Raw genomic sequence first — 72,089 nt, 5'->3', positions numbered from 1 at the left:
GATTCATATCAAAAGCATGTGCAATATATTGAACAAATTCAGGGATAGCAGAATTATATGCATAATATATTGGCATATGTTAGCTATTTGCTTTATGTTATGATTATGTCCATTGCTGTATATGCAGAAGTTCAATATCTTTAGATTATATGTACATAGTTTGTTCTGTAATTAGGTCATTCACATTGCTACTTCCTTTAAAACCTTTATTATTGGTTACAACTATTGTTGTCTTCTGGGAAGTAATTCATTCTGAGCTCATAATGGTGGGTGTGTGGAATGCACTGCTAGTGAAGGTGGTGGAGGTGGATACGATAGGGTCTTTTAAGAGACTCTTAGATAGGTACATGGAGCTTAGAAAAATAGAGGGCTATGTGGTAGGGAAATTCTAGGCAGCTTCTCAAGTAGGATACATAGTCGTCACAACATTGAGGGCCGAAGAGCCTGTAATGTGCTGTAGATTTCTATGGTTATATGCTGCCTCCATGTAAAGAAACTTGTGTTATCTTTGCATGAACACAACATGAATGAACAGAGAAAACTGACTGCAACATATCACAATCGTGGAACTGTCATGGCTAACTCACATCATCAGAAGCAAATTAAATTCTATCCCACATTCTCACTGCCCAAATGACTACTTTCTATCACAACGTTAGTCTCACAAATAATCCAAAGATTTAGGTTATGCCAAAGGGTCTCGACCTAAAGTTTGACTGTAGTTCTTTTTCCATAGATGCTGCCTGGCCTGCTGAATTCCTCCAGCATTTTGTGTGCATTGCAGATTTTCTCTTGTTTGTGATTTAGGTTATAGAATATAGAACATAGAACAGTACAGCACAGTACAGGCCCTTTGACCCACAACGTTGTGCCGACCCTTAAACCCTGCCTCCCATATAACCCCCCCCCACCTTAAATTCCTGCCTAAACACCTGTCAAGCAGTCTATTAAATTTCACTAGTGTATCTGCCTCCACCACAGACTCAGGCAGTGCATTCCACGCACCAACCACTCTCTGAGTAAAAAAACTTCCTCTAATATCCCCCTTGAACTTTCCACCCCTTACCTTAAAGCCATGTCCTCTTGTATTGAGCAGTGGTGTCCTGGGGAAGAGGCGCTGGCTGTCCACTCTATCTGTTCCTCTTAATATCTTGTATACCTCTATCATGTCTCCTCTCGTGCTCCTTCTCTCCAAAGATTAAAGCCCTAGCTCCCTTAATCTCTGATCATAATCCATACTCTCTAAACCAGGCAGCATCCTGGTAAATTTCCTCTGTACCCTTTCCAATGCTTCCACATCCTTCCTATAGTGAGGTGACCAGAACTGGACACAGTACTCCAAGTGTGGCCTAACCAGAGTTTTATAGAGCTGCATCATTACCTCGCACCTCTTAAACTCTATCCCTCGACTTATGAAAGCTAACACCCCATAAGCTTTCTTAACTACCCTATCTACCTGTGAGACAACTTTCAGGGATCTGTGGATATGTACCCCCCAGATCCCTCTGCTCCTCCACACTGCCAAGTATCCTGCCATTTACTTTGTACTCTGCCTTGGAGCTTGTCCTTCCAAAGTGTACCACCTCACACTTCTCCGGGTTGAACTCCATCTGCCACTTCTCAGCCCACTTCTGCATCCTATCAATGTCTCTCTGCAATCTTCGACAATCCTCTACACCATCTACAACACCACCAACCTTTGTGTTGTCTGCAAACTTGCCAACCCACCCTTCCACCCCCACATCCAGGTTGTTAATAAAAATCACGAAAAGAAGGGGTCCCAGAACTGATCCTGTGGGACACCACTAGTCACAACCCTCCAGTCCAAATGTAATTCTTCCACCACGACCTTCTGCTTTCTGCAGGCAAGACAATTCTGAATCCACCTGGTCAAACTCCCCTGGATCCCATACCTTCTGACTTTCTGAATAAGCCTACTGTGTGGAACCTTGTCAACTGCCTTACTGTCAGGAATGCGGCCGGGTGGACCCAAACGCAGGACACAGACACTGAAATACTAGGGGGAGGATAGGATGGGGATGCCACGGCACTTAAGGGTAGAGCTGGGGTTCAGGTAGATAGAGTTCAGGCAGGCAGAGCGGAGTGGGCTCCCAAAGTTTGAGTTCAGGTAGACAGGCTCCCGGAGTTCAGGCAGGCAGATAGGGTTCAGACAGACAGGTCTAGGTGGCTAGATAGGCTGGCGGAGAGCCCTCCCTGGGCGGGCCGCATATGTCCTGGGTAGGGCCGTCTCCCAGGCGGAAACACCGGAGGCCTGGGCACGTCGCGGACCCCTAGGCAGGTGTGGGGCACAATCCTAGAGTTTGGGCAGAAGAGGAGGATGGGGCAGAACCACTGCTGGGCAACGGTAGGTCGGCCGGACCTGTCCGACGGAGGCAAGGGATAGGAACGGGCAGAACCACCGCCGGGCAGCGGCAGGTCGGCCAGTCCTGTCCGACGGAGGCAAGGGATAGGAACGGGCAGAACCACCGCCGGGCAGCGGCAGGTCGGCCAGTACTGTCCGACGGAGGCAAGGGGTAGGAACGGGCAGAACCACCGCCAGGCAGCGGCAGGTTGGCCGGACCTGCTGGACGGAGGCAAGGGATAGGAACGGGCAGAACCACCGCCGGGCAGCGGCAGGTCGGCCGGACCTGCTGGACGGAGGCATGGGATAGGAACGGGCATAGGTCCAGGGTGACCAACACAACAATCATGATAACAGGAAAATCGGGAAAGACCGGCAGACAGCACGACCGCGCGAACAACACAAACGAACGGAGAAGCGGGACCAGTGCATGGGAAGAAAGGTGGGGGCGCGGACCAACCTGGCAGTACTGGTACGGGGCAGAGAAGCATGATGAGGAGTGGATCTGAGCCTGGGCAGGATAACAGAATGTAAAGAAGAGTTCAGAACCAGCAGAGAAACAGGAAACAGAACAAAACGACCACCCGCCTGGTCCCAGTCCCAAGGCCCCTTATAAGCACCTGCAGTTCAATGAGTCACAGGTGTGCCTCCTTGAGCCAGGAGGGTCCTAACTAGATCACAGGTGACGGGAGGGACAACTGCAGGACCTGGAGTCCGGAGAGCTCAGACCGGGATCAAGACCCAGAACGCGGATTTCGGACCGGACCCTGACACTTACTAAAATCCATGTAGATCACACCCATTGCACTATCTTCATCTATATGCCTGGTCACCTCCTCAAAGAACTCTAATGGGCTTGTTAGACATGATCTGCCCTTCACAAAGCCATGCTGACTGTCGCTGATCGGAACATGTTTCTCTAAATGCCCATAGATTCTATCTCTAAGAATCTTTTCCAACAGCTTTCCCACCACAGACATAAGGCTCACTGGTCTATAATTACCCGGACTATCCCTACTACCTTTTTTGAACAAGGGGACAACATTTGCCTCCCTCCAATCCTCTGGCACTATTCCCGTGGACAACGAGGACATAAAGATCCTAGCCAGAGGCTCAACAATCTCTTCCATTGCCTCGTGGAGCAGCCTGGGGAATATTCCATCAGGCCCCAGGGACTTATCCATTCTAATGTGTTTTAACAACTCCAACACCTCCTATCCTTTAATATCTACATGCTCCAGAACTTCAACCTCACTCATATTGTCTTCACTGTCATCAAGTTCCCTCTCATTGGTGAATACTGAAGAGAAGTATTCATTGAGGACCTCGCTTAACACCGCAGCCTCCAGGCACATCTTCCCACCTTTATCTCTAATCAGTCCTACCTTCACTCCTGTCATCCTTTTGTTCTTCACATAATTGAAGAATGCCTTGGGGTTTTCCTTTACCCTACTTGCCAAGGCCTTCTCATGCCCCCTTCTTGCTCTCCTCAGCCTGTTCTTAAGCTCCTTTCTTGTTACCCTATATTCCTCTATAGCCCCATCTGATCCTTGCTTCCTAAACCTCATGTATGCTGCCTTCTTCCACCTGACTAGATTTTCCACCTCACTTGTCACCCATGGTTCCTTCACCCTACCATTCTTTATCTTCCTCACCGGGACAAATTTATCGCTAACATCCTGCAAGAGATCCTTAAACATCAACCACATGTCCAAAGTACATTTCCCTGCCAAAACATCATCCCAATTCACACCCGCAAGTTCTAGCCTTATAGCCTCATAATTTGCCCTTCCTGTCCTCTCTGATTCTATCCTTTTCCATAATAATGCTAAAGGCCAGGGAGTGGTGATCACTGTCCCCCAGATCTGTAACCTGACCCGGTTCGTTACCTAATACTAGATCTAGTATGGCATTCCCCCAGTCGGCGTGTCAACATACTGTGACAGGAATCCGTCCTGAACACACTTAACAAACTTTGCCCCATCTAAACCCTTGGAACTAATCAAATGCCAATCAATATTAGGGACGTTAAAGTCACCCATGATAACAACCCTGTTATTTTTGCACCTTTCCAAAATCTGCCTCCCAATCTGCTCCTCGGTATCTCTGCTGCTACCAGAGTGCCTATAGAATACCCCCAGTAGAGTAACTGCTCCCTTCCTGTTCCTGACTTCTACCCATACTGACTCAAAAGAGGATCCTGCTACATTACCCACCATTTCTGTAGCTGTAATAGTATCCCTGACCAGTAATGCTACCCCTCCTCCCCTTCCCCCCCTCTCTATCCCTTTTAAAGCACTGAAATCCAGGAATATTGAGAATCCATTCCTACCCTGGTGCCAGCCAAGTCTCCGTAATGGTCACTACATCATAACTCCATGTATGATTCCAAACTCTCAGTTCATCACCTTTGTTCCTGATGCTTCTTGCAATGAAGTACACACACTTTAGCCTTTCTACCTTACTAAATTTACACCTTTATTCTGCTTCTCTTTCCACTAAGCCTCTTTATATGTTAGATCTGGCTTTACTTGCAGTTCTTGCATGGCCTTTATCGTCCTCCACCTCACTATCTGCTCTAACACTCTGTTTCCCCTCCCCCTGCAAATCTAGTTTAAACCCCCCCCCCCCCCCCGGAGCAGCACTAGCGAACCTTCCCGCAAGGATGTTAGTCCCGCTCCAGTTCGGGTTTAACCCATCCTGTCAGGACTGGTCCCACCTTCCCTGGATCAAAGGCCAATTGTCCTGAAACCTGAAGCACTCCCTCCTCCACCAACTCCTTAGCCACGTATTTAGCTGCATTATCTTCCTATTTCTAGCCTCACTAGCACATGGCATGGGTAGCAATCCTGAGATTGCAACCCTGGAGGTCCTGTCTTTCAACTTTGCACCTAACTCCCTAAAACCTTTGCAGGACCTCCTCCTTCTTCCCGTCCATGTCATTGGTCCCTACACGGACCACGACATCTGGCTGCTCACCCTCCCTCTTGAGAATACTGAGAACTCGATCCTGGCACCAGGGAGGCAACAGACCATCCTGGATTCTCTACCCACCCTGAATACACGTTACTGTGCTGTAATGTTCCATAATGTGCTGTAATGTTCCACAATCTATGTTCTATTTTCCAGTCTTGGAACTCTTCCCTAAATCTTAAGGAAAATAAGCCAACTAATTGCACAGAATTTTTTATGAGCAGTAATAGATGAACTTTGATAAGTATATCAGAGTCCTCTGATTTGGAAGAGATTAAATTTCATAAAATAATGATTTACATAAAGGAAGTAACTAGGTTTCAGGTGGTTCAGTGAACCATTACATTTAACAATCTTCATACTTGCTCCCACACTTCAGTATTATGCAAATAAAACTGATTTTTTTTTCCCAGAGTGAAATGTTATACTGACTATTTTCTTTCACACTGCAAATTTGACCAGGCACTTTCAGGTATGACTCACACTTGCACTCAGAATTTCTGAGCTAAGGATTAGCAGAGTGATGCCATTCCCGTTTTGGAACACTACAGCAGAACTAGGGCTTCTTTGTCCCAGTGTCCTTGCAGAAATGCACTCACAGAATAATCTAATCTCCCCAAACCAATTCTCAAAGTCACAGGCTTTACTCTTCACTCCTCAGCCCACAAAACCTACTGCTAACCCACCCTAAATACCCAGACTACTGACCCCAAAGCATAATTACTGCTTCTCTAAACCTGCCATCATCAAAGGCCAGGCCCTGCACCACCGGTCTGACATCTTGCAGCTGCTCCCTCCATGGAAAGCATTGCCATCCCATTCTGCTCCCGATCTGATCACCATTCTCTCTTCATAGATCAGATCGTTCACAAGGCCACAAACAATTCTGAACAAAGCCCCTGAACAGTCCTGTTCAGCCTTTAAATAACATCATAGCTAATCCACAACTTTATCTTCCTCCCTGATTTTGATGAATTCCTTTTAGCTGAAGTCTGAGCTTTGAATATGCTTACTGATTCTGTATGCACAGTTTTCTGAGGCAGAGCCTTTGAAAGATTAAGTAAACAGCTGTGAGGAAGATGCAGAAAAAAATTCTTCACCAGTTTTTGGTGATGAAACATCTTGAATCAATAAGTAGTTTCTCAAGAAGGTGGTATCCATCTCTAAGGACCACAACATGGCCTCTTCTCATTCCCATCGGGGAGAAGGCAGTGGAGCTGGAGCCCCACATTCAGTGATTCAAATCAACTTTTTTCCATTATCAGATTTCTGAGTGGTCCGTGAATTCATGCACACTACCTCATTATTCCTTTTTGCACAGTTTAGTGATATTTTGCAATTTATTGTGATTGTTTGTCTTTGCATTGTGCTATTGCTGCAAAACAATGATACATATGTATCAGTGATAATAAATTTGAATCTGACTTTGTTTCTGCTGAACAATTGCAGACCAAGATATTGACGGTCTCTCTACCTAAAGAATGTGTATGATCTGCTGTGTTTTTTTCAGGATTTTCTCTTTGCATTAATATAAAATCTTTTAAAAGAAAAACTTATGGATGGAGGTGTTACAAGACTTTTTAACGTTTGGCATTTGAGAGATCTGTAAGATTTAATATGCTGTAAGACTGAATATTGTTGTCCTAATTTCACAATAATAGTTGATTTTAAATGTGTTCTAGATATTGTAGGATAGCGATCATTTTTCTTTTCTGATCTTTACTGGTCAAACAGAAGATACTGTTGATAGTATAATGCACTCTGTAACCAGTTTGGTACAACTCCGCCATGGACAGTCCTAAGCCTGGCTGTGGAAGAAGGAGGGTTAAACATGGGGCTAGCAAGCCCCCCCCCCATAAAAACTCATTGCTACCAATACACCAATAGAAGTTCCAAAGACCTCATCCCTGGGAGAGAAAGGATCTCTGATGGGATACATCTTGGGCTAACTCATTGCTAGCAATACACCAATAGAAGTTCCAAAGACCTCATCCCTGAGAGAGAAAGGATCTCTGATGGGATACACCTTGGGCTAACTCATTGCTACCAATACACCAATAGAAGTTCCAAAGACCTCATCCCTGGGAGAGAAAGGATCTCTGATGGGATACACCTTGAAAGACTGAAAGTGGGCCCAAGGCAGAGGACTCTGGTGAGCTTCTATTGGCGGCCAATGCCCCACTTAGGGTGATCAGCTTAAGAAGAGAAGCAGTTTGGTATAAGGACATAATATTCCTATAAATAGCATGGTGAGGATTTTCAATTGTTGTAGCACAGGACAAGTGGAAATAATTTTATAAAAAATTGAAAGTCCCTTGAAAGATTAACATTGTTATATCTGGGTATTTCTAAAGCAGAAGCTGTGGTTGAACCAGGAGATTCACTCCCTACTGAATGCTAGGTCTGCAGCATTCAAATCAGTTGACCCTAACCTTTACAAGAAATGGAGATCAGTTCAGTTCAGTTCCAGTTTATTGTCATTTAGAAACTACAAATGCAATGCAGTTAAAAAATGAGACAACATTCTCCAGAATTATATCACAAAAGCTTATGACAAAACAGACTACACCAGAAAATCCATGTAACATTTGGCAATCCCCAATCCAGAGTCCGGAGAGGCTGCTGCCTATTAATATTGTGCTACCATCTTAGCACGTTCCCCGGAAAGGAGCTCCAAATCCATCAGACAAAACAAGACTACCCAGACACACCAAGTCAAGAGACCAACTCTACACCCAATCACATAGTTACATATAGTTGTAGTTAACATATAGTTACAACAGTGCAGACAATACAATAATTGATAAAAAACAGACCATGGGCACAGGAAAAATAGTCCAAAGATGCTAAAAGACTATAAGTTCGAAAGAAACCACCACACAGTTTCCACAAGTCCTCAGGGTCCCGATAGACTCATCATCCCACACCAGCAGCAGAGGGGAGTACCCCCACTATGGACTTCCACGGTGCCTCTGGACTCAGCCTCGCAGACACAGCACACAATGAAAGCTCTGTCAGAACCAGCCTCGCAGATGCAGCACACAGTGAAAGCACCCCGACCGCAGTGGACTCCGAGTCCGTCGAACCTCCGAGCCTCTGACCATCCCCTCCGGCAGAGCTTCTCCGAGCACCATCCTCTGCCAAGTGTATTATGACGGCCACCAGCAACGTGACCCTGAGGCCCGGGGGCCTGTTCTTCTCAGCAGAGACCCGGACCTCACAACAGCAACAGCAACAAGGAAGGCCTTCCTTCCTGGAGATTTCCAGATGTTCCTCCATGCTCCATGCTCCCACATCTGTTTTTCATCAGGTTAGGATTGTGCACGGCACCCTGCTTAACAAATAACAGATATCAGCTCCAGAGTGGCCGCTGCAAACTGCATCGCGCCACCATCTTGGTCATAGATAGGAGCTTTGTAAAGCTATCATAGATAATATGAGACACAATCAGTCCAAAATCAAGTCCCAGACCAGCTGACAATTTTGGCCAGGTTTGCATGCTTTTGTAGGCCATAAAATTAAGTCAGCAGCATTACTGACAACAGGACAGCCATCCCTGATGAGCTTGATGCATTCTGTACACATTTTGAAGAAAGAGAATGGGTATGTCACTACCCAGCCCAACAGTCACCATTGCAGGCATGAGGTCAATTTCCAGAGGGTGAACCCATAGAAAGCAACTGGCATGGATGGGTCACCGGCTGTGTCCTTTGATCTGTGCAGATCAGTGGCAGAGGGATCTTTGGACAATCTTAGCCTCACCCTGCTCCAATATGTGATTCCTACCTGCTTTAAGAAGACTGCTATCATCCTGGTCCTATGAAAAACAAAATAGCATGTTTAAAAGACAACAGACTCGTACGTCAAGAGAATGGTCATGGCTCACATTAAATCCAGCCTTCCAGTCAACTTTGACCCACTGCAATTTATGTCCCACCAAAACAGGTCTACAGCAAATGCCATCTCTCGTGCCCTGCTCTCATCTCAGGAGCATCTGGACAGTAAAAACACCGATGTCAGATTACCATTGTTTACTGACTACAGTTCTACATTCAATACTATAATTAATTCTAAATCCAAGAGTCTGGAGCTTGGTAATGAGTTGGCTCAGTAGTTGGATCTTTGACTTCCTGAACAACAGACAGACATCAGTAAGGACGGGGAACATTGAAGGAGAAACTACTGGAATTTGGGGCATGGACACTGATTTCTCCAACATTGAGTAATCTTTCCCCCTTCCCCTTCTCTCCCTTTTCTTTCCCCATTCTGGTTTCCCTCTTACCCCTTCTCTTCTTCTCATCTGCCTATCAGCCCCCTGACCCCTCTGCCTTCTCTTTATCCCATGGTACACTCTCATCTCCTATCAGATTCCTTCTTCTTCAGCCCTTTATCTTTTTCACTTATCATCTCCCAGCTTCTTACTTCATCCCACACCCCACCCTCACCTGGTTTCACCTGTCACCATCCAGTCTGTACTCCAACCACTACCCCACCTTCTCATTCTAGCCTCTTCCCCCTTCCTTTCCAGTCCTGATGAACTGTCTCAGCCCGAAACGGTGACTGTTTATTCCTCTCCGTTGATGCTGCTGAGTCCCTCCAGCGTTTTGTGTGTGTTATTAAAGGGGTCAGGTGTTCATTTAATCTAATTTTAATTTAGAGATACAGCATGGTAACAAGCCCTTTCAACCCAACAAGCCTGTGCCATCCAAGTACACCCATGTGACTAATTAACCTACCAACTCGCACGACTTTGGACTGTGGGAGGAAACCAGAGCACCCGGAGGAAACCTGTGCAGTCATGGGGAGAACGTACAAACTCCTTACAGTCGGCAATGGAAATTGAACCTGGATCACTGGCACTGTAATACTGTTATACTAATCACTACGCTACCGTGCCACTACCATATACAGTTTTGTGGTCGTCGCATAAAAATAAGCTTCATATCACTATAGGATGCGAAGAACCAAGGGGCTTTTAAATTAAGTTTTAAACAGGCTATGAGCTGAAGGAAATATTGAAGAACTATTATGCAGAGGCTCAAACACAATGGATTAGCACCAACCAAAGGAAACACAAAGAGCAATCTAGCCACACAGTATCATGCGTTCATTTCAATCTGACTTCTTGTGCAAGTTGAAGTTTGTCATTCAACCATACGCATGAATACAGCCAAAAGAAACAGTGCTTCCACAGGGACAAGGTACACCACACAGAACCAACACTCACACTCAGCCCACACCAGATATACTGTAATTATGACAGCAGAAACACATACACTAACAAAAATATTAATGTAGCTCAAGTCCCTGAGTGAACTTACTCTCCATAAAATTAGCAATTCAGCAGTGAATTGCCAAGCATAATTCCAGCTAGTTTGGATTTATTGCCAAAAGCCTTTTCTGGCTGACTGCCAGTGACTAGTGGTGTTCCACAGGGGTCTGTGTTGGGACCCCTTCTTTTTACATTATATGTCAATGATTTAGATGTTGGAATTAAAAGGCTTTGTGGCCAAGTTTGCAGATGATATGAAGATAGGTGGAAGGGCAGTTAGCTTTGTGGAAGTAGAGAGGCTACAGAAGGACTTGGACAGATTAGGGGAATGGGCAAAGAAATGGCAGATGGAATACAGTGTCGGGAAGTGTATGGTCATGCACTTTGGTAGAAGGGATAAAAGTGTGGACTATTTTTCAAGTGTTTTCTAGAACATTCAAAAATCAGAGGTGCAAAGGGACTTGGGAGTACTTGTGCAGGGTTCCCTAAAGGTTAATTTGCAGGTTGAGTCAGTGATGAGGAAGAAAAATGTGATAGTTCAAAGGAGGGTCACAAAGCTGATTCCAAATGAGCATTTGATGGCTTTGGGTCTCTGCTCGCTGAATCCTGAAGACTGAGGGGTGACCTCACTGAAACCTATCCAATGCTGAAAGCTTTGATAGAGTGGACATGGCGAGGATGTTTCCTGTGGTAGTTGAGCCCAAGGCCACAGGATACAGCCTCAGAATAGAGGGGCATCCTTTTATAAGGAAATGAGGAGGGATTTCTTTAGCTAGAGAGTGGTGAATCTGTGGAATTTGTTGCCACAGGCAGCTCTGGAAGCCAAGTCATTGGATATAATTAAGGCAGAGATTTATAGATTCTTGATTAGTCAGAGCTTGAAAGGATTCAGGGAGATTGGGGCTGAGAGGAAAAAATGGATCAGCCATGGTGAAATGGCAGACTTGTTGGGCCAAATGGCCTAATTCTGTTCCTATTTCTTATGGTCTTAAACTTTACTGCCCAATGAATTACTGAAGTGAATTCCAATTATTAGTCTTTCAGAATGCCAAAGATCAGTTTTTGTATCAATGCATCTATGCATAACAATGTTCCAACATCAAAAAGGATAAAATTCGCACGAGAGGACACTGAACTAATTCACTCGCACAAGAGTGAGGAGAGGCAATTTCACAGGTTCATAGCAAACAAGATTAAAATGAAGTTTGTACAGTCAAAGATTAGGAATTGGTACTGGTCTATAACCATCTAATTGCCACAGGTGAGATTTTGCATTTCAAAGGTGTGGTTGAAAACTTGCAAGATAACAGCAGGCAGGACTGATCACCTAGGGCTGATAGAAACAGACTCCCTCAAATGATCAGATTCTTCAAGTTGTATTCATAATAATCAAGTTAAAGAGCAAAAAAAGGGAGTAGCAGATTAGTATTTCAAAGTACGATAAACAATGAAGAGAAATTAAAATTATTAAGTAATACAGCACAGACTCAGGCCCTTTGGCCCAGCTGATCCATACTGACCACAGATCCCCCTGCTAATGCCAGTTGCTCATATTCAGACCACAACCCGCCATGCCCTTCCTTTCCATGTACCTATCCAGATTCCTTTTAAATGTGGCAGATGTTATGCCCCTTGGCCACTTGCTCTAGCAGTTCATCACTACCTTCTGTGCCCCTGATCTCTTAAATCTCTCGCTTCTTATATTGTATTTGTGCCCTCTGGTTTTGGATGTCACAACTCTGGAGGAAAGTCTATGACCGTCCACCTCTGTGAGGTCACCCCTCATCCTACAGTGCTTCAGGGAATACAGATGCAGTGTGGCCATCCTCCCCAGGCCAAGCAAAATCCTTGTAAATCTCCTTTGCATCCTCTTTAGTTTTACAATGAATTCCCCAGACCAGAGTGACCAAAGCTGTACACAATACTCGAAGTGCGGTCTCACTTCCATAACTGCAACATAATGTTGAACTTGATGCCTTGACTGATGAAAAGCAGCATGCTGAATTCCTTCTTTTCCCCCCAACCTACCTGCACAGTTGCTTTCAGCTTGTACTCCCAGGTCTCTCTGTTCCACAACACTGCTCAGTGACTTGCCATTTACTGTACAAGACCTACACTGGTTTGACTGACAAAATGTATCACCTTGCAATTAGAATCATGGTGTCATGGTGCACACTCACAGGAAGGGACCCGGGTGCAGAGGAACGGCAGACTCTCTCTGTCACGGTGGTCACTGGCACAGATCAACGCAGGTGCAGTGGGTGGCAGCCTCAGCTACTGTAAGCGGTGACAACGACTTGACCCAGGAGCAGACGCCCCATGACGGGACGGAAACAGAAGGTTAGACGTAGGAATAATAACTGAGCATTGGAGGCATGACAGAGACAAATCCACTAATAGAGCCCAACGTGAGTCTCCTTTAAATGATCATAGCACATGTCATTCGCAGTTAACATGACAAGATCAAACAGAAAGCACCTGGACTTAACTGCTCTAACAATGAGTAAATACAGGTCCTTGAGAACCCGAAGCTTTCCCACAAGTATGACACATAGAGTACTAAGCCAGCAACTGACCCTTCAGCCCATCCAGTCTATGCTGACCTGATCTTCTACCTCGTCCCATCTACCTGCACCGAGACCATATCCCTCCAACTCCCTCCCATCCATGTACTTATCCAAACTTCTCTTAGATGTTAGAATTGAACCTGCATCTACTACTTCTGGCAGCTCGTTTTACACTCGTACCGTCCTCTGAAAGAAGTGGTTTCCCTTCAGATTCCCCTTAAATATTTCATCTTTCACCCTTAACCTATGACCTCTAGTTCTGGTACCACCCATCCTGAGGGGAGAATGCCTAGATACAGTCATCCTAACTATACCTTTCATAATTTTGTATACCTCCATAAGATCTTCCCTCATTCTCCAGTATCTCAGCAACTTAGTCAAGTTGAAATCCATTTACCATTTGTCAGCCCATCACTTTAACTGATCACGATCTCTTTACCATTCATTGTAACTTGCTTCACCATCAACAAGATCCTCTAATTTAGTATTGTCAACAAACTTGCTAATTGTGCCATATAAATACAAATAATTTACATAAACAATGAGTAACCATGGTCCCAATGCTGACCCCTAGTGCACCCAGTCACAGAATTGACCTTCAACCATCATGCTCTACTTCCTATTATTGAGCCAATTCTGAATCCAGCCTCGCTCACTCTACTCAATCCCATGTGACCTAACCTTCCAGGTCAGCTTGCCATGCAGGAACTTCTAGACCACATCCACCCATCCTATCTTCACCTATCCCTTTAGTTACCTCTTTGAAAAACTCTAAAAAATTCATCAGACATGACCTTCCACACACAAAACAATGCTAACTATTCCTGATCAGGTCTTAGCAATCAAAGTGATAGTAGGTCTTTTCCTTCAGAATTCCCTTCAATAACTTCCCTACAACTGATGTCAAGTTCTCTGGCTTGTAGTTCCTCGGCCTATCCTTGCTACATTTCTCGAATAACAGAACAACGTTAGCCATCCTCCAGTGTTCTGGTGTATCACCAGTAGTACACACTATGAAACAAATAACTTTACAAAGACTTCCACAATTTCTTTCCTGAAGAACCTCTTTGGAATATCTTTAATATTGCCTGGTAATTCCATCTAAAACCCTCATTTTGCCTTCTTGATTTTTTTCTTAGGCCTGGCCTTAAACTTCATATATTCACAGAGGGATTCAATTGTATCCAGTTGTCTAAACACAATGTACATTTCCATTATTTTCCTTACCAGAGCCTCAATATCTCTCATCAGCCAAGGTTCCCTGAACATGGTATGTCTACCTTTCAACCTAACCGGAACATACTGCCCGTGAACTCTTGAAAAGACCAATTGCCTACTGTCCCTTTTCCTTTAAATAGAGTCATCCAGCCAACCCTAACTAGATCCTGCCTAATGTTCTCAAATTTGGACCTAGTCCATTTCAGGACTTTAACCTGTGAACCAAGTATACCCTTATCAATAACTTTTTTAAAAGTAATAGAATTGTGGTCACAAACACAAGTTATTCTGTAGTTGCTGGAAACGCAGAGCAACACACACAAAATGCTAAAGGAACTCAAAAGGTCAAGTAGCATGTGTGGTAATGAATAAAGAGTCGACATTTTGGTCCAAGGCCCTTCTTCAGAACTGGAAGCAAAGGTGAAAAAACCAGAATAAGAAGGTGGGGGGAGGAGGGGAAGCAATACAGTTTAGAAGGTGATAGGTGAAGCCAGGATGAAGTAAGAAGCTAGAAGGTGATAGGTGGAAAAGGTAAAGGGCTGGAGAAGAAGGAATCTGATGGGAGAGAAGAGTGGACCATAGGAAGAAGGGAAGGAGGAGGGGAACTAGGAGGAGGCGATAGGCAGATGAAGTGAAGAGAAGAAGTAAGAGAAGGGCCAGAGTGAACTGAAGAAGATGAGAGGATGGATGGGGAGGGGGGTAACATTACTGAAAGATGGAAAGATCAATGTTCACATCATCGGGTTAGAAGCTACCCAGGCAGAATATGATGTGTTGCTCCTCCAGCCAGAGAATAGCCTTATTGTGATAGTAGAGAAGACCGTGAACTAACATGTTGGAATAGGCTTAGGGATTCAAATAAAATGGTTGGCCACCAGGAAATACTGCTTTTTGTAGGTGGAGCAATGGTGCTGGACAAAGCGGTCCCCCAATCTATGTTACGTCTCACCAATATAGTTGAGGCCACATCGGGAGCACCGGATTCAGTTGATGGCCCCAACAGATTCACAGGTGAGTTGTTGCCTCAACTAGAAGGACTGTTTCAGGCACTGAATGGAGGTAAGGGAGCAGTTGAAGGGGCAGGTGTAGCACCTTTACACCCTTCAGCAATAAGTCTCAGGAGGGAGATTAGTGGGGAGGGACAAATGGAAAAGGGACTTACAGAGGCAGCAATGCCTGTGGAAAGCAGAGAGCGGAGGGAGGGAGGGTCATAGTGTTTGGTGGTAGGGTCATAGTGAAGATGGTGGAGAATGATAAAGAGACTCGTGAGGTGCTAGGTGAGGACAAGAGAAACTCTACCCCTATTAAGGCAGTGGGAAGATAGAGTGAGGGTGGATGTCCGGAAAACAGAGGAGATATGGGTGAAGGCAGCATCAATGGTGGATGAAGGGAAACATTGTCCTTTGAAGGAGGAGGATTTCTCTGATATTATCAAAAGGAAAGCGTCATCCTGGGAACAAATACGGTGGAGATGAAGGAATTGAGAAAACTGAAAGCAGTGAAGAAAGATAATGGCATGCTGGCCTTTATAACAAGAGGAATTGAGTATAGAAGTAAAGAGGTCCTTCTGCAGCTGTACAGGGCCCTGGTGAGACCCCACCTGGAGTATTGTGTTCAGTTTTGGTCTCCAAATTTGAGGAAAGACATTCTTGCTTTTGAGGGAGTGCAGCGTAGGTTCACAAGGTTAATTCCCGGAATGGCGGGACTGTCATATGTTGAAAGATTGGAGCGACTGGGCTTGTATACACTGGAATTTAGAAGGATGAGAGGGGATCTGATTGAAACATATAAGATTATTAAGGGATTGGACACGCTGGAGGTAGGAAGCATGTTCCCGCTGATGGGTGAGTCCAGAACTAGAGGCCACAGTTTAAGAATAAGGGGTAGGCCATTTAGAACAGAGATGCGGAAAAACTTTTTCACCCAGAGAGTGGTGGATATGTGGAATGCTCTGCCCCAGAAGGCAGTGGAGGCCAAGTCTCTGGATGTATTCAAGACAGAGTTAGATAGAGCTCTTATAGATAGCAGGGTCAAGGGATATACAGAGAGGACAGGAACGGGGTACTGATTGTGTATGATCAGCCTTGATCACAGTGAATGGCGGTGCTGGCTAGAAGGGCCGAATGGCCTACTCCTGCACCTACTGTCTATTGTCTATTGAATGCGACTTTTATAGGAGAAAGTGTGGGAAGCACCATAGTCAAGATAGCCATGTGACATGGCAGGTTTATAAAAGATATTGAAAGAAAGTTTTTCTCCAAAGATGGAGACAGACGAATTAAGAAAGGGGAAAGAGGTGTCCAAAATGGACAAAGTGGATTTAAGGATAGGTTGGAAGCTAAAGGAAAAGATGGTGAAATTGATGAGCTCAGCATGGGTGCATGGAACAGCACCAATGCAGTCATCAATGTAGCATGAAGAGAGTTGAGGAGCATTACCAGGGAAAGTTTGGAACATGGACTGTTCCATGTAGCTAACAAAAAGGCAGGCGTAGCCAAGTCCAATGCAGGAGTCCTTGGCTACTCAATGATGTTGGAGGAAGTGGGAGGTGCCAAATGATTTGAGGACCAGTTCAGTTGGGTGGAAGGATTGAGGTTACTGGACCCAGTGCGCTCCCCAATTGCTCTTCAGTTAATTGGCCTGCATTCATACCCAAGGGAAGGTCCAGTTTTGCTCCTTTATATATTGTATGAGGAAACTGTCTCAGATGCACTTTTCAAATCCCATTCAATCCAGTTCTATTCAATACAAGGAAAAATTACATCTCCCATTAGCACTGCCCTACTATTCTCACAACTATGTGCAATTTCTCAACACATCTGCTCTTTGAGTTCCTGCTGACTATTGGGGGTATATAGTATAGCTCTACTGAGGTGATAACCTGCTTCTTATTTCTACTTTCTACACAAATGTGTTATGATCACAATATCCCATTTCCCAGAGACAATCCATGTCAACAGTTTGTCCACATTAGCTGTTAAACCTCATTCGCTGCAAAAAATGCAAAGATCCAATCTGCCCTTTTACCATAAAGATGGCTAAACTGATACCCTTTGGTTGCTGCACATACCCTTTTTCAAAGTTCAAAGTAAATTTATTATCAAAGTTTATACATGTCACTATATACAACCCTGAGATTAATTTTGTTGTGGACATTCAGCATAAGTACCAAGAAACACAATAAAATCAACAAAAAAATACACAAACACAAAGACAGTTAAACAGCTAATGCGCAAAAGGCAACAACTTGTACAAATACAAAAATAAAACTAAATAATAACAGTAGATGAATAAGTAAGAAATAATATTGAGAACAAGAGTGTAGAGTCCTTGAAAGATTGTGGAATCAGCTGGGACCTCAGAGTTGTGCTGAGTGAAGCTATCCACACTGGTTCTGGAGCTTGGTTGTTAATGGGTAATAACTGTTCCTGAACAATGTTTACTCACTGACATCACTTTCTTGAGTCACACCAATGCCCCCCCCCCCCCCACCAATCTAGCTTAAACCTTCTCTGGTGGCAAAGGCACATTTCTCCTCTGGAATACTGGTCCCCCAAGGTTATTGCTGTGAGCTCACCCAGAAGGTTCAACAGTTAACAGAGGGAAACATATACAAAGTACTCTATCTCCAAAGATGACTTTGCTGAAGAAGACCAACAATAATGATTTAACCATAGAGGTGACAGTTTGGACTTGCAGATTATTTGCAAGAAGGAAAAAGACTGCCTCTTGTCAATTCAGAAATAACATCAGCTGCTGCTTGAAATGAACAACTTCCTGAACAAAGTCCACTTTGACAATGGCATTTCTGTGGAAGTAAACCGAAGGTTTGCTTTGCAAATAAAACAGCATATCCTCAGTGGCCAATTTATTAGGAACACCTATACAAATATCTGATAAGCCAATCTAGTGGCAGCAACTCGATACATACATGGTCAAAAGATTCAGGTGTTGTTCAGACCAAAAATCAAAATGGGGAAGAAATGTGATTGAAGTGATAGTAACTCAAATAACCATGCTTTACAACAGTGGTTAACATGGGTTTGGGGTTATTCCCTAAGTGCTGAGACAGAGAGAGGGAGACACTGAAGTGAATGAACAGTTCATTGACTTTAATGAGAACTGTGCAGAAATAAAGGAAAAGCAATAAACACTCGGCCAACAAGGCTGATGACTAGAACTGCCAAATTAAAGCTAATGCAGATACAGCAGCTCGGCAGCAGTAGCTTAATATTAGGTAAGTACTGCTCCTTAACAGTGTCAATCCAAATGGTGGTCTTCTTTCCTGGAACCTGGACAGGGAGGGTTGACATTGCTCCGTCTTTGGAGAAGTCTCAACAAGATGGAAATGAGAGGACGAGCATTAAATGCCACCACAATGAAACACTTATTGTCTGGAATGTGCCTGTTCTGCCAGCCGCCTGCAAGGGTGTGCAGATGCCATGGCAGAGGCTGGTTGTGACAGAGCTCCCCTAGGCAAAGTTCCCAAGGCATCAGAGACCTGTGTCTGCTGGAAGTCCTGTATAACAGACTTGTTATGGGCAGTAAGTCAAGAATTTTCCTCAGGGCCATACCCCTCCCAAGCCATTAGATATCAATACCCTGGCACACACTGACAAGAAGCCAGGAGGCACCACACAGAACAGACCATGGACCCATCCACCAAGCAGGGGGAAGGGGTAACTGAAGCAGATGGGGAGATAGTGAATGGCTTGAGCTAGGAAACATGCAAGCCAGTTTATGCTCATCTTCACCAAGCTGACCAGCCTAAGCTTGGAAAGTCAGCTCACACTGGGTAATAAATTCCTGCAGCTGTCAGGGTCACCAGGGTATCTGCTTGACGGAGGAATACTCAGCCCAGATGTGGTTACGGGAGTCAGGGCATTAGTGACATTGATGATGCTGTTGAAGTGGAGGGTCTGGGAGATGCTGGGCGTGCGATAGACATAGCTAAAAACTGCTGACAACGAGAGCTGTTGTGTCTGTCGCCCGATTCTGCCTGCTGTAAGCTGCTGAACTATGGCTAGCTGTGAGAGCAGTAATCACTAACATCTGATTCCAGCTGTCTGTGGTGAATTGCCGAACCATTGCTGTGAGGGCTGACACCTGTTCTTCCAACTGTTCTTTCCGCTCAGAAAGTATCTGTCACACTCCATAAGACATGTCATTTTCTCCTCTGTGAACTGCGGTCTGGGCTAGGCTTATTATTCTGAAAGTATCTGTTGCACTGCTTGAATTACTTCTCCCAATGCAGTTTCAACTGACTGAAACTTCTCTCCTATCTGGCCAATGAATGTCAGAACCAAGGTCAGTTGTTCTCTTTCTTCTGGGTCCATTTTCTTGGTGGAACCCTGCTAACAAGGGTGTACCATTATGGCCTAAATGCTGAGAGTGAGAGAGAGAGAGAGAGAGAGAGAGAGAGAGAGAGAGAATAAATAAATAATGGTAGAAAATCAAGATACTGAACATTTTAGGAACAGCTTCTTCCCCTCCACCATCAGATTTCAGACCCACGTACACTACCTCATTGTTATTTTTTTTCTTTTTTTGCTCCCTTTTTGCACTACTTACTTAATTTATACTGTATATATATTTATAAGTATGTATATGTATTTATACTGTATGTATGTTCTTATTGTAATTTGTCACTTTTTCATTATTATGCATTGCAATGTACTGCTACTGCAAAACAACAAATTTTGTGACATATGCCAGTGATATTAAACCTAATTGTCAGGTCAAGAAAACTTCATCAGTCCTGAGGGACACAAAAACAGGTCAATTTTCAGTAGCAGAGGCTGTGGATGTGAAACAGGACAAGGAGGGATGCATCTCATAGCATGAAGCCAGGGTTACTATGGTGAAAGCTGCAAATAAAGACTTCAGGTTGACAAATCAAAGAAAGAGAAAATAAAGGTGTAAAATCTGTGATGTACGGGTCAGAACTGCAGAAAATGCTCATCAGATTATTCATTGTCAGTGGAGAGAGAAAAAAGCTAAAAGTAATTTAGAGATGGATAACTGGAAAATAGAACTTGCCAGTCTGATAAAAACAGAGAAAGTGGGTTACCTGAGATTATTGGATCTGAAGGCTGCAGCATGTCTGGACAGCAGATGAAGGTTGATCCTTGAACTTACATTGGACTTTGATCGAAAAGTGCAAAAAGCAAAAGGCAGATGGGAGTGTAACAAAAAAATAGAGTGACAAGCAACAGAAAGCTTAGAGTTGTTCCTGCAGACTGAATTGCTATGCTCTTCAAAGCAATCACTAACCATGAGATTAATTTCTCTAATGCAAAGGGATCTACATAGGAAGCTGTATGGGTCATAATGCCCTTCTGTTGGAGAACATCGGTGGCATGGAGAGGGGAGACTTGCAGCTTGGGCAACTGCCGGTCTCCCATAAAAGAAAACCTTGCCCAGACTTGCACCCTGGAAACTTTCCAAGGTGCAAATCCATGGTCTGTCGAGACTAACAGAGGCCTACATACATAGGAAGCAACAAATGCAAAGCACTAGATAAGGTGAAGTGCAAGAGAACTGATAGTTGGTCTGAAACAAAGGAGACAGCAATGTGAAAGAATAGAATATGTAATGTTTCAGCTGTTGATAGCTGCATTTCTAGCATTTTCCATTCCCAGTAGCATAGAGGGCAAACACTTCAGTTCAATCCTGACTTTTGGTGCTGTCTGGGTGAAGTTTGCATGTTCCCCTTGTTACTATGTGGGATTCCTCCAACTGCTCCAGTTTCCTCCGTCATTCCAATAACATGTTTTGATTGCTTCAATGATCGTTGTTAATTTTCCTCTGTATGTACGGTGTTACAAGAGACTCCGTGGGCGTGAGGGTTGAGTAAAAATGGGTTTAGTGCAGCATTTCTTAAGTGGGTTCTTGCTGGTCCGCAGGGACGGATTAGGTCAAGGGACCCACATCTATGCTGCTAGGCTCTTCATCACTGATGCGTGTATTTTTCTTTCCTCTCACATCTTATTTAAGTCTTTAAATTACATTAGGGCTATTTCTCACTAAGACATTGTACAGAAGATAGTTGCCTTAGAGCACTTAGATTTATAACTTCATATTGCAATATTGATGGCAAATAAGTAACTTGGATGAACAGATGAGAAGTTAAATTAAGTTGCTGGAGGTCGGTTACCTTGTGAATGATTTCAGAAAAATATTCTTTTTCCTATATTAGTGTCCTTCAGGCAGATAGCCACGTACTCACCTGAATAAATATTCTGTTTATTCTACACCTTAGTATATTATAAATTTGGAACATTATAAAAACTAAATTGGAGATTTGTTTATGCTTGCAATCTGTGTTTGCATTTGCACAATGATCTGTGCAGTTCGGTGATAATGCAGTTACTGGTGTTTGCTTTGCCAGTAAAGTAGGAGACAGAGGATACAGTGTGTGGGAGGGATTCGATGCTGTTTCTCTGTTTCACTAAGCCTCATTAATCATGAACCATGACTAATTTGCACAAGTGATATAACCAATGAAATTTCTATCACCCTCCATGCCACCAACCTTTTGTACTGCATGGTTGTGTCTCAATATTCCCATTCTGCAGCTTATTTAGGACTGTTCCAAGAATTACCACAGAACCATTTTTCTCAGTCAAGTTACTGCTGCCATTACATAGTTATGTATTTAATTGACAAATTCATATTGTGAAAACTCATGATATATTTTATTAACATATTGCCATAAATCTGCATTTTAAAAATGTTTAAAATGCATATTTTTATTGTGTCATTTTACTTGCCAGTGATGTATTAATGGCAATTTCCTTCACAGTGTAGGCTGTAACACAACTAAACATGGGGAAAACTTCTAAAGGCATTGGTAAATTTGCTGTTAGTCATAAGACATAGGAGCAGAATTAGGCCATTCAGCCCATTGTCTGCTCTGCTGATGGCTGATCTACTATCACTCTCAACCCCATTCTCCTGCTTTCTCCCCGTAACCTTTGATGCCCTTAATAATAAAGAACCTATCAAACTCCACTTTAAATTTACCCAATGATTTGGACTCCACAACCATCTGTAGCAATGAACTCCATAGATTCACTACCCTTTGGCCAAAGAAGTTACTCCTCATCTCTGTTCTAAAGGATGTCCTTATATTCTGAGGCTGTTCCCTCTGGTCCTAGACTCCCCCACTATAGGATACATCCTTATGTTGCTGATATAACATTGTCAAAAAACTAGAATGCTAGAACATTGACAAAAGTAGAAGAAATTCAATTTGTCATAAGAGTATCAATGTACCAAGAGAGACTGATCTAAAGGAAATGAGGAGCACAGTGAAATTAGCATTTGTAATACATTAATATTGGATAATTAATTGAACTTAAAGGCAATAAACCCTCAGGGCCTGTTTTTAAGTCAAGTCAAGCTTATTGTTATTTAACTATACTGTCAAATGTGACAACCTTTCTCCAGACTAGGGTGTAAAGCACAGTTGTACACATAAGACACAATAATTTGGGAAAGTAAAAATTAAATCTCCAAATGAATTACATATAAACAAACAACATAAAGTGGATAAATTAAATATGGTAAGGTACAGAACAAATTAGCCAGTGACACCTCAAATGCTATTCGGCAGAGCGTTCAGAAGCCTAATGGCCTGAGGGAAGAAGCTGTTTCCCATCCTATCGGAGTCTTCTTTCTGATGGTAGAAAATCAAGGTGGATACTGGATGGATGAATGGGATTCCTGATAGTACTAAGGGCTCTATGTTCGCAATGCTCATGATAAATGCTCCCAGTGGATGGTCAGCAGACCCCTATGATCCTATTGGCCATTCTTACAGTCCTTTGTATGGACTTCAGTCCATTGATCTGCTGCTCCCATATCAGATGTAGATGCAGCTGGTAGGACTCTCTCAAGGGTGCTCCTGTAAAATTCAGTTAAGATGGGCTGGAGGGAATTCTCTCTTGCCTCAATCTCCTCAGGAAGTGGTGGTGCTGCGGTGCCTTCTTATTCCGGGAGGTAATAGTGAGGGACCAGGTTAGGGCATTCCAGATGTGAACTCGCAGGAACTTAGTGCATTTAACTCTTTCTATGGAGGAGCCATGTGTTTGCGGAGGTGGATGGTTCATCTGAAACCCACAATCATTTCCTTTATCTTCTCCACATCCAGGCTTAGGTTGGTGTTCTCACACCAGTCCACCAGCCACTCCACTTCCCCTCTGTACTCCAACTCGTTATCATTGTAGATGAGGCCAACCACTGTTGTGTCATCCGCAAACTTGATGATATGGTTTGAGCTGAGTCCTGCGACACACTCATGCATCAGCAGGATGAACAGCTGCGGGCAGAGCACACTCCCTAGGGAGTGCCAGTGCTCAGTGTAATGGGACTAGAGACTTTGCTGGGCCTATCTGGGACTGACTGTGGCCTATCTGTTAAGAAGTCCAGGATCCAGTTGCAGAGGGAGGTGTTGAGACCCAGCAAGGACAGTCTCCCCACCAGTTTCTGGGCTGTGTGATGGTGTTAAGCACCAAAATTAAGTCTATGAAATGCAACCCAGCATATCAGATCCCACTTATCACAGGTTTTCCTGAACTCTAGGGTTATCAGGATCAGGATGATGTTGATGGAAATAACAGAAGCTCTGGTTACTTTCCAAGATTCGAAGTGTTCCCCAGACAAGCATATGATAACTGCAACCCCAAAGGGAGAATTGAGAAAATGGAGAATTTTAGACAATTTAGCCTAAGATCAGTGATAAGAAGATTTCTTAATAAGGAAATCATAGCAAGGCAGTTAAGAAACATGGAACTGAGACAAAATCAATATTGACCTATGAAAATAAAAAAGGCGTGATACAGCTGTTGGGTTTTTGTAACTAGCAGAATAGATACAGGCAAACCCAATGATCTAGTGATCTGGGCTTTCAGAAGATCTTTGGTAGGAGCCACACAGCAGATTATTAAACACAGCTAGAGCTCATTCTATTGATGTTTAAACATAAATATGTTTTTATATTATTTAATATATAATATTTTAATATAATAATATATTTAATATTTAGTAGAGGCCAGTTCAGTTGTGTCATTTAAGGTAAAATTGGATAGGTATATGGACAGGAAAGGAGTGGAGGGTTATGGGCTGAGTGCGGGTAGGTGGGACTAGGTGAGATTAAGGGTTCGGCATGGACTAGGAGGGCCAAGATGGCCTGTTTCCGTGCTGTGATTGTTATATGGTTATATGGTTAATTGACAGAAATAAATCAGAGTAAATGGGTTATTTTGGGTTCACCACCTCCCACCAGTTGAGAGTGTTGCAGAGATTGGTGCTAGGGCCCAGTTATTCACTACTAACATCAATGGGTTGGATGAGGGGATCAACAATTTGATACACTCCTTCATAGACAGTCGCTCAAGAGTGAAGATGACTTCCTTCCGATCTGGATGAATGGTTTCTTTGCAAAATGACAGAATCATTCAGTGCAGGAAGGGGCTCTGGGTAAAAGACATGACTCCCTCTCGCAACTTCATAAACTACTATTTGGCCACCCCTCAACCTTCTACGTGCCAGTGAGATCAAACCCAGCCTATCCACTCTCTCCTTACAATGACAGCCCTCCATTTCAGGCAACATCCTGGTGAGTCCTTCTACATTCTCTTATTGCTAACTCATCCTTCCTGCGGTGTGGCAACCAGGACTGTACACATTAGTCCAAATGCAGTCTAAACGATGTTTTGTATGGCTGTAAAGTTACATCCCAACACTTGCACTCAGTGTCCCAACCTATGAAAGGAAGCATATCAAACTTTTTTTACACTGCCCTATCCACTTGTGTCACTGCTTTCAGTGAGCTATGGACCTATACCATAAAGTCCTTCTGTACATCATTGCTCCTAAGCTCCTAAGCTCCCTACCATTTACTCTTTATTTCTTATCAGAATTTGCATTGCCTCAAACTAAGAACATAGAACAGTACAGCACAGGAACTAACCCATTTGCCCACAATGTTGTGCCAAACTAATGCTCTCCTCCTTCCCCTTCTTCTATGTTCCACTCTCCTGTCCTATTCCTTCTTCTCCAGCCCTTGGGCTTCACCTATCATCTTTCAGCTAGCCTCCTTCCCATCTCTTCTATTCTGGCATCTTCCTTCTCAGTCCTGAAGAAGTGCCTTGGCCCTAAACATCAACTGTTTATTTCTTTCCGTAGACCTGTGAACTTCCTCCAGTGTTCTGTGTGAGATGGTTTGGATTTCCAGCATCTGCAGACTTTCTCATGTTTGAAATGTAGACAGTGTGTATGGGAAGGAGGCTGGTTCCCATGGCATGCTGAGCAGAGCAGTGCTATACCAAGTTGTGTTGCACCTAGATACAATGTTTTCTATGGTGCGTTGATAAAGATTGCTGGAAGCTGGAACTAACAACCTGCTGAGGAGCTAAGTGGTTCAGGCAGCATCTGTGGATCAAGCTGAAACCCTGTGTCTCAGGACTGAATAGAAAGGAAATAAGCCAGAGAGATGGAGTGATGAGATCAAAAGACATAGCAGGAGATTTACGTCATTTAGCACATTGAGTCTGCTCTGCCACCCGATCTTGTTTTCCCAGGGAGCATTAATTTTGCAGTGAGAAAGTTGGAATACCACCTTGGACATGAATGGAGAATCTGCTTTCAGGTTTGTACCAGCAGACTACCAATGCATGAGTATAACTGCAGCTCAATGCAGGGAACAAGATAAAAATGTTGGCTTGCTTACTCTTCTGGTCCATTTGGAAGACTTGGCTGAGTGAGTGTTAACAGTATTTGTCCAAAGCCCTAAAGTGTGATTTGTAGGTGGTTCACCTCTCAAGTATACTTGAAAGGTAGAGATAATCTCCGTCTGATAGAGCTTGAGTATTCTGTCAGGCCTGATGAGTTAATCTTCAAATGCTCCTTTCCTGAATGACAAATGGTGTGCTGAAGATGATGATGAATGCCTGCTTCTGAGATGCCCATATTTGATTGGGTCTCACCAAGGACCTTAATTATTGGATGCAGTGTGGTGCAACAGGGGCCGGTCTCAAGAAGACTTTTATCTTGAAGGTTTTATGTCTATCCATCCTTGTAGGTCCATCCTGTAGGAAATCTTAATGGACATGTTGATTGTTCTGTGAACGCTACACGAAAATCCCAGGAGATCAGCAATTTCTGAGATACACAAACTATCAGTCAGTCATTTCATGGTTTAACTCAGTCAGATCTCATTTCCTCCCCATTCTAATACTTGATCTGAACAGCAACTGAACCTCTCGACCTTGTCTGCATGGTTTTATACATTGAGTTGCTGCCATAAGATGGCTGATTAGATATTTGCAGTAATGAGCAGATGTACAGGTGTACCTAATCGAGTGGTCTCTGAGTATATATGGCGAAATGGCCTGTCAGAAGGATGCAGTGAGTCTTCAGGACCATAAGACATTGTAGCTGAATTAGTCCATTTGGCCCATTGAGTCCATTCCCCAATTCCATCTTGGCTGACTTATCCCTCTATAAGAAGACATGGGCATGCTAGGTAAATAGGCAAGGAGAGGATGGATGGAATGTAGAGTGGAAAAATATATGGACATAATTTCAGAAAAAAGATAGAAAAGTGGAATATTTTTACATGCTGGAATTCTGAAAGGTGTTGGTTTTCAAAGAAATCTGAATATCCCGTGTGCAAGAACCATTGGAAGTTAACATGCTGGCGTTCAAGGAATTAGAAACTTACAGCTAAATATCTGATCAAATATCAAATATCAGCCAATCATGTGGCAGCAACTCAATGTATAAAATCATGCAGACATGGTGACGAGGTTCAGTTGTTGTTCAGACCAAAGATCAGTTTGGGGAAGAAATGTGATCTAAATGACTTTGACCGTGGAATGATTGTTGATGCCAGACGGATAGTTTGAATGTTTCAGACACTGCTGATAACACTGGCATTTTCACACGCAAGATAATCCAAAGTTTACAGAGAATAGAGCGAAAACAAAACAAAAAAACATCCAAAGTGGGGCAGTTCTGTGGAAGTGTCTTGTTAATGTGAGAGGTCAGTGGAGAACTGCCAGACTGGTTCAGGCTGACAGGAACACAACAGTAACTCAAATGACCACGCGTTACAATGGTGGTGTGCGGAAGAGCATCTCTGAACGCAGAACATGTTGAAACTTGAAGTGGATGGCCTGCAGTAGCCGATGGAGGTTCCTAATAAAGTGGCCACTGAATTTATATTAATGGTCTAAAACATTAGTGGGCGCAATCGTAAAAGATAGTTGGGATTGACTGTATGTGCAGCTACTAAATTCATTCTTTTGAATCCAAGAGATTTAGTCTATGCACAAAATGAAAGGATTACAGATTAAAGAGAATCGTTCATTATTCGGTGATCACATTACTCATTTTCACAATTTTTTGCGAAGAACAATATTTTGCCTCCTAAACTGAAGTCATGCTATTTACGCACATAAAATCAGTCAACATTTGATAGGGTTCCACATAAGCGTCCCGCACTGTTTTCTGACTTATATAATAGCAAGATAATTTTCTTTAAATAACATACTTTATATGTAGAACTATAATTATTATTTCCCCCCCCCCCCCCCCCAGCAAGTCAGCAAGTATACACTCTGGGCTTCGGAGTTATTATGCGGGAAATGAGTTAGGCAAAATAAGAATTAAATTCTAATATCGCCACAAAGAGAACAACGCCCTCCTCCTGATACCACTGTCCGCTCAGCACTTCATAATTTTGTTACTAGTTCGGAGGAATCTAATGGTAAAATTGCCAGCCTGGTTTACAAGAATGCAAGCGCTTGCTGGCAATATGCTGAGATCTGAGATGACCCTCTCCGCTTCGCCAAATGAGCACGCAATCCCTGACGTCAGACTGCTCAAACTGACAGCACAAGCGTGTGTGAAGCCGCCAACTGTTTCCCCCAGCGACTCCTGCAAAGTAATAAGCATCGGATTAAGGCCCCGATGGAGCGATAGTGATCACCTTAGGATTTTCAGAAAATGATTTAGCCGTCCCGCAATCCCCCGCACCACAGACCAGAGGAGAGGAGGAGAGCGTCTGCTTTGCTGGTGATCTGCAGGTTGGACGGACCAGCGAGATTTGAGAGAGGGCAGAAGAAAAACACAAAGGGATGGGTTGTGGCGGAAGCCGGGCTGACACTATCGAGCCCAGGTACTACGAAAGCTGGACCAGAGAGACGGAATCAACGTGGCTCACCAACACCGACACGGATGCGCCTTTGCCAGTAGTGCCCAACGTGTGCAACAACGCGAACGAGCCCAATGCGTTGGACAAGGGGTCCATGCATGTGTACACCAGTAAGCAGAAATCCGTTACGTTACGGTCTTGGGTCGTCGAGAAGCCTTATCTTTGCGTTGCAGATATCTGCAAATTACGTTAAACATTGCCAGTATTGCGTGGGCAGCAAGAATACAGTCGCTTGATCACAATAGAGGGCTATCAGTACTGTGGGTTTGGCGCTGGATTAGTTTTGCATTTAGTTATTTGTTTCGGGGCCAATGTTGGATTTAGACTGACTTTCAAGTTTCGCTTAGTTTTAGGATTGGAGTGGGTTTAATTTGGGAGGGGTTGGTTCAACGTTTAGTATTTGCTTGGTGTGGGTTTTGTGGTTGACTATGAATTCGGCTCGGTTTTGGGGTCGGCAGTGCAGCCTTGTTTATGTCCTTGGCCGCCTCTTTTTCTAAAAGTATATGTAATGCGAAATCCGTTTTTAAAGTTTTCCGCTTATCGCTGTATTCGAGCGTTGTGTGTCTGGGTGGTGGCTGGTTAGTGCTGAATTAATTCTAAACCAACACCGTTTCTGTTTCTGATGCTTCTGGCCATCGTTCAGAACCTAAGTCAAAGCGGGCAGACAATTTTGCGACAATTTTGAAAGAAGCCCAGTGAAGCACAGCTTGTTTGAAGTGCCCGGTTGCTATAGCAACACTTCCAGTCTAGTTTTCCACCTGCCTTCCACTTGTATCATCCCCAGGGTCCGAACCTGACCAGAGGAAAAAGTTTTAAAGTGCCGCTGTGTGGGCGGGGCTTTTTTTTAGAGCTATCCGCAAAATCAGTTCTTGTCCTATTAGAATGTTCCTGGGTCCGTCACGGCAGTCGCTCCTGTTGGGCATCTGCTGTCAAGTTTATTGATTCAGTCCCTGTACTTGGTTACTGCACCATACTTGGAAATGAGGAAGGGATAGCAGGCAACAAATTGAGACTGAAAGCCCTTTTTGTCATTGGCAAAACTTCGTTAATCTACATATCATAGATGATCTTGATTTACAGATGTAGTACGTTCTGAACGACACCATAAGATTCAGGTAATCTGTTGTTTTTGGTTTTTTTTTTAAGTTTTGCCTTATGGTGTGTTGATTACTCAAAATGGTGTTCTTTGTAAATATTGGTGTAGGATTTACACACAAATATAGTTAGAAGATTTTTAACTACATGTATCTCAGATTTGTCATTTTCAAAGAAATAAGGATTTAGAGGTCATTAAAGCCATTCACTTTATCCATCAGTCAGATTAATCATTAGTGATTGAGGGAATAGTAGTCTAGGAGAGGCAAGATACCCACCAGACTGGAATGCAGTAGTGGGCAAATAGTGCAAATGGAACAGAAAGGAGACAGGCAGAGAAACCAAAGCTGGAACTAGTGATACTGCAATGGGGAAATTGGAGAACCTCCTGTCCAAGGGACTGGTAGACATAATTTAAAATTCTGGAATATTCTAAGGTGCCTAATTAAAATGAACTTTGTAGGGATAGCATAGAAGGCCAACATCAGGGAACTCAGTGTGAATGTGACATTGAGAATTAAATGGTAAGCCGTCAAAGCCCCAGGGTACTCAGCCAAGCAATCCAACATGCTGAAATGAAAGACGTTTTGGTAACCAATTCTATCTAGAACATTCTCTACTTTTCCTTCCATTGGATGTAGAACAATAAATTGGGTAGGATGTCAAAAGTTCAAGCAACACCTGGCTATGGCTTCTTCATGCTAATGCTGCATATATATGAAGACAATGTATGTATGAATGGTAAAATACGCAGTTTATTTTAAAATAGTTCTTTTTGAAATACTGTGTAGATTGTTTTTATGCCATTGAGTAAAAGGCTTACAAATTGTTGATCATCCATATTCATTGTTTACATGGTATGGTGAGACACTGACTCTGAAATAATAAGTGTGAGACTATCTTCACCAAAAAAATTACTTAAGTTTAGAAAGAAAGTTTCTGAAAATCTGAAGAGAAGTTAGAGATGAACATTAGTTTCCTTTTCAGTGAAGCCCACATTCCTCAGCTGAGTAAAGATTAAAAGGAAAAAAATCCCATTTTGCTAGTATTCCCATTTTAGTTTCTTGTTGCTGGTTATTATGAATGTTTCTGCCATGGTAACTTACAAACCTGCACTCAGTTGCCACTTTATTAGGTACCTCCTATACCTAATGAAGTGGTCTGTGAGTGTATGTCGGTGGTCTTCTGTCCATCTACTTCAAGGTTCAATGTGTTGTGTGTTTGGAGAAACTCTTCTGCACACCACTGTTGTAACATGTGCTTATCTGAGTTACTGTTACCTTCCTGCTGGCTTGAACCAGTCTGACCTTTGTCATTAGCACAGTGTTTTTGCCCACAGAACTGTCACACACTGGTGATCACTGATTTTTATTAGCACCATTCTCTGTAAACTGTAGGAACTGTTGTGTGTGAAAATCCCAGGGGATCAGCAGTTTCTGAGAAACTCGAACCACCCCATCTGGCACCAACAATCATTCCACAGTGAAAGTCACCTGGACCACAGATTTTTCCCGATTCTAATGTTTGGTCTGAACAACAACTGAACCTCTTCACCATGTCTGCATGCCTTTATGCACTGAGTTGCTGGCACACAGTTTGTTGATTAGATATTTGCATTAATGAGCAGTGTACCTAATAAACTGGCCACTGGGTGTGTGTCTTCAGCATCCTAGAATGATCAGAATTCAGGAACATGGGAACATCACAAGTTCCCATACAATTCCCACATTCCTTCATTAGAACTTGCCTTAAATTCTGGAACTCTCAAAGAGTAGTACTGAGGAAGAACCTTCTGCAGCCGTTGAGTTTGCTTCAAAGGCTAACTGGGGTTGTTAGTAAGTACTGGTCTTAACATCATAGAACATGAAAATAAAACAAATTCTTCTCCACTATATTCAATGAATGCAAGACTTGATAAAAGCAGTAGAAGCATTTTAATTGCCAATAATTTTATAATTATTTATTGAGACATGGCACAGAATAGGCTCCTCAAGCCAAACCACCCAGTAATCGCCTGATTTAATCTCAGCCTAATCACAGGACAAATATCCATGACCAGAAAACCTACCAATGGTAGGTCGTTACACTGTAGGAGGAAACCAACATGCTCATGGGGAGAACATACAAACTCCTTACAGACAGTTGCAGGAATTGAACCCGAGTTTCCTGTACTGTAAAACGTTGTGCTAGCCACTCTGCTACCATGCCACCCTTAATTCACATGGTGCATTTGTACCCTTCTCTCAACATCTGATATCTTAGTTGGTGTTCTTTGCTAACTAGAAATGTTTGTTTTTGTACAAGTAAATGTCCCTAGCACACCACTACCAATTTCTTACAGATAAAACTATTTCAAATAACTGGTTGCTTTAGACCATCCATTACAAAATGCTCTGCCAAATCTTCATCACAGTCTCTCAGAGGATATAACTCCTCGAAGGTACAGGTCTTGAGCCATGGTTTTCTGCATATAGTAACAGGATTATGCAACTTTAGTCACCAACCCACAGGGAAGGTAACAAAAAGATTGAAAGAGCAGAGAGGAAATCTACCATAATGTTGCCAGGACTTGAGCACCTGAGTTATAGGGAAAGGTTGAAGAGGTTAGGACTTTATTCCCTGGTGCATAAGAGAATGAGGGAAGATTTGAAAGAGGTAGAAAGAATTATGATGGGTATAGATAGGGTGAATGCAAGTAGGTTTTTCCCACCGAGGTTGGGCAAGTCTAGAACTAGAGGTCACGCATTAAGGGTGAAAGGTGAAATATTTAAGAGGAACATGAGGGGCAATTCCTTCGCTCAGAGGGTGGTGAGAGTATGGTAAAATCCGCCAATGGGAATGGTAGATGTGGGTTCGATTTCAACATTTATTAGAAATTGGGATAGGTACATGGATGGGAGGGGTATGGTCCAGATGCAGGCTGATGGTACTAGACAGATTATTAGTTCAGTATGGACTAGATGGGCCAAAGGGCCTGCTTCTGTGTTGAGGTGCTCTATGGCTCTATGACTCCAATAAAGGATCAGGTATATGCATCTACAGTAACAAATTTATGTTCTTCACCTTATCCATTCAACAAATTTAAAAAAGATAATTTCTTCTATTTATGAAGTTACTGTGTAATTGTCATTTAGGAAAAGAGAAAACATTTAAGAAAATTACTTTACTTGCAGATTTATTGGAATATTCTACAAATTGAAACTGTAGAAGTGGTTGAGGCAGAAACGATTGTGTGTGTGGCAGTACAAAACAAGCGATAATGAACCTGCACTGTGCTTGTAGGTTTCTGTTGCAGTGATATCAATGGAAAGAAATGAGTGCATTGAGAGCTGGCTGCTGATTCACTATCACTCATTGCCAGCAAGGTTAAATTTCACTACCTTCAAAAGAGAATTGTATAAATATTTGCAGCTGAGCTATTGGCAAAGAATGACACAGTGGGCTGTTCACCCAAATGGGCCAGTGGTCCATTGGGTCATATTCTGTGCTCCAGACTTCTTAGCAGCATTTAAAATGCCTTTCCATCAAGCTTACTCTTACTTATAGCATGGAGACAGTCAGGACACACCTCCTGTCGTCTCAAATTTTGGACGCTGTTTCTTTATTGTATTGTTATCCTGGCTGCTTTGAGAAACAGACACAGGAAGAAATTTGGGTTTCGGCAGGCAATCCTTCATTGCATAATTATTATTGTGTTTCATCCACATCTTAGATCAATTATTCCAGTACTGACTTGAACACAATGATTTCAATTACAAGTTAAAAAAATGCAAGCCTGGAAAATGAATGAAGCATAAGGTAATTCAAATTATTGAATACTAAAATTAATTTATATTACTGACATTTATGTTGTTTAGGCATTAAATTCATTCTTGGAGTTTGCTTTATCATTTAACCATTCTAACTTGAAAATGAGAAATACCCAAATCTTGTAGTAATGTAAAATACAGTCAGTGGCCTGTTTATTCGGTACATCTGTACACCTAATTGTTAATGTAAATATCTAATTAGCCAAACATTTGGCAGCAACTCGATGCATAAAAGCATGCAGACATGGTCAAGAGATTCAGTTGTTGTTCAGACTAGACATCAGAATGGGGAAGAAAGTTGATCAAAGTAACTGTGACTGTGGAATGATTGTTGGTGCCAGATGGGGTGGTTTGAGTATCTCAAAAACTGTTGATCTAGGATCTTCACACACAACAGTCTCTAGAGTTTACAGAGAATGGTGTGAAAAATAAAATGCGTCTAGCAAGCGGCATTTCAGTGGGTGAAAACATCTTTTTAATGAGGGAGATCGGAGGAGACTGTCCAGACTGGTTCAAGCTGACAGAAAGGTGACAGTAATTCAAATAATCAAGCGTTACAAAGAACATCTCTGAATACACAACACGTCGAACCTTGAAGTGGATAGGCTACGAGTGTGCAGAAGACCACGAATATATGTTCAGTTGTGGTTATTAGGTACGTCCTGTATCTAATAAAGTAGCCACTCAGTGTAATACTAAATGTTTCCAAGATAGATGCATCTGGAGGTACTCAGCAGGCTGAGCAGCATCTATAGAAGGAAGAAGTTTTGCATCCATGGAAAATGGACCAGTTAAATGACCTGTGAGAATTTAAGTCAAATTCTTGAACAGAAATCTATTTAACACCATCATGTATTCTTCAACTGTACTTTCTGGTGCCTTTCTTGGGAGCTATTGCTAATATTTTTTAGTTTGGGAAGCCCAGCTATCCAAGATGTATAAAACCAAAGGAAAATGTGATTGAGCAGCTATTATAACATGCTGGTTTGGTAAATATTTTGCATATATCAACAATGCCTTCAGTTACTTCAAACAATAGTGTGAAATAATATTTAATTAATGCTGTAAAGAAGTTTCTAACTCTAACATTTTGATGTTAACATTGAAGGCCAACCTCTTATCCCATGTTTACAGGGAAAGGGTAGGAGATAGGGGCTGAGAGGGAAAATGGATCGACCATGATGAAATGGTAGAGAAGACTCGATGGGCCAAATGGCCTAATTCTACTCCCATCTTATGCTTCTACAGAATGAAATGGGGTTTAACCTGTTTATTTTGAATGGATCAGTCTCTGCCAAAACAGTCATAGTCTAAGTTTTTAATCTCATGATACAATTGAGTGATGCTCAAGTTTATAACTCATTAATGGAAATATAATACAACACAATTCTTACTTTATACAGAAAGCCAAGGAAAATATTAAAAGGGTTTCTGGTCCAAATAAGATTAAAGGTGCAGGCTCCTTCATATGCCTTATGAAAATGTGGGTAGCTCTTTAATGTCAGAATTGCAGTGTACAAAGTGACTAGGTATTTTTAAGAGGTTAATTTGCCATATGGAATAATTCTGATTCATTTATTTAACAAAATACTATCTTGTTGAGAATTGCCTTCAATAAAGGATCATTTTATTGTTTTTATCTAATCACCTAAGCTTGCACCTACATTAAAAAACTCACATTGGTGGAGGGATGGAGATATCGCTGGACGAGTAGGTAGCGGAAGGGAGTGATTTAGACTCATGAAAATAATGATTGGGCTTCGATGAGAATAGTGAAGATGGAAGGCAATGAATATGTTTTAAAGCTAATTGTCTTGTACTTTGAGTAGAAATGTAATTGGGGGTAAACAATATCAACCTGACCTGGCTGTAGAAACCCTAACCTTGACGTGATTCTGGAGCGCATGTCAGCCTTGTAAAAAAGAATGGCACCTGTGGCCACAGCATTGAGTAACATCATTCCAGGCAGTATTTTGGCAGGTAATTTGTGGATAACAAGGCCCCAACATGCAGGAAACTGTTGTACAGGTCTGATGGAAAACAGTAATAGATGTACATTCTGAAGATAAGCCCCCAAAATGATTGGTATGCTTGCTGTTCTCCATGTGGGCCAACATTTAGCAGTGACACAGTCTTAGTTACACTAAATGTTTTCCACTGAAGGTAATAATTGATACAGCTGGGAATTCCCTTGTATTGGGGCATGATGGATTTGAGGAATTATTCACCCATTGTTAGGCTGCAGTACCATTCAGCAGGTGCCCTCTGGAGAGGTTTTACAGATTCTTGCAGAAAATGTCCAGGACAAGGGCATAGAGTAAAAGTGGCTAGTGGTTATGCTCAGTTGCACATTCAGGTTGGCAAAAGTGTTTTTTTGCTCAGTACAGCAATCACTTCACTGATACTGTTGGATAGAAAGTACATATGCACAGGAGTCAACCCCTTAATCATCAGCAAAATATGTTTCATGTGCCCTTAAACTGCAGGTGGAGGAGGAACTGCATAAATTCAAACACAATGGAATGTCGGTCAAAGTCCAACATGGTGAGTGGGCAACCCGGTTAGCGGTAGCCTCCCAAGCAGATAAAACTGTACACTTGCTTAGGCACCACAATATAATTCTAAACTGAATAATGACCCGTGTCCACTATCCACCTTAGATTTATTCACACAATTAGCAGGCTCATGATACTCGAACTATTGCTCCATACAGCTAAAAGTACAAAGTATGTTTATTACCAAAGTATGTATGCATTTTACAACCATCATATTCAGTCTCCTTACAGGCAACCACAAAACAAAGGACCCCAACATAGCCCATTAAAAAAGACCAACAAATACCCAGTGTGCAAAGAGAAAAAAAACACATTGTGAAAACAATAGAAGTGAGCAAATAGCATTTAGAATGAAAGTGGGTCCTCCAGCGTGAAGCCCGGAGCTGATGGAGCAGGCCTACAGCCTCAGCCTCGGTGCAGCAGCTCAGAGCTTTCCAATAATGAATGTGTGCAAGAGGTTAATGCTGTTGGATCCTGATGCTTTTGCAATCCAAAGGTTCTTTGGAAGTCAAGAATCGGGTAAAACTTCTTGCTTACAGACATTTTGTAAAGTGTTACCAGAACATACAACAGTGGCCAAATATTTTAATTCCCATTCCAATTCCCGTTCTGACATCTCAGTCCATTGTCTCCTCTCATGCCAGGATGGGGCCACCCTCAGGGTGGAGGAGCAATATTCCGTCTGGGTAGCCTCCAACCTGATGGCATGAATATTTTTTCTTCCGGTAAAAAAAAATTCCCTGCCCCTCCCCTCGTTTCTATTCCCCATTCTGTCTTCTTCTGCCTATCTGCCTCTCCTCCATCCTTTTCTCCTTTGGTCCACTCTCTACTCCTATCAGGTTCCTCCTTCTTCAGCCCTTTATCTTTCAACACAACTGGTTTCATCTATCAAATTTTAAATTTTCTCCTTTGCCTTCCCCAGCTCTTTTATTCTGATATCTTCTCCCTTCCACTTCAGTCCCGAAGAAGGGTCTTGGCCTGAAACGTTGACTGTTTATTCATTTCTATAGGTGCTGAGTTCCTCCAGCATTTTGAGTGTGTTGCTTTGGATTTCCAGCATCTGCAGAGTTTCTCATGTTTATGGATTCTACGCCCTAATCCAACAATGCTTACATCAAGTTACCATATGACTATTCCGTTCCAGAGATTTTTCAATCAAGGCTGGATAAAATGTTGAAAGAGATCTTGAAATATCAATGACATCAGGATAATATCCTTACTGCCACAGTGAGCAAGAAATCATCACTGAAGGTAAAGGGGGACGATTCGGGAACCCTCAGAAAAGCAACGTCCAACTGAACTCTATGTGGTTTTATGCAATCCACAGCTGTCCATCTGGGATTGGAAAATAAAAGACAAACTGGTGAATGTGTTGATTAAAAGAGAGCTGACTTGTAAATTGAGAGAATTCAATGCTAATACAAGTTTATTCTGAGATTTACATCTCATTGAATCTCCTTTGCAAGTAATTGACAAAGGAAATCCCAGTCTCTTGAGTGAAGAATAACAGAGGTCATATGTTATGTGAGGCTAAAATTAATTATACATCTTCATTTTATCTACTAAGGAACCATTCTGACTATCATATGAGGCCTCCAGCAATGGCGGATGCATCCATTACTCACATAGTTGGATCCGCCCATAAGCTACCATAGTGAGATATTTTCCACACTTTATTTCCAAGATCAAATAAAGCATTTTATCCATCTTTTTTTTAGAGTTAATTTGACTTCGAAGTTATATTCTGGTCATGGACCATAATGCACTGGTGGTAACTCTTGGGCCAAAGTCAGTGATGGCAGCTGCATCTGGGCTTCTCCACTGAATACTGCTCATCAAAGCAGAATGCCACAGCAGATGCACTGTGCTATGACTGAATCTGGAAGAGAGCATTCCAACACTGCAAGTTGTTGCTGATGATTTTCCTGTGCGACTTGGAGAATGACTTGTGACACATTAGTCTGTGCTGCCAGCTCACAGCTCAAGGGTTTAACCTTGACCTCAAGTACTGCCTGAGTGGAGTTTTGACTACCTAGATGTCAAAGTCAAAGTAAATTTATTATTGAAGTACCATACACTCAGTGGCCACTTTATTAAACACAGGAGTGGAACCCAGTGTGATCTTTTGCTGCTGTAACCCATCCACTTCAGGATGTGATGTGTTGTACATTTAGAGATGCTCTTCTGCACACCACTGTGGTGACACATGTTTATTTGAGTTACTGTTGCCTAGCAGTCAGTTTGAACTCGTCTGGCCATTCTCTTCTGACCTCTTTCATTTACAGGGCATTTTCATGTAGTGAGCTACTGTTCACTGAATGCTTTTTGTTTCTCGTACCATTCTCTGCAAACAGTAGAGACTGTTGTGGTGAAAATCCCAGGAGATCAACAGTTTTTGAGATACTTAAACCACCCTGTCTGGCATTGACAATCATTTCATCGTCAAAATCACTTAGATCATATTTCTCCCCCATTCTGATGCTTGGTTTGAACAACAACTGAACCTCTTGACCATGTCTGCATGATTTTATGCATTGAGTTGCTGCCACATGATTGGCTGATTAGATATTTGCATTAATGAGCAGGTGTGCTGGTGTACCTAATAAAGTGGCCACTGAGTCTATGTCACAGTTTACTACCTTGAGATTCATTTTCTTGCAGACATTTACAGGAAATAAAGAAATTAAATAGAGTTTATGAAAACAAATATAAGCAAGCAAAAACTGACAGCCAACCAATGTGTGATGGAAGAAAAATTGTACAAATGAAAGTAAATAAATAATAGAGAACATAAATTGTAGAGTCCTTGAAAGTGAATTTGTGGGCAATGGAGTCAGGGATAAGTGCCAGGTGGGAGATCTGTGGGGAGGGACATGTGGACCAGGGAGTCATGATCCTCGAAGAAAGAGTACCTTTGAGATGTCCTGGAACGGAAAGCCTCGTCCCAGGAGCAGATGTGGCAGAAACGGAGGAACTGGGAACAGGGAATTGCATTTTTGTATGTGGCAGGGTGGGAAGAGGTATAGTCGAGGTAGTTATGAGAGTCAGTGGGTTTGTAGACTCGTGGTTTCCCTTCTGCCGTCACCAGTGATGCCCTCATCCGCATCTCCTCCATTTCCCATCCTCACCCCATCCTCCTGTTACCACAACAGGGACTGTGTTCCCCTTGTCCTCACCTACCACCCCACCAGCCTACAGATCCCCACATTATCCTCTGCAACTTCCGCCACCTTCAACAGGACCCCACCACTAAGCACATCTTTCCCTCTCTACCCCTCTCCGCTTTCCACAGGGATCGTTCCCTCCGCGACTGCCTGGTCCACCCTCTCCCCCTCCCCCTCCCTTCCCTCATCCCCGTTTCACTCTGCCTCCTCCTCCAGCTGCCTATCACCTCCCTCATGGTTCTGCCTCCTTCTTCTACCCATAGTGCTTTCCCCTTACATTCCTTCTTCACCTCTCCTGCCTATCCCCTCCCTGCTTCCCCTTCCCCACCCCTTGATCATTCCCCTTACTGGTTTTTCACCTGGCACTTGCCAGCCTTCTCCTTCCCACCCTCCCCCCACCTTCTTTATAGGGCCCCTGTCCCCTCCCTCTTCAGTCTCGGCCCAAAACATTGACTGCTTGTTTCGACAGATGCTGCCCGACCTGCTGAGTTCCTCCAGCGTGCTGTGCATGTTGCTTTGACCCCAGCATTTGCAGAGTATTTTGTGTTTGTCTACCCTAAATGTTTGGGAACAGTTGCTTTTATAGTGTTCAGAGACTGTATGTTTATCCTGATCACAGCATTGAGAAATTGGTGAATTCTTGCTTGGTGAGTAAGGATTTCAAGGTACAGCTGCCCATGACTATGGTACATTTATCTCTACCAGAGACAGCACATGGATTTTTTAAAGATCAAGGCTAAGGTTCTCCTCCTACTGGTTGATTGCCAATGTAAGCTTTTGAAAATGCTGCCACTTTGGCCATGCGTCTCTGTAGAGTTTATCATAGATGCTGAGGATAGATTTTTTTGGCCTGGTGACCACCAATTTTGAATCTACTTCTTAATCCCGTTCTAACATGTCAGTCCATGGTCTCTTTTACTCCCACAATGAGGCCACTCTCAGGTAGGACTGGGTAGTCTCCAACCTTACAGCATGAACATTGCTTTATCTAAGCACTGGTAATTTATCCCTCCTTCCCCTTCTCTTTTTTTCCATTTCCCATTCTGGCTCTCTTCTTACCCCTTCTCTTCTTCTCACCCGCCCATCACTTCCCTCTGGTACCTTTCCTCCTTCCCCTTTTCCTACCCTCCTCTCCTATCATTTTCCCTGTTATTCTGCTCTTTAACTCTGCACCTATCAACTCCCAGTTTCTTACCCACCTTTCCCTCACCTGGTCTCACCTATCTCTGGCCAGCTATTCCTTCCTCTCCCCCAACCCTCGTATTCTGTCTCCTCCCTCCTTCCTTTCCAGTCCTGATAAAAGGTTTTGGCCCAAAACGTTGACAGTTTATTCCTTTCCATAGATGCTTCCTGACCTGCTGAGTTCCTCCAGCATTTTGTGTGCAATGCTTCAGTATCTTACAGTGTTTGGAAATTCAGGTCAGCACAATTTGTTTGAAACCTCCACGCCAATGAATTCAGATATAGTTTAATGTCTCGGTGCCACTCCAATGTTCAGTGGGGCAGTTGAACAAAATTGGCCTGGCCAGATTACAACAAACTACCAAGTGATGGTTACTAGACAAAAGCAAACACAAGGAAATCTGCAGATGCTAGAAATTCAAACAACACACACAAAATGCTGGTGGAACGCAGCAGGCCAGGCAGCATCTATAAGGAGAAGCACTGTCGACGTTTCGGGCCGAGACCCTTCATCAGGACAGACCTTATAGACCTTATAGTCCTTATAGATGGTGCCTGGCCTGCTGTGTTCCACCAGCACTTTGTGTGTGTTACTGGACAAGTTTTTAAGAACCATCATTTAATTTACCAGATAATTTAAACTAGGATATATGTGTTATTACTGAATCCAGAATGGGAGAGGAAAAGGGGTCAGAAGGGAGAGCACATGGCCAGGAATGATGTTTTCAAGTTGTGATAGTCTGAGGATCCTCTAGTCTCCAGTCAATGGAATGTCAATGAAATGCAACTGTGGGAAAACTATAAAAGCACAGCGAGACAGGAGCTCCACAGTAGACAAGGTCAACAGGAATTAGAAGTATTAATACGTACATTGTGGTGTGGTGGAGATACATCTCTACCAAAGGAGGTGTAAGGTGCTTTTTCCCTCCATTAGGCTGCAGGTTGCTGTTGGGAAGATCTAGCACTGGCTTAGTCCCTGATCAGGGTTATGTGGGGCCATGGAAGCAGGTGGTATAAGCAGCTGGTGCATATCGCAAGTCCTGGTTGGTCAGGCAGACACTCTCTGAAGAGTATTCATAATGGCTGGGGTCACCCGTCCTGTAAAAGACACTGCCCAGAAGAAGGCAATGGCAAACCACTTCTGTAGAAACATTTGTCAAGCACAATCATGGTCAAAGACTATGATTGCACACGTCATTCGAGAGGACACATAATGATGATGTCATACGATATGTGACGTAGCAATGACATCATATGATATGGCACATGATGATGGTGCACATGCACATGAAATTCAGAGAGGTTGTGACTCAAGAACAGAAGGTTGCAGAGGAGCTTGGATTTGAGTTGCTGGATGGGTTCTCCAATGCAGCCATTACCAGGCACAATGTGGCAGAGCAGAGCAGGAACCAATCAAAAGACGTGTTATATGCAGCAGAAACGAGGGCAAGTGAAGTGGACACTTCGGGATTAAAGATTAATGTTGGCTTTATTTGTCACACCTACATCGAAACGTACAGTGAAACGTGTCCTTTGCATCAAATCACATCAGCAAGGATTGTGCTGGGTCAGCTAGGAAGTGTTGCCATGCTCCAGCACCAACAGAGCACGCTCACAGCTCAGTAAGCCAGCCGTATGTCCTTGGAATGCGGAGGGAATCTGGAGCACCCAGAGCAAACCCATATATTCAGCAGGAGAATGTACAGAATCCTTGTAGGTAGTGGTGGGAATCGAACCTGGGTCTTACAGCTGGTGGTATAAGGCGTAACGCTAACTGTTATGCTACTGTGTTTCTTTGTTCTATAAGAGACCTGTAGCTGAACATAATTTCTCATTGTTTAATTTCATAAATCAATATGTACACTTAGTGGCCACTTTATGGAGTATCTCCTGTACCTGATAAAGTGGCCACTGCCAATATGTTTGTGTCTTCTGCTGCTGTAGCCCATTACTTCAAGTTTCAATGTCTTGTGCATTGAAAGATGCTTTTCTTCGCAACACAGTACATCCACGCATGGTTATTTGAGTTACTGTCGCCCTTCTGTCAGCTCGAACCAGTCTGGCCAATCTCCTCTGACTTCTTCATTAACAAGACATTTTGGCCCACAGAAATGCCCCTCATTAGAGGCCTGTTTGTTTTGTTTTTCATACCATTCTCTGTAAACTCCAGAGACTTGTGTGTGTGAAACCCCCAGGAGATCAGCAGTTTCTGAGATACTCAAACCATCCTGTCTGGCACCAACCAATGATCATTCCACTGTCAAAGTCACTTAGATCACATTTCTTTCCCATTCTGCTGTTTGGTCTGAAGAATAACTGAACCTCTTGACCATGTCTGCATGCTTTTACGCATTGAGTTGCTGCCTCATGATTGGCTAATTAGATATTTGCATTAACAAACAGGTGCACAGGTGTACCTAATAAAGTGGCTATTGAGTGTATATGTAAATACTTATTCTATTAACAATATATATAAATATAAATATAAGTTTCCTGACAAAGGGTCTCAGCCCGAAACGTTGACAGCGCTTCTCCCTATAGATGCTGCCTGGCCTGCTGTGTTCCACCAGCATTTTGTTTGTGTTGTTTGAATTTCCTGCATCTGCAGATTTCATTGTGTTTGCTCCATATATAAATATTACTACTTTTAAATATTTGTTTGCATGGTCTTATTTCATTTTCTTTTTTAAAAAAACAAGATTTACAGAGTGCAACACATAGATACATCTCAATATAAATTGTGTACATTTATTATCGTAATAAAATTGATCAAAATGTTATAGCATAACACATAAAGGTATACCACTCTGTAATCAAAAATTTAAAGATAAGTCATACATCATAAAAGAAATTTTTTATATAAAAAAGTCAACCCCCTACCAACTACCAAAGAAAAAAGCTGATGGATGATAATGGATAATTCGAAAAAAAAACATATTCGCTTAAGAAGAGAAGATAAAAATATACATAAAAGTCTGCGCACTGTTAAACTTTATAAATTTTATTTTAAAGAGGAAGCAATGCAGTTTTTCGAAGTGTGAGGTTACCTTTAAGAACTGAGTGCACCATGTGACATGACCTTCATACATTTTGGATCAAACGCCACTGTTCTGTTGAGAATTACTTCCTTCAGTAAATGTTGTTCTGTGTATAGTTTTACCTTGGTTCAATCACCTATTTTTTACAGCGATATAAAGGAATACACTGGCCCGGAAAGGCCGGCAGCTTCTCACTTGTTGTGCCTTCAATTGCCTCACTGTCTGCTTCCTGACATTAACTGCAATGCTAAAGCACCCTCTGGAATTTTTAACATTTTAAATAAGCACGTTGTACTGCACTAACAGTTGACTCCACTAATAACTACCTCACTGGAATAACTGCTTAACAAGCTCATTAAATTCTCTAAACCTTATAGTTTTTATGAAGCATGATTGCTCATTTCATTGCCCTGAAGGGGGGTATTCAAGAATGAAAGTCAATAGTCCTGAAAGATTGCATGCAGTGTACTGTACAGATTTTCAGAATTCATTTCAAGATGTACTTAACAGCATGCAGATGGTGTGAGACAAATCTGGTTCAGTATAAAAAGTGAGCATTTGTCATTTCAATTACTGCTTGCAAATGCCTCCGGGGAATCTGAACCCACATTGTCATAAACTGAACACGCCTAAATGATGGATTTCTCCTGTGAATGATTAAAGTCTGTAATGTTAATAGTTTGGTGGCTTTGGATAATTTCTTTTTCTTGTGTTAACTGCCTTCCTGATGCTTCTCCACACACCACTTTGGTGAGAAAGATGCAAAAAGTACACACCACTGACATCCCTTTGTATATTGCAGTGAACACAGAGCTGCTTCCAATATCCAAACAATGAAAATAATTGCAAATTTCTTTCAGTTAGTTGGAATGGAGCAAGATAATGCATAGAGAGAAAAAAATTCTGCACAGAATGCCAGCACCCATCCAATAATTAGTAACACAGAGATATATAAAAGCATCACCTCCTCTTACTTATCCCTTGAAGAGGCCTCACTCTGGACCGTCAGAAAAGTGTCTCCAACACCATCACTGACCTCATCAACTCTGGAAAACTCCCATCTACTGCCACCAAACTTATAGTTTCCTTACCCCACACTGCTCGTATCTACCTCCCACCCAAGATCCACCAACTTAACTGTTCAGTAGGCCATTTGCCTCTGCTTGTTCCTGCCCCATTGAACTCGTGCTTAAATACCTTGATTCCATTCTATCCCCCTTGGCTCCCACTAACCTCCATTCACCTCTCATGCTCTCAAACTCCTCACTAACTTTCAATTCCCTGGCCCTGACCACTTCATTTTCACCATGGATGTGCAGTCCCTATACACCTGTACTCCCCATCAAATAGGCCTTAAAATGCTCCATTTTTGCTCAACAAAACACCCACACAGTTCCCCTCCACCACCACCCTCTTCCATCTGGCAGGACTGCACCATCCTCAACAATATTTCCTTCGGCTCCTCTTACTTTCTTAAAACTCAAGGTGCAGTCATGGGCACTGGCATGGGCCCCAGCTATGCCTGCCTTTTTGTTGGCTGTGTAGAACAGTCCACGTTCCAAGCCTTCTCTGGTATAACTCCGCATCTCTTCCTTCGCTATATGGATGACTGCATTGGTGTTTTTCAGGCTGCACATGCTGCACTCATCAATTCATCAACTTTGCCTCCAACATCCATCCTGCCCTTAAATCCATATGGCCCATTTCTGACATCTCTCGCCCCTTTCTTGATCTCTTTCTCCTTCTCTGAAGATAAATTGTCTCCCAAAATCTTTTATAAACCTATCAATTCCTGCAGCTATCTTGACTATACTTCTTCCCACCTGTCTCCTACAAAAACATTATACCCTTTCTCAGTTCCTTCCTTTCCAGTGCATTTGTTCCCAGACTGAGGGTTAACTTTCCAGGACACCAGAGATGTCTTCCTTCTTTTCCTCCACCATTGATGCTGCCCTCATCCGCATCGCTTCTATTTCCCGGACTTCCACGCTCACTGCATTGGTTCACCATCTTAACAGAGTTAGAATTCATTTTGTCCTCACCTACCACTGAATGAGCCTCTGCTTCCAACACATCATTCTCCGAAACATCCATGAGCTCCAGCAGGATCCTACCACCAAACATATCTTTACTTACCCCCTACTCTCCACCTTCCACAGGGATCACACCTGCTGGGATTCCCTTGCCCATTCATCCCACCCCACTAATGTCACTCCTGGCACATACCCCTGCAAGCAATAAAAATGTTGCACCTGCCTGATTGCCTCCTCCCTTACCTCTATTCAGGACCCCTAACTGTCCTTCCAGGTGAGCCAACACTTCATCTTCAGATCTATTGGGATTGTCTGTTGTGCCGTCACTCTCAATTCGGCCTCCTCTACATTGGTGAAACCCGACATGAACTGGGGGACCGCAATTTTCCTCTCATGTTCACTTTAAACTTTTCATCTTTCACCCTTAACCCATGGCCTCCAGTCATGACCACTAATACACCACGCAATGCAAAATGAATTAAACTAATAGGGCAACTTTACACTGGGGATACTCCACAGAAGTAACTCTGGGTGAAATTGGTTGATCTACAATATTCTTCCTTTTTATTCACTGAATGATAGTATGTTCATATAATTCTCTTTTCAACAGACACTTCGGAAGGAAGCACTCAAACTCATACCCACGTAACCGTGTCTTCTAATGTACAGGAACAAGTAAGCACCAACAAAATGACATCTACAGTTGGAACAAACACACGCAGTGGAAAACAACAGTCGGCGCGTGTTCCAGGAGCAACGGTACAGAAAAGGCATATATTTAGAACAGATGAGGTATGTTTACATTACCTGAATGAGGCTACACATTATGTGAAATTATTATGTTTTTAAGTCAATAGCAGTATCTCATGGAAATGCAGAGGAGATTTGAGCCCAAAAGCCTTCTTCAATTGTGTTCAATATATTCAAGCAATATCGAATTTAAGTATGCCTCGTTAAGTCTTTATGAAATCTCTGGGCAGACTGAAAATTCTTCAGTGGTGAATCTGAACTTCACTCTGGATAGGGCCTGAATTATTTGGGAGAGTATTTGAATTCTTCTCGGGAGCAGGACTTCACATCTCTCTTGGGAATATCTGAATTTTATTTTCAGCAGCAAAGGAGTGTGTAGGAAGTAAATTTGACTACTTTTGGAAGGCTGTTTTAAATATGCCCGTGTACACATGTGCACATGGCCCCAACATACTTCTTCTGCCCTCACCAAATCCCTGTGCTCACCCATGTTCAACAGGGAGAGGATGAAGAATTGGGCTCACTTGTTCTTCTTCACACTAGTTTCTCATGTTCCTTTTATACCTGATATAGTGGATTATGGTGCAGGTTGATATCTGAAAGGCATTATCATTTTGTTAAGGGCATTAGTGCACGAGTGATCAACATGTGTCGGGGGTGGCAGATTATGATACCTGTGCAAAACTGATTGTTGCTAATACCGCCATTTGGAAGCCCAGCCTTCTCACTTTTCCTTGTTGTACACAGACTCGGTGACTGTAAGGGCTCCATCCACAGCCCGTATTTGTACAGGTTGTAGTTAGGATTGTGCTGCTGTCAGGAGTTATTTAATATTGCAAGAGTTCACAAGGATTGTAATGCACTCGCTGAAGCACCAGCTAACCTGAAAGCTTCTGCACAAGTCATTTGCTAGCATGAGCATATTACAGTATAGCATGGAGAACAAGCTTAAGGAGTAAATTGCATTAGAAAAGCTACTCTGGCTACTTATACATGAGAGCAAAAACAGATTAGGGGTATTGGCCTGAGATGTCACCTCTTTGTTCCTTTCCATAGATGCTGCCTGACCTGCTGAGTTCCTCCAGCATTTTGTGTGTGTTAATCTGCATTTCCAGCATCTGCAGAATGTCTTGTGTTAAAAATGGATTTCAGTCTTTTTGGCTAGAAGTCGGCAGATAGACAGAGAACATGGCAGTGCATGGTTTGAGGCTTACCCATTACTCCTTATTGCTTGCAGATCAATGCCTTTTACAAAAATAAAAAGGGATTCCACTCTTTCAACATCCAGTGAATGAGCAAACCAAACAGGTTAATACACAATATGCAATCATCATGGCTTCCGCAAAAGACTCCAACACCAGTAAAATTTAAAACAGTTTAGCAAAGCTGATTTCATTTTTAAATTGTTTCTTGCTAGCAAACCAACATTTATTAAAGATCCCCAGGTATTGATAAAAATGTGATGGTCAGTCTCCTCCTTAAACTCCTCTAATCCCTCTAGTGAAAGTATGGCCAAAATGTTGTTGTAAGAGTGTTCTAGGATTTAGATCTACTGATGATGAAATGATGGAAGTACATTCCAAGACATAATGATGAGTTACGTGAAGGGTGCCTTTAAATGAGGTGCTTACAGGTGCCTGCAGCTCATCTCCTTCCTTTTGATAGTATAGGGAGCAGCTAAAGATAGTGGACCAATGACACTGTCCTTGGGAATCCTGCAGTAAAGTTCTCCAACCAAACTCCTTTGCAGGAGGTATGACTCAAGATATTGTAGTAATTTCTTTTTGATACATATTGACCAGTTTCATTTAGGGGTTCTTTATGTGGTACCAGATCAATTGCTACCTTGATATCTCTGATATTTCTCTCAAATCATCTTTTGCTGACAGCTATTGGGTTTTCTTTAGATCAAGACTAGGGTGAAATCTGGAGTTAAGTGGGCCTGAAACTTGTTTCTTAATTTCCAGTGTAACTGGCAACTTCTTTACTTTGCTGATGAATGAGTCTGGAGTTGGATTGGATTTGTTCATTTCAAATCCTATTGGAATAGCTTTGCTAGGGGCACAGTTCATTTTGCAGCAGAATATTCAGCATCTCATTTTTTCTCCTGCCTGTTACACCGCTGGTGTTTAAGTCAGCAATGAAGGTCCTCCATCTCTGTCTGTCCATACACAGATTTAGATGGATTCTTCATTGCTGTTTCTGTAACAGTTTTCTTTTGATCAGTCCGGGTTTTTTGCCCTGAAATGAACCCCTATACCTGGAGGACCAGTGAACCACTCTTAAATTTGCCTCTACCCTCTGACCTGTTTGGCATAGGTAACCCTACCAAGAACCAAAGCACGAGCTGCTAACTGCAGCCAACCCTCTCCAGGTCACTGCGGCATGCAAGCCTCCAAACCCTGTGACAAGGATATTGTCCTCTTGGCGGATTTGGCATCTCATGGAGATTATTTTATCCTGTGCTCCCTGGTTTTTCTCTACATCATTACATCATGTGGTGTAAGTTGAGTAGCTACAGTTTGACATTTGCAATGATGGGAATCTTGGACTCAGGATGTTGATGTAGCTAAGGCTGCAATTGCCTTAACCAATCTTTACATTCACATGGTGGGCTCCCAAAACTGAGTTTGGATATCTTCTTGCTACCTTTACTTCCTGTTAGCTGTTCACTCGTCCACCATCATTCAGGACTAGGTGATGCAGGAGTGTAGAGTCTTGACCTGTTGGTTATAGGTCATATTGTGACCACATCTTTATAATGGTTGTCACAATATGACCTGCTGCATTTCAATAATGTGAATGCTTAATTCCATTTAAAATCTAGTTCATGAGTTTGTTTGCCGGAATTCCGTGCCTATGCAATGCAAGGTGGAAGTCAGTGATGAGGAAGAGGTGAGGTACCACTGCTTCTGCACACCTCTTCCACCTGTGGGATTGAATATAATATTGGCACACACATAACTGATGTCTGATGTTATTGCTGATGGATGTGCACAGACCCGCTTACTTGAATAGTGTCTTCACCTTGATAGAAAAGGAAACTGCAGGGAAGTGGTCTGCATTTTCCCCTTCATTTTACACAATGTTTTTAGTTCATGTATGGAATGTATAGGTCCCCCTATCACCAACTGACTTAGGTTAGGTAATTCACTACGCAATGATTAATTAATTCAAAGATTGCTCGTCTGCCCACACTGCATGTGTGGACACAGCTATGCAGTGAACTGATCAGATATCACCAGAGATGGAAGCTCTCTTTTAAGATCCTTAATGAGATTTCATTTGTGTGAAATTGCAGAGTTAAGTAAAATAGGTATTAAATTCAATAATCATTGCACAGAACAGGTGTTAACCTGTCACAAACACAAACAAGAGAAAATCTGCAGGTGCTGGAAATCCAAGCAACACACACAAAATGCTAGAGAAACTCAGTAGGCCAAATATCTTTGGAAAAGAATATAGTTGATGATTAAGGCCAACGCCCTTCATCAGGACTGGAATAAAAGATGAGGAGTCAGAGCAAGAAGGTGGGGGGCAGGGAGGAAGAAGTACAAGGTACGAGGTGAAACTGGGAAAGGGGTGAAGTGAAGAACAGGGATGTTGGAAAGCTGGAAAGAGATACAGGGCTGGAGAAGAGTGAATCTAATAGGAAGGACAGAAGGCCATGAAAGAAAGAAAAGAGGGAGGAGCACCAGAAGGAGGTGATAGGCAGGTAAGAAGATAAACTGACAGAGGGAATGGGAATGGGGAATGGTGATAGGGGTGGGCCATTACCAGAAGTTTGAGAAATGGAAGTTCATGCCATCAAGTTGGAGGTTATCCAGACGGAATATAAGGTGTTGTTCCTCCAACCTGAGTGTGGCCACATTGCGGCAGTGCAGGAGGCCATGGACTCCAGCTTTCAGTGGCCCCTCAGACTCAAGAAAGAAACAGAGAGCTTTGTTTTGGAAGAGGCTCCTGCTTTGTGATACACTGAACTTCTACGTAAACCTGTCTTTGAAAAACAAGAAGGGCTCTAAACTTTGCTTGATTCAGTTGCTCTGCTCTGAAGTTGCTTACAAATGTGCCAACCACTGTAAAGGAATGAACAATCTGTGAGAACTGGACATTTGCTCTGGTAAGCAACTTCCAGTTTGAAAAGATCTCGAAGTGCACACTGCCAAGTTGGAGCAACGACAAATGAGTGGTGTTGGTCCACACCTGAGGACTTCTTCCTCAGCGTCAGCTAAGTCAAAAGATCAGCAAGAAATGCTGGACCATTTAACCATGAGAAGAGGGTGCGCTAATTAGCTTGGAACCCTCTTGTGGCCTGATCATTATTGCCTCTTTGGTCTTGGTGCGAGCTCATGCTGCAGATATGCCAGTTGTGGTTTTGCTTGAGTGTTGCAAAGATGTGGGAGATGAGCCACATTCTGGCCTGACCTCCCAGTCAATCAATGGTAAGCCTGAAATTGAGATACAAATGGAGAGCACATATAGAGACTACATTGTACGCTCACGGAAGAGCATGATGCTAAGGCAAAAACAGCAGTTGACTAGAGTATATAATGGACCAGTCACAATTTGCCACCACAACAGCCAGTGCATCTTTCTAAAGAAACTGCCCAAACACATTTTGACTATGAAAAAGACAATGCTTCAACCTTACAAGGAGGAGTCCACATCACTCAGCCAACATGTCTCTTATATAGTCTAGGTATTGACAGTCAAGGTCTACCAGCAGCAAAGACCCACAAACATCCCAGTCTGCAGTTCTGCCAGAGCAAAAACCCCCGTCAAGAGTTGCTACTGACGCTAATCCCATCTGGACAGACTAAACTTCTTTTCATGACAGGACACACTTTTGGCAAACCAGTCACCACAATGCTGACATTCAGGAGCTGCAGATGCATTAGATTTGGCTTGGTATCTGTCTTGCCTGGACAGTCAGAGCAGGACTAAAAGTGTTCAACAACCAATCTGGAAGTTATCTGTCCTGGAAATCAAGCTTTCTGAATGCCATGGAATGATTAAGTCTGAAACCTAGAGAAGAGCTATACATTCTGTAAGTGGCTCGATGTTGAGTCATTGCAACATGCAAGAAGGGTTAGGGTGGTTCACATCGATAATCCAACTACGGGTTTACAAATGCTGTGGCAGAGGCTGGACAAATGTAGTAGCTCTCCAGAGGCAATTGAAGAATCCCTCTTCAGTAAATTTGATGGTTTTACAAAGCTCTCACACAAAGGATTGTGAATGCTACAGGAACTGTTGACTGAACTTTAAGCCTCAAAAATGAGAGTCTCCTACTAGGACTGAGTTTCTTATATACATCAAGAGGAATAAAGGTTATAGTGGAAAAACTACCAAACAATATCCAAGTACTGAGGGTTTCAAGTGTAAAATGAAGCATCATGCTCCCTGTCCACCATTTTTATTCCTTGTGGACTTTATCTGCCGCCATGCCGAAATATGTAATTACCCTAGTTCCCTGCTCTCAACTTCTGGTAAAACCTCATTCAACGAGAGGTCTCCAGCAAAAGTATGGAAAACTATCAGGGTCAACAAAACTGTAGTAGAAAAATTTATTGTAAACCCTGATACAAAATACCCTGTCCATAAGCAACATCACGCCTTAAAGAAATGCAGAGGATTCAGAGATACACCATTTACAATCAAAGTTGCTCTCTTAAAGAGCACTCCATGTGTTTCAAAAGTTGTGCTTCAACAGCACACTAAGCAAAAGACTGTAAAGCTATCATAAACTCCAGAGTGCAACAGTGACCAGGACATATCAGCAGTTCGTTCAGGGTCAGTACCTTGGGCTACTATTGCTTCCAGCACTCCCACAGCACAGCACAATCAGATGTAGCTACTTCCTCATGCAGAGGTATGTGGGCAAATCCTGCTCTAAAATATGTGTAGCCAGCGTCTAATCAAAAGGACATCCTGAGCAAAAAATAAAAGCATATGTGATTTTGGATGATGAGAGCAATGTACCTTTGGCAAAATGAACATTCTTTGACATATTCAGTATTCAAATTCCCCATTTAAACTAAAATCATTTGTGCTGGCCGGTGGTATAGTGGCATCCACACCAGACTTTGAGGTGAGTGGTCCTGGGTTTGAATACAGACAGCTCCTTGCACGCTTTCTATCCACATTGGGTTGAGCATCGAGCTAGCTGCTCGGCCTCGTGAACAGTGCAATGGTTAGCACAATGCACCTTGTGCCTGATGACTGGGGCTGGGTTGAGTCTCAGTGGGTGAAGTCTGCAAGATCAGCCCACAGTAAGCACATTAAAGACTAATGTCCTGGAGAACATTAGCCCAAGTAATTTCAGTCCCTTTGAGAACTGAATCTGTATGAAAGAGAAGATTGCAGGTAACCAAACCAAGTGCCCTGACACACTGTGCTTACCTCTGCTCAACCAGATTTAGGCAATATTGTCTTCTATTGCTCTGAAGTTGATTATAAGCTGGCAACTTCTATCAAAGATGAGGTCTTCCTTTGAATCATGAACAAAGAGTTGAGAAAAGATGAGTCAAACATTTGGGTAGTTCCTGTTCTTTTCCAGTCTCCATGACAACCCCAACCAAACAACAGAGAGCTGGCCCTGATTCGACTCATGTCCCTCAGTCACATATTGGGACTGAAACTAGAAATGAAAGATCATTACCTGGAGTTCATGGAGAGATTCTCCAAAAACAATCATGCAATGTTAGCTCCTCCACCAGATTCCAACAAAGAAAACTGGCATTTCCCCAACTTTGGTATTTACCATCTCTAGAAACATGCACAAATAAGAATTGTCTTTGATTTAAATGCATTGTCAAAGACATAAATAATGTGCTATTGCAGGGACAGATCTCATTAGCAGTCTTTTTGGGATTCTCATGTGAGTCAGTAATGGAAGACATCCAACAAATGTCCTGCAGCTTCCTAGTGAGAGATCATCAAGATGACGTCAGATTCTGTGGTGTCATGACTACCAACTGGACAATGAGATTCTCGAGTACCACATGAGAGTTCACATATTGGTAACTGCCCCTCTCCAGCTGTGGCAATCTATGGCCTTAAGAGGACACCTATCGGGGGAGAGAAGGAATTTGGTAGTGAAGCACGGAGGTACGTAGACAGACATTTCTATGTTGATGATGGTCTTAAATCCATTTCTAATGCAGAAGAAGCAGTTAGCATGATGAAAACAGCACTCGACATGTTGGTGCAGTCTAATCTCAGACTGCATAAGATTGCATCCAAAACTGCAGAGGTTGTGCAATGTTTCCCATCTGAAGATCTGGCCAAAGACTTTGTACAGGACCTCCCTCCTATGTAGCATCATGTGGGCCTTGGATGGGACCTCATAAGCACCACCTTTACCTTCCAGGTCACTGATACTGAAAGACCTTTTGTGCATCTTGGCACGCTATCGACTAACAACAGTCTATTTGACCCTCTTGGATTTGCTGCTCCGGTCAGTATCCAGGGATGTTTCATGTTAAGAGAGTTGACCTTGGACACTTGTGGAAGACATGTCCCACTCCCTAAAGAGAAACATGAGCAGTGGCCGCAGTGGTGTTCTTCCCTTCAGGATTTTAAAGGCTTCAAAAATCCAAGAACCTACAAAACATTTCCACTATCTACAGCCCAAATGAAAGAGAACTGCAGCTTCTGCTATTGCTGCTGTTGCTTACCTGAAGGTCACAGATGTTGTTGGATAGAGTGAAGGTGGATTCATCCTAGTTGTGGCAAAGCTTACTCCCAAGCCAGATCTCAACATACCAAGGCTTGAACTTGCTGCTGATGTTCTAACAATTGAGATGGCAGCGATAATAACCAATGATCTGGACACAGAACTAGACCATATCAATTTTTTTTTTTACAGACAGCAAGGTTGTGCTTGGTTATATATGTAACCCTCTCATTGGGCTCATATACAAACATGGCTTGTTATCTATCTCTGCTAGCAGCCACGTAACTCAGCAGTGAGCAGGCTGCCTTTCACAAACAATATATGTCAAGGATCTGTATGATTTGGGGTTCAACCAAAAAGGAACATCGCAATGTTCTGATCAACAAAGCCTTGATTTGAGCAAATGCTGTGTAAATGCTGCCCATGCAGAATTGTTGGTGGGCCAGAAGTAACAGATCGTACACTCCTTAAAATTATAAAGGAAGTATATTTACAACTTTCAGCCTTAATAAACAGTTAATCAGAAAAAGAAAGGAAAAAGAAAGTAAAAGGGCCCATTACAGTTAAACTAGTCCAATGAGCACAAGACCATTGGAGCTCCCAAACCAGACTACTGCCCTTCAGAAAACTCTTCCCCACAATCCTGATTGGCCGACTCACATTCCTAAATTGAACCACAAGGCTTCTTATCTGAGCCAAAATCAAAACATCTTCCAACAGGACACTCTGCTTTTGCAGACAGATGTTGAAATGAAATACCTACAGCATAGCAATAGAAATCTTAACTAGGGCATTACACTTACTTAAAGAAAAAGCAAAGTTCTATGTTCAGGCATTATGTAGGTTTCAGTGTCTCACCTGATCAGCCCAGAAGAGCCAATGGAACTGTGCTCCCACTGATCACTACCCGGCTGTGCCTCCAGAGGCCAGACTAATGCATTTTCTTGTCTCCACATAAATATCAATGTAACTATGATGACCCCGGCCAACAATTTAAATAATGAATTCTATTGTCCTCTTTGTACCAATGCTCACTCAGACCGTCTCTCCAATTTATAACACTTAATAAGGGATCTCCTGTTAGCCAATTGATCCTTTTTCCAGCCCGTGGCATGTGCCCCCTCCTTGCGATAGCTAGTTTCTGGAGGTTCTCACTGTTTTGCATCCGAAGCCCTTCATTGTTATTCTCTTTCTTATCCATTCAAAATATTGTATTTCAATTGCGTTGGCATCTGCCTATCTGGCTAATGTGTATCAACTTTTCATTGGCTCTGGTCCAAAGCAGCATCAATTCATTGCCCTCCTCACAAGTGACAACTTGGAATTAATGTCTCTTTGTTCTCTTTGAACCAAGGAAGTTCAGCCAGATTAGTCAGTTGCTAGGCTCAGGTTATATTCATATATTCATATAGCTGCACGTTCTATCCTACCGAAGAACACCTGACAAATAATTTCTTATTTGGAAATGATCTCATGTTCAGCAGATTGCCAATGTGGCAATCTTTTAAGTGCTTTGATCCACTTTTAAGTGCTTTGATTCAGCCATTCCTGAGCAGAAACAGTTCACAGAATGGAGTTTCCAAAACAGTTTCACAGAATGGCAAGCTCCATTCTTTCAACTACATGGCAAGAAAAAGAGCACTTGGTTTGTCTACTTCACTGTCCTTGACTCACTACAGTTGGATTTTTCCTTCATGGACAACATCCTCAGGTTACAGAAGGGTTCCATTCCTGAGAGCTGTTCACAAGCCAAACAGTTCACAACTCAGAAATGCAGCAGCCTGACAATATACATACTATACATATAATATACAGTGTAGGCTAACCATAGGCAATGTTATAAAACTCAGTCTTTCAGTTATTGCTGCAGACTGAGCTCCCGTACAGCAAAAGATGCCATCTGCCCTCTGCAGCCAACAAATGCTTCTCCCAAATGCTCATTTCTATCTACAGTCTGTATGTATAGGGCACCGTGTTAGCGTAGTGGTTAGTACAATGTCACGGAAGGTCAGGGCATTGGAGTTTGGAGTTCAGTTCTGGCACTTTCTGTAAGGAGTTTGCACGTTCTCCCTGTGACCATGTGTGTTTCCTCCAGGTGCTCTGATTTCCTCCCACAGTCCAAATACATTCTGTTTAGTAGGTTAATCGGTCATTGTAAATTGTCCTGTGATTAGGCTAGGGTTGAATGGGTGGTCAACTTAGTTCATTGGGCTGGAAGGACCTGTTCTGCACTGTATCTCTAAATAAATTAATTAATAAAATATTGGTTTGCCATTCATGACCTGAGGAGGATTTGTAAGTAAATCACAAGAGATTCTGCAGGCACTAAAAATCCAGAGTAACACACGCAAAGTGCTAAAGTAACTCAACAGGTCAAGGAGCATGTATGGAAAAGACCAAAGAGTCAGCGTTTTGTTCCCAGACTCTTCATCAGGGCCCAAATCAGAAATGCAGCCCCTGGCGATATACTTAAAGACAAGTGTAGGCCAGCCTCAGGCAATATGAAGTTATACTATTAATTTATACCAACATTCATTTTAAATGATTTTTTCTATAAAATTTTAGGAGTTATTCAAATCTGTTTAAGCAGTTTCCCATTGTTTCTGATCATCAAATCCAGTCCAGGGATAGATTCTCAGAACCTATTCCTTAATTCCACATCATCACTCACAGACCTCATCGGGGTAAGGAATGGAGGAGGCTGGTTAACTATCAAAGATAGCAGACACACTGAAAGGACCAAGGGATGACAAATGACCTTTATCCTTAATTTAGTAATTATGTATTGCGTGTAATTTCCACCAAAAAAGAGCATTGAGAATGTGGCAATGCAAAGAATTTGTGTTTAAATTACCTACACAAAAAGTCTTTTTCAGTCAGAGGATGAGTAATTTTCAAGATTATTCCTTTTTACTGCCTTAGTTGGTGAAACAGTTTTTGCTAGGTGCAAACATCAATTCAGCAGCTCCAACCCTATTCATAATTAAAAAACAAATTGAAATAAGTTCATACTTTTATGCGATTATGATGATTCCTAGAAAATTCAGTCATGAAAGTAGTGATGAAATATATTAGCTATCAACCTCAAAGGTTCAAATCTAAGTCATCAAAAAGTACCGCAAATTGTATTCTATGTTGCAATTGAGCTGTATGATTTTGCTGTTGATTTGAAGCAGCATGTGTTTGCTCTCTTCAATGCCAATTTTTGATGGACTAACTTGTCAAAAACTAGGCTATAGTGAAGCTAAGGTAATTGTGGTCAGGCATTGGGCTGTTCCTCTCCCAGTATCAGCCTGGCTGGTACTCCTTACAAAATGTGATGGAGGCTGATTATGACAGGCAAACTGGAATTCCCAAATGTGAACAGGGCTAATCATGATTTTGATAGATAACAGGGTTCAATATTGAGTTTTGCATACACAACCAAGTCAATCAGGGCATTTAGCATAACAAAAAATTTGTGTGGGGGATGGACACACACACTGGAGCTTATACAGGCTTCAATGAATAATATAGAAACACTGTTACTTTCCACCCCATCCGCTAGGCTTATCAAAAACCATTGTCATCTCCATAACAATATCTTGTATTGTTCCAAGCTCTCTGCTAACATGACTGGGATCTCTATGGCTTTATATTGTCCCTACAGTTGATGAAATTGTGTGGATAATGTGGAGGGTCGTTGTAGAACATTGTAGAACTGGGCTGAGAAGTAGCAGATGGAGTCTGCCTCTCCAATGCGTGAAGTGATTCACTTTTACAAGGTTGAATTTGAAGGCAGGATTCTTGGCAGTGAGGAGGAATAGGGAGATTTTAGGGTCCATGTCCATAGTTCCTTCAAAGTTGCAATAGAATGATTAAGAAGACGAGTGGTGTGTTGGTCTTCATTAGTTGGGGTATTGAGTTCAAGAGTCACAAGGTAATGTTGCAGATCTATAAAACCCCGGTTAGACCACACCTGGAGTATTGTGTTCAGATCTTGTTGACTCATTATAGGAAGGATGTGGAGGCTTTAGACTGGGTGAAGAAGAGATTTACCAGGATATTGCCTAGGCTACAGGGCATGTCTCATGAAGGTAGGTTGATCGAGCTAGGGCTTTACATGAAGGAGGATGAGAGGTGACTTGATCAAAGTGTGCAAGATGATGAGGATAGCCAGAGACTTCTTCCCAGGGTAGAAATGGCTATGTTGGAAACCACTGTTCTTTTTAAATATTACTTTATATAAAATTTGTGCTTTTTAACAAACTCATGTACTTTTCACAGTAGTGGTTCATCCCCATTTACTGGCAGAAAGTGGTATAGCAGCTAAACTAACAGGTTATCACCTTTCTCATTTTTCATTGGCTAAGTATGAGCACGTTATCCATGTGATGTAATTGATTTAATTATGTAGCCTATTTACTAGTTCGTTCTTATCTAAGCAATTTCATATCTTATCTATAAAAGTGGATTTTTCAGAACTGCTTCTTTTATATTTGTATTCTTAGCATCGTTTCTCAGCTCTTTATTTAGCTTGCTTACATTTGTTTGTTTGAAATTTAAAATAAACTGAAATCTTAGAAGTAAGACTACTCATCACTCTTGATTCCTGAAAGAACCCTAATGATCAGAAAATAAACAAAGATCGAGCAGTTAATACCAGGGGGCATAATTTTAAGGTGATTGGAGGGAAGTGTTGGAGGAGGGGGAGCCAGAGGTAAGTTCTATACACAGAGACTGGTGGGTCTGTGGAATGCTCTGCCTGGGATGGTGGTAGAGGCAGATAAATTAGAGGCACTTTAGAAACTCTTACATAGGCACATGGATAATAGGTAAATGGAGGGTACTGTAGGTGGGAAGGGTTAGATTGATTTTAGAGTAGGTTAAAAGGTTGGCACGAGATTGTGATCCAAATGGCTTGTACTGTGCTGTAATGTTATATCTTCTATGTACACTTGACAAACTCCAGTGAGATACAGCATATAGTCAAGTTTATAAGGCCCAGTCAAAATTGAGTCAGTTTCCTGTTGTTAGGAATGGTTTATTACTTCATCTTTAGGTCACCTAATCCAAGCCTGGTGTTGAACTCTATCTTCTGATTCCATAGATTTTGCAAATTCTTCAACTGGATAATGAAGACTTATAACATATCCTTAGACATAAATTTTCTTCAATATTTTATCAGTATGAATGGCAAGTCTATCAAAACATTGGACACTCAGCTTCCAACATTTTTAATGTATCTTTTCTGCTCTATATTGTAACCTGATTTTCTTAATTTCTTTTGAATTTAATCTTTTTTTCTGCTTATATAGAAGAAAAAACAGGAAACCAAGAAAGTATTAGCAAAAGAAGTCAACATTCATGTCACCAAAAGCATCTGTTCAATTGAGTCAGAAGGAAGAAAATTGGAAAACTGTGTGAAGTAACAATCAACTTAACCAGGATCTTACAGAAAAAATCAATGCTGTTTGCACTTTACAAAAGTTCCTTTGCCAGACTTGAAGAAGACTTGAAGAAACAAAATGCTTAAAAGCTGTCAAAGTTGTGCTGTGCCTTGAGAACCAATATCTGAAGATTCATCCAATGACTAGATCTTCAAAAAAAGAATAGAGTTAAAATCAATAAACCAAAATGTATGTATGATTTAACTGGAATTCTGAATACAAATCAAAGTAATCTGAAATATGCATGTGGGTTTTCTTATAAAGCTATTGCAAATGGATGATTTTACATTAATTATAAAGAACACTTCATCTCTTAGTAACCTGGATTGCTGTTCTTAAGTTCTTTAAAATACTTCTGCTTATTCTTTACTGCCTTTCTGTTGCCCAGGTACATAACATTACATTTTCATGATTAGAACCAATTGCAACAGATTCCACTCCACAAAGTTGGTATTGCCCCTCAAAGGTGTAAAATAATTATACCACTGTGTCTTCTGTTCCACCTGGTTCATCCTCCAAAATAATATTAGTATCTTCTTCTGTTTGACATAACAGTTACTGCTTAATGTTTCACAAACCGCACAGTTGTATAAAAATGATTGTATGGGCATTGTCAGTAACTCTGTAGAACTTCTGTACGAAGTACAGGGTTTATCACAAGTCCTCCTGAATCAGAACACCTTGCCATCATCCAACATTCTATAGATAAAGCTTCCAGTGGAAATCCACAACTTGCCCATCATGTGGCTGTGTTTTTAATACAAATGATGTCATTTAGCAAAATGGGATTTCTTAACTCTTTCACACTTTGTTTCTATAGCCTACCATCCTGTCTCATGAATTCATTGTACTGTGTGTGTTATTTGGTTTCATGACATTAACTTTAATTTGTTAGAATTGTAAGGATTTTGCCTGTTCAGTTTGCTCCCCTCCACTCTAGAAAGTGTCTGATGTGTCAGAGACATCAGATGGCCTTTAGTATCTTACATAAGGATGTAAGACTCTGATGTGCATCTCATGTATGTGAAATGATCTCTTGTAAATAAATCTATAGCACTAAGCATTGTACTATGATCTGCAATCCAATGCAAACAGTTCCTTTTTTTAATGTTTCCTTATCTTCCAACAAAATATTTTGTTGAACCTTCAATACTGAGCACAACACCAAAACACATTTCTGTAGTTTTCATTGCAAATAACTGGATATCAGTTAAACTATAGTCATAGAGAGCACAACAGAGTGGAAACAGGTACTTTGGCCCATTTAGTCCATGCCGGTCTGTTATTCTGCCTAGTCCCATTGACTCACACCTGGACCATAGCCCGCCATACCCTTTCCACCCATGTACTAATCCAAACTTCCCTTAAATGTTGCAGTTGAACCTGCATCCACCTGTTCCACTGGCAGTTAATTCTACACTTGCACCACCCTCTGAGTGAAGAAGATCCCACTCAGTTCCCCATAAATATTTTATCTAGCTTTGCCCTTTCCAGGGATATAAAGATGAATTATAATACTTTATTTGGAACAAATATCAAATAATGGGTTTTGTTTGGAAGTCTCAGATCAACATTAAATATTACACACTTGAGACATCCGAGAGGTAGTTCAGACATTTGTTTAAAACAGTCCTGCTCCATGAAACACCATCCAACAAAATAAGTACCGTGTCTGCAAACATTTGCAGCTTAGCTTTCTTGTTTTGACTCAATGTGAAACACCTAAAGTTGGTCAAACTTTTATGGAATTTCCAAGATAAGGTTTGGTCAGTATAAATTTTAATCTCTTGTTTTTCACTTTTATTTTGGAAGTTAGGCTCATCCAAAAAAAAGGTTCATGTTCCCAGATTGATTTACTCACCGTAGGAAGTTTCTACTAATTATGCCCTTATGTGGGGTTTCATAGGGAATCTTTAAGTTATATTTGTTTGGGTACAAGAGCATTAATTGGTATCATTTAAAAGCTCCAATCTGTTCAAAAAATCATTTTCAACATATTAACTACCAAACAGCAAAAATTACATATAGTTCCTTATAGCTACTAAATTGATTTTTGCAATTCAAGCTATGTTTACTCAGAGGAGATTAACTATAAATTCTTACCAAAAATGTTTATTTTATTAGAAATCATCTTTCAGCTGTATTAAGAAACTATGCTATTCCAATACTTTTGAACATGAGAAAAATATAATCAGTCATGTTTTTTAAAATACTAACACAATGTACTAGGAAAAGAAATTTATTTTAAATTATATGACAAAATTCACACATTTGGACCATACACTTGCACTATTTTGAACATGTGTTGGATTGTACATTAAGCCCAATGTGGAAAAATAGCCAAAATTTTATTTGAAAGAAATAAACAATCTGTGGCTACCTTATTAGGTACCTCCTGTACCCAATAAAGTGGCCATTGAGTGCATGTTTGTGGTTTTCTGCCACTGTAGCAGATCCTCTTCAAGGTTTAAAGTGTTGTGCTTTCAGAGCTGCTGTACTGCACACCACTGTTGTAACACATGGTTATTTGAGTTACAGTCACCTTCCTGTCAACTTCAACCAGTCTGGCAATCTCCTCTGACCTCTCTCATTATCAAGGCATTTTTTAACCCCCCACAGAACTGCTACTAACCGGATTTTTTTTTTGCACCATCCTTTGTAAATTATAGAGACTAAAATCCCAGGAAATCAGCGGTTTCTGAGATACACAAATCTGGCACCAACTATCTTCCTATCTTAATGGTTGGTCTGAACAACTACTGAACCTCTTGACCATGTCCGCATGCTTTTATGCACTGAGTTACTGCCACATGATTGGCAAATTAGATACTTGCATTAATGTGCAAGTGTACAAGTGTACCTAATAAAGTTGCCACTGAGTGTATATGTAATTTTATGTTATGAATTAACATAGATCAATGATATAACTCTCTGTTATCATCATCAAACACATTCACTGATGCAGTGCCCATGAATGCTAATGCTGTTTCTTTCTACATTGTTTAAGGACCATATATTTGAAGATGAATTTTGAATCTCAATTAGGAAAGGCTGTCTATAAATGATTACTTAAATCATCTACATAGTAGTTTTATTAACGTTTGAATTTTTAGTGGAAGCAGAATGTCTATTTAAAAGACTCCAGACATGTAATTGGCCTATTGAATCTTAACATAACTGGAAAGCAGCATTAAGATGTCCTTAAGATGGTTAGAAAACATAAATGCAGACAAGATATTTTTCGGAGTGCATCAAATGCAATTTCATCTCAAGAAGTTGTAATATTTACTGATCACCTCCCAGTGCCTGACAATCACACACAACTTTATATTGAAACATGTAAGCTAATGCCAAGTATTAAAACCTATCACTTCAGTATACTATAAGCTTCATTCTTCAAATTATTTTGATACAGCTAAGGATGATGATAATTTATTCTCATTACATTTGCTTAATCTGTATTGAAAGTATTAAGACATCACAAAAAACCATAAAAGTGGTATGCTTCACTTGAGAGAATACATAAAATGGTATGCCTCACTTGAGGGAATACATAATGCTGTTTAATTTTGGATGTCAATTTCATTTCCTTATGGGTTGATGAAAATATTGATATTTGAAGTGTACCTGCCAAGTGTACCTGTCATGTACCAAATGTTTAAAAAATAATCCAACAGTCTTATTCAAGTAGATATCTATTCAGTGATGGACACTTTCTTTGAGATTTTCTGTGTATAGTTTCTGTAATTTAGTTATATGGTTTAGATTACATTTAAGTTAGTGTGATCTTTGAAATATTTCTGTGTCGCTTCTATTCATACTTTATATTTGGTTCTAAGATAAACTGTTTTTAATATATATGAAGTCCCCTGTACCTTGATGACATTATGGTTATATATGCTACAAAAGAGGTCCAAATATACTGAAACAACAGTGCTTATTTTATCAAAACTAACTTGCCAGAAAATTTAATATTTTGCAGCATAACTCATTAATTTTACAACTACACGTCAAACTGCTAGAGAAGCTGCAATTGCAAGAAAATGAAACTTTGATTATGAAAGAAAAACAACTCTTTGGCTATGTCCATTAGAATACAAACTTATTGTGAACTTTTATTTTGAAGACAGTTTTCTCAAGAATCTGAAAGTCAGGGTTTTCGAATGGGCCTTGCAGTAGTGGAAGCTTGCAGTGAAGCAATCAATAACAATGAAAGGTAAAGAGAAGAAGTACAGATCCATTGTAATACTAATACCTGAGGCTTCTCAGACAGATCTCCTAGAGTCACTCAAAGCTGCTCAGTCATCTAAGGTACGGAATCAACAAGATAAGTTTGGACCTTTGGTTATTTATCTAGTTTGTTCTTTGTTCCTGGAAAGGAATGTCTCATTGACTTATTTAATGATCTTTCTACCTACATTTATGTTACTGTTATATTATTATGTACCCAAGTAAATTATGCACAACACGCATAATGGTGAATTGTCCATTGATTATAATGCTATATTACATTTAAAGATTGTGAATAATTTTATGACCACGAATGCAACTTTGACTGTGATAGCATAAAATAAAATTTAATTTGTAAATAAAATTGAAATGACCAAGTATTTTTCCCCATACACTTTTCCTTATGTGTAAGTCGCTATGTCAACAAAACAGATTGCAAACCATTTGACCCATTGACTCATCTAAATTGCAGAGTGACTTTGCATAAATTTATCACTGATCCCCAGCAAAGGACAATTTCATCATCTCCCATAATTCATGGATATTTACTTCAGAGTAAACTGCTTAGTTCTGTGGTATGTTAGTTTTTTTGTGGATTACTTCAAAATCAGGAGGCTATTCAAAATCTGGCATGAGCAACCAATTCAAAAATATCAAAAGCATCACACAGATACTGAAGTAAGGGACTGCAAGGTAGCTTATTCTTCCTGCACCTTGAAATTCCTTGTTAAAAGTTGAGATTCAAATTCACGTCCAGAGATTATTATTGAAGTTAGTTGGCCAATAATTATCACATCAATATGCCTTCTAACACATACAAAATGCTGCAGGAGCTCAGCAGATCAGGCAGCATCTATGGAAAGGAATAAACAATTGATGTTTCAGGCTGAGAACCTTCCTCAGGACACCAGTATGCCTTTCATAAACACAAAGTCTGCAGGTGCTGGAAATCCAAATGAACACACATAAAATACCAGAAGAGCTTAGGAGGTCAGGCAGCATCTGTGGAAATGTATAAACAGTTGATGTTTCAGGCCAAGACCCTTCTTCAGGATTGAGAAGGAGGGGAGAAGACACCAGAATAAAGAGGTGAAGGGAGGGGAAAGAGGCTGCCTGGATGGTGATAGGTGAAGCCAGGTAGATGGGAAAGGTCAAGGGCTGGAGAAGATGGAATCTGAGGGGTGCGGACCACAGGAGAAAGGGGAGGAGGAGGGGACCTCGGGGAAGGACTAGGCAGGTGAGAAGAGGTAAGAGGCTGGAGTGGGAAATAGAGGATGACAGGAGGAGGAGGGAAATGATTTTTTTGCCAAAAGGAGAAATTGATCTTCACGCCATCAGGTTGGAGGCTACCCAGATAGAATATAAGGTGTTGCTTCTCCATCCTGAGTGTGATCTCATCTTGGCACAGGAGGTGGCCATGGACCAACATGTCGGAATGGGAGTTATAATGTTTGGCACTGGAAAGTTCCACTTTTGGTAGGTGGAGCGGCAGGTCCCTTTTGTGCTTCCGTTATATCAATTCAGGCTGCCAGGTGTTCATTTAAATAGTTTCAAAATGATGATGGACAAGGGAAAAATGGAATTGCAAAGTATTCTGTTGTCAATGTTGAAAGCAATACATTACATAAAAGGTTTGTAGGGTGGAAAACATAACTGCAGCAACTAGATTAAAGGATGGAGATGGTTTGTAAACTAAAATGCAAAAAAAGGCAGTATATCACCCACATTGACAAGGAACTAGACTCACTCTCCATCCACCCTATACTGAGAGACAGCTATATATAAGAACGTTTCAGTATGCTAAGCCTCTCACTTAAGGAGTCTGCAACTGAATAAAGTAAATCATTTTTGAATGCTAATACAAAGTACTGTTGAAATGTCAGAACACTTTAATCAAAATTATGCTTGAGTTGATTACGAGCTCTGCAAAGATCAATGACACGGATCAGTCGGCTCATTAATCAATCTGTCAAACAGCAATGATTTCCCATCATCTACATGTATGTCATCCATCTGAACCCCTCATTATCATCTGTGTTCCAGTTTAGACCAGAAGACCATAAGAGATAAGAGCAGTATTAGGCTATTCAGCCCATTGAGTTTGCTCCACCATTCCATTATGGCCGATTCTTTTTCCCTCTCAACCCTGTTCTCTTGCCTTCTCCTCATAACCTTTGATGCCCTTACAAATCACGGACCTATCGACCTCTGCTTTAAATATGCCAATGAACTGACCTCCACAGTTGCCTGTGACAATGAATTTCACAGATTCGTCACCGTCTGGCTAAAGAAATTCCTCCTCATCTCTGTTCTGATGGGATAGCCCTCTATTCTCAGGCTGTGCACTCTGGTCCTAGACACCTCCACTATAGAAACACTCGCTAGGCCTCTCAATATTCAATATGTTTCACTGGATCCAGCCTCATTCTCTTAAATTCCAGCAAGTACAGGCCCATAGCCATTAAACTCTCCTCACATGTTCAACCTTTCATTCCTGTGATCGTTCTGGAGTTTTTTGTGACTAGAAGTATGTTATTTCCCATCTACCAAAACCAAACAGCAAAGTTGGACTTTTGGCTCACAGAGCTCATCACCTAGAAGATAAAGAGAAAATTTAACCTCTTTTGTCTAATGTACATCAAAATATTGAAATCATATCAGTGAAGGCTGTGCTGGGCAGCTGTAAAGTATCGCCACACTTCTGCCGCCAACATAGCATGTCTGCAACTCACTAACCCTAATTATACATCTTAGGAATGTTGGAGAAAAACCATGTGGTTACGTGGAGAACAAACTTACTCTTACAGCTGCTATTGTAAAGTGCTACACTGGCCACTGCATCATTGTGCTGCCCTGAATTTCTATCACATAATGCTCTGTATCAGATGCAGAATGTTGTACAGTTTACTCCCCTAACTTACAGAATGCCAAGAACACTAAATCGCAGAATCTCCCAACAATTTCTGTATATTTATTCAGAATGTCAGATGATTCTGAAGTTCTACTTGTGTAGTCTATGTACTGTCACTCCACGTACACAAGGTTTCTGGAAAGGTGGGGAAGAGCATTGCTGAAAATGACTGAAGTATCTGTTAGGAGTGGGACTGAGGAGGTCCTCAATAGCAGGACCACATTGATTCCCACACAGCAGCCAGTTAAATAGGTAGCCTAATCTGCGGGTGAAAGGCAATGCCAGCAGGATATATATATATATATCATATATCATAACGAGGTTGAAGGTTGGCATTTACGCTGGGTCCGGAGGTCTGGGCGTTCATGACTGAAGCCTTAATAAGACACTGGCAAATAGGACTAGGTGAAGAGGCCAGTGATTTTATTTTTCAATCATCCAATGCCTTACCATTCTTACATTCACAGCCATTGCTTTAAGACATAGGAGCAGAATTAGGCCATTTGGCCCATCGAGTCTGCTCTGCCATTTCGTCATAGCTGATCAAATTTTCCTCTCTGCCCCAATCTCCTGCCTTCTCTCTGTCTCTCTTCATGCCTTGATTAATCAAGAATCTATCAACCTCTGCCTTAAATATACTTTAAGACTTGGCCTCCACAGCAAAGAATTCCACAGAACCACAACTCTCTAGCTAAGGAAATTCCCCCTCATCTCCATTCTAAAAGGATGCCCCTCTATTCTGAATCTGTGTCCTCTGGTCTTGGGCACTTCCACCAGAGGAAACATCTTCCCACATACACGCTGTCAAGGCCTTTCACCATTTGACGGGTAACAATGAAGGTCACCCCTCATTCTTCTGAAGTCCAGTGAACACAGGCCCAGAGCCATCAAACGCTCTTCATATGACAAGCCATTTGATCCTGGAATCATTTTCGTGAACCTCATTTGAACACCCTCCAGTTTCAGCAGATCCTTTCTACGATGAGGGACCCAAACCTGCTCACAATACTTCACCAGTGCTTTACAAAGTCTCAACAATACATCCTCGCTTTTATATTCTAGTCATCTTGAAATGAATGCTAACATCGCATTTGTCTTCTTCACCACAAACCTAACCTGTAAATTAACCTTTCGGGTATCCTGCGCAAAGACTCCCAAGTCCCTTTACACCTCAGTTTTTTGTTTGTATTTTCTCTCAATTTAGAAAAAAATTATCCTTTTAATTTCTTCTACTGAACTGCAAGACCATGTTCTTCCAAACACTGTATTCCATCTGCCATTTCTTTGCCCATTCTAATCTAAGTCCTTATGTAGCCTCCTTACTTCCTCAAAACTCCCTACCCCTCCACCTATCTCAATACCGTCTGCAAACTTTGCAACAAAGCCATCAATTCCATCATCCAAATCATTGACATACTCTCTTGCTGGGCGTCTCTGGAAATGCAGCTTGTTAGTCCCTCCCTAACAGCCACTGGATTCCGTGGTGAGAAGCCACTTTTTCCGCCTCATACATCAAGGGAGTATATGACCTTGGTCCCCCCACATCCATGGGTTTGGGATGTCTCGCCCACCCGGACCCCAGTTTCTGTGAATGCTATGTGATTTACTGTCCTGCAATAGTTGTTCAGGATGGAATAACACATTGCACACTGCATACAATTATAAAGAAGTATATTTGCCAACTTTAACTTAACCAAAGAGTTAGCAAAGAAAAAACAAAAGGGCCCATCATAATTAAACAGTCAAATTTGAACCAGTTGGAGCTCAAATCTTCCAAAAGCCATATTCACCGATCCTCGGCAGAACTCCGCATCTGGGCTCCAACAAATTGCAATTCCCCGCCAGGTCGAATCCAACAACTGGTTTGCTTCAACATCTTCTCTCTTCATCTCACACCAAACAAAGACAAATTCCCACCACTGGTGTCAGTCACAAAACCACTCCTCCAGCCTTCTCTAAAAGCTCCTCCCCATTTCATTCTCCTGATTGGATGGCCCACATTCCTAAGCATCCCTTATCTTTAACAGTAACCCAAACACTGCTTGTACAGAAAGATCATTACATGAAATACCCTGCAACATTGGCAGTAAAACCTTTAACAGGGCATTACAGACATAACATAAAAAGAATCGGTCCCAAAACAGATCCCTGTTGAACACCACCAGTCATCAGCAGCCAGTCAGAAAAGGCTCCCTTTATTCCCACACTTTGCCTCCTGCCAATCAGCCACTGCTTTACCTATGCTAGAGTCTTTCCTGAAATACCATGGACTCATAGCTTGTTAAACAGCCTCATGTGTGGCACCTTGTCAAAGGCCTTCCGAAAAGCCAGGTACACAACATGAACCAATTCTCCTTTGTCTATTCTGCTTGTTACTTTTCAAAGAATTCCGACAGATTTGTCAGGCAAGATTTTCCCTTGAGGAAATCACGCTATCTTTTTTATCATGTACCTCCAAGTACCCTGAGACCTCATTCTTAATAATCGACTCCGACATCTGCCCAACCACTGAGGTCAGATTAACTGGTCTATAATCTCCTTTCTTCTCTCTCTCTCTCCTTTCTTGAAGAATGAAGTTACATCTGCAATTTTCCAGTCTTCTGGAACTGTTCCAGAAATATTGATGCAAAATACTTATTCTAAATGCTATTTATTTTTATTGTTTGCACCATTTGCTCTTCTTTCTCCCTCTCTGCACATTGGGTGTTTGTCAGTCTTTTCTCATGGGTTCTTTTGGGTTTCTTGTTTTGTGGCTCCCTGCAAGGAGGCGAATCTCAAAGTTGTATAATATATACATATTGTAGCGGTGTGCTACACGCAGCGCTAAAATTACGACACGGAGTCGGTAACTGCAGTCGAAGGAAAAAACTTTATTCGAAAACTTCAGCCTCACTTTTAAGCCTCCCTCAACCGGCCCCCCATGGCGCAGAGGCTCCAAAGCTCTGTGCTTGCAAACCCCCGTAGGCTATCTAATTGTGAGTCGGTTCGGATGTGCCAGGAAATGGGTCGCCACATAACCCCCCCCCCCAGAACCAGCGATACACCCCCCAATGTCCACAGTCTGGGCCAGAACCTGCTTGGGAGGTCGGCCTCTGTGCCGAGGCGCCGGAAACTCAGCCGGTTGCGCCAGGTCCACATGGGCCGGTTTGAGGCGGTCCACCGTGAAAACCTCCTCTTTCCCCCCAACATCCAGCACGAACGTGGACCCGTTGTTCCGGAGCACCATAAACGGCCCCTCGTATGGCCGCAGCAGCGGCGGCCGATGCCCGCCCCTTTGTACAAACACAAACTTACAGTTCTGTAGGTCTTTGGGTACACAGGTCGGGTGCCGCCCGTGCTGTGAAGTGGGTATGGGGGCCAGGTTACCGAGTTTCTCGCGTAGTCTGCCCAGGACTGCTGCAGGTTCTTCCTCTTGCCCCCTTGTGGCTGGTAGGAACTCCCCGGGGACGACCAGGGGCGCGCCGTATACCAACTCGGCTGACGAGGCGTGCAGGTCGTCCTTGGGCGCTGTGCGGATGCCGAGCAGGACCCAGGGAAGCTCGTCCGCCCAGTTGGCTCCTCGCAGGCGGGCCATGAGGGCCGACTTCAGGTGACGGTGGAAACGCTCCACTAGCCCGTTCGACTGTGGGTGGCAGGCAGTTGTGTGGTGCAGCTGAGTCCCCAAAAGGCTGGCCATAGCTGACCACAGGCTGGAGGTGAACTGGGCGCCTCTGTCGGAGGTAATGTGGGCTGGTACACCAAAGCGAGATATCCAGGTGGCGATCAAGGCTCGGGCGCAAGATTCGGAGGTGGTGTCGGTGAGCGGGACCGCCTCTGGCCATCTTGTGAACCGGTCCACAATAGTCAGGAGGTGCCGCGCTCCGTGCGACACTGGCAGGGGGCCCACGATATCCACATGAATGTGGTCGAAACGCCGGTGGGCGGGATGGAACTGCTGCGGTGGGGCTTTGGTGTGCCGCTGCACCTTGGCCGTCTGGCAGTGCATGCACGTTTTGGCCCATTCACTGACCTGTTTGTGGAGTCCGTGCCAAACGAACCTGCTGGAAACCATCCGGACAGTTGTCCGGATGGAGGGATGCGCCAAGTTATGAATGGAGTCGAAAACGCAGCGCCGCCAGGCTGTCGGGACGACTGGACGGGGCTGGCCGGTGGCGACATCACAGAGTAGGGTCCTCTCACCTGGGCCCACGGGGAGGTCCTGCAGCTGCAAACTGGAGACTGCGGTTCAGTAACTCGGAATCTCCTCATCCGCCTGCTGCGCCTCTGCCAGTGCCTCAAAGTCTACCATACATACAGGAGGCTATCCCGAAGGCCAGCCGCCGTAGCCATCAGCGGCGGCTGGCCCTGGCGTTTCCCGGGAACTTGCAGGGCGGGCGACAACGGCGGGCTTCTGCGCCCCACCGCTGGTGGTAGAAGCACCAGTGTTCATTGGGCCGGGGGTTGGCGGGCTCTGCGGCCGGGCCTGGACTGGTTTGCTGCCGGGAGCGTGGCTGGGAGATCTGTGCGATGGACGCCCCGCTCACCTTTTTGGCGTTCCACAGCAAGTCCGCCCCGGCTGCCACCTTCCGGGGGTCACTGAAATCTGCGTTGGATAGCAGCAGGCGTATGTCCTCGGGCAACTGCTCCAGGAATGCCTGCTCAAACATGAGGCAGGGTGTGTGTCCGTTGGCTAGAGACAACATCTCATTCATTAAAGCCGATGGAGGTCTGTCGCCCAAGCCATCCAGGTGCAGTAAACGGGCAGCCCGCTCGCGCAGTGAGAGTCCGAAAGTCCTGAGGAGCAGGGCTTTGAATTCCGTGTACTTGCCGTCTGCCGGGGGTGACTGTACGAACTCCGCGACCTGGGCCGCTGTGTCCTGGTCGAGGGAGCTCACCACGTAGTAGTAGCGGGTGTCTTCTGAGGTGATCTGGCGAACGTGGAATTGGGCTTCGGCTTGCTGGAACCATAGGTCCGGGCGCTGTGTCCAGAAACCCGGCAGTTTCAACGAAACCGCATGAACAGAGGCGGCGTCGGTCATTTCTGGTCCAAAAATCGTTTGGACTGTCGGGGTCACCAATTGTAGTGGTGTGCTACACGCAGCGCTAAAATTACGACACGGAGTCGGTAACTGCAGTCGAAGGAAAAAACTTTATTCGAAAACTTCAGCCTCACTTTTAAGCCTCCCTCAACCTGCCCCCCATGGCGCAGAGGCTCCAAAGCTCTGTGCTCACAAACCCCCGTAGGCTATCTAATTGTGAGTCGGTTCGGATGCGCCAGGAAATGGTTCGCCACAATATGTTGATAATAAAATATACTTTGAACTCTAAATTTGCTATTAGATATGTCATTAATATATTATTTTACTATTAAGTATACTGGTTTGGAATTTCCAGCAAGCAGATTTTATGTCTTGTGTCTAGCTCTGTCCTATCTTCTGAAAATTCTTTTTTCTGGAGACAAAATTCAGATTCCTTCAACATTTTTGGTTGGTTATGTCCACTTAGTTCTGGCAGCAGAATTGTACATATGGTCTAACCAACGTATTGTGTAAGTTTAACATCACTGAACAGCTTTTCAATTCCATTCCTCAAAAACAAATTCCAAATTGCAACCTACAGACAT

General features: G+C 42.4%; 1 protein-coding gene and 1 long non-coding RNA gene across 2 annotated transcripts; both read left to right on the top strand.

Annotated features, from left to right (window-relative positions):
• The first annotated feature begins 28,268 nt into the window (after positions 1 to 28,268).
• On the top strand, positions 28,269 to 63,162 carry LOC132395001 (brain and acute leukemia cytoplasmic protein-like). Its single transcript, XM_059971338.1, has 3 exons — positions 28,269 to 28,723; positions 46,100 to 46,281; positions 59,215 to 63,162. Exons 1-3 carry the CDS (start codon positions 28,537 to 28,539, stop codon positions 59,326 to 59,328), a joined length of 483 nt encoding a protein of 160 aa, XP_059827321.1. The 5' UTR covers positions 28,269 to 28,536; the 3' UTR covers positions 59,329 to 63,162.
• Positions 28,735 to 46,091, top strand: LOC132395013 (uncharacterized). Its single transcript, XR_009512486.1, has 3 exons — positions 28,735 to 29,728; positions 33,421 to 33,506; positions 40,580 to 46,091. It is a non-coding gene; the product is annotated as an uncharacterized LOC132395013 (long non-coding RNA).
• Positions 63,163 to 72,089: the final 8,927 nt, after the last annotated feature.

Source organism: Hypanus sabinus, chromosome 1 (genome assembly GCF_030144855.1).
Source record: "Hypanus sabinus isolate sHypSab1 chromosome 1, sHypSab1.hap1, whole genome shotgun sequence".
In the NCBI taxonomy this organism is placed as follows: Eukaryota; Metazoa; Chordata; class Chondrichthyes; order Myliobatiformes; family Dasyatidae; genus Hypanus; species Hypanus sabinus.
Note: the sequence above shows the minus strand (reverse complement) of the source record. Positions and strands in the feature narration are given on the sequence as shown.

Excerpts from the sequence above, each read along its gene's own strand:
- LOC132395001 (XM_059971338.1), top strand. The coding sequence starts at position 28,537 with ATGGGTTGTGGCGGAAGCCGGGCTGACACTATCGAGCCCAGGTACTAC. Across the intron at positions 28,724-46,099 it reads GTCCATGCATGTGTACACCA|ACACTTCGGAAGGAAGCACT; the intron begins GTAAGCAGAAAT and ends TCTTTTCAACAG. Across the intron at positions 46,282-59,214 it reads ATATATTTAGAACAGATGAG|AAGAAAAAACAGGAAACCAA; the intron begins GTATGTTTACAT and ends CTGCTTATATAG.